This window comes from Artemia sp. Qi Xiang Cuo, chromosome 4, assembly GCF_049724085.1.
Source record: "Artemia sp. Qi Xiang Cuo chromosome 4, ASM4972408v1, whole genome shotgun sequence".
Taxonomy (NCBI): Eukaryota; Metazoa; Arthropoda; class Branchiopoda; order Anostraca; family Artemiidae; genus Artemia; species Artemia sp. Qi Xiang Cuo.
The window spans coordinates 58,352,436-58,424,524 of record NC_142797.1 but is presented as its reverse complement, the minus strand read 5'-3'; the positions used below and the strand labels follow the sequence as shown (position 1 = coordinate 58,424,524).

General features: G+C 36.7%; 1 long non-coding RNA gene across 1 annotated transcript; it reads left to right on the top strand.

The window, feature by feature from the left end:
* Nucleotides 1-12,835: 12,835 nt before the first annotated feature.
* LOC148953279 (uncharacterized) lies at nt 12,836-45,369 on the top strand. The gene is made up of 2 exons (XR_016141630.1): nt 12,836-12,851; nt 44,281-45,369. It is a non-coding gene; the product is annotated as an uncharacterized LOC148953279 (long non-coding RNA).
* The last annotated feature ends 26,720 nt before the right edge of the window (nt 45,370-72,089 follow it).

Sequence of the window (72,089 nt, the reverse complement as noted above, 5' to 3'; positions counted from 1 at the left end):
CGCGCGTACGTAAGCTAACCTAACCTAACCTAATCAAAACACTACTGAAATATTCCAACTCTTGCATTTCAATAAAAGAAATTCAAAATAAACTTTGAAAAATCAAGAGAATGTAAAAATCCAAAATGAACTTTGAAAAATCAAAAGAATGTAACTGTGACAAGGTAAACCACGACAAAACACTACTGAAATATTCCAACTCTTGCATTTCAAGGAAAGAAATCCAAAATGAACTTTTAAAAATCAAGATAATGTAACTGTGAAAAGGTAAACCATAACAAAACAATACTGAAATATTCCAACTCTTGAACTTCAATGAAAGAAATCCAAAATGAACTTTGAAAAATCAAGAGAATGAAAGTGTGACAAGGTAAACCACGACAAAACACTACTGAAATATACCCACTCTTGCATTTCAAGGAAATAAATCCAAAATGAACTTTGGAAAATCAAGAGAATGTAACTGTGACAAGGTAAACCACGATAAAACACTATTGAAATATTCCAACTCTTACATTTCACGAAAGAAATTCAAAATGAACTTTGAAAAATCAAGAGAATGTAACTGTGAAATGGTAAACCAGGACAAAACACTACTGAAATATTCAACTCTTGCATTTCACGAAAGAAATTCAAAATGAACTTTGAAAAATCAAGAGAATGTAAAAATCCAAAATGAAAGAAATTAAAAATGAACTTTGAAAAATCAAGACAATGTAACTGTGACATGGTTAACCATGACAAAACACTACTGAAATATTCCAACTCTTGCATTTCAACGAAAGAAATCCAAAATCAACTATGAAAAATCAAGAGAATGTAACATTGTCAAGGTAAACCACAACAAAACACTACTGAAATAGTCCAACTCTTGCATTTCAACGAAAGAAATTCAAAATGAACTTTGAATAATCAAGAGAATGTAACTGTGACAAGGTAAACCACGACAAAACACTACTGAAATATTCCAACTCTTACATTTCAATGGAAGAAATTCAGAATGAACTTTGAAAAATCAGGAGAATGTAACTGTGAAATGGTAAACCACGACAAAACACTACTGAAATATTCCAACTCTTGCATTTCACGAAAGAAATTCAAAATGAACTTTGAAAAATCAAGAGAATGTAACTGTGACAAGGTAAAGCACAACAAAACACTACTGAAATATTCCAACTCTTGCATTTCAACGAAAGGTATCCAAAATGAACTTTGAAAAATCAAGAAAATGTAACAGTGACAAGGTAAAACACTACAAGACACTACTGAAATATTCCAACTTCTGCATTTCAACGAAAGAATTTAAAAATGAACTTTGAAAAATCAAGAGAATGTAAAAATCAAAAATTAACTTTGAAAAATCAAGAGATTGTAACTGTGACAACGTAAATCACGACCAAACACTACTGAAATATTCCAACTCTTGCATTTCAGGGAAAGAAATCCAAAATGAACTTTGAAAAATCAAGAGAATGTAACTGTGACAAGGTAAACCACAAAAAAACACTACTGAAATATTCCAACTCTTGCATTTCAACGAAAGAAATCCAAAATAAACTTCGAAAAATCAAGAGAATCTAACTTTGACAAGGTAAACCATGAAAAAACACTACTGAAATATTCCAACTCTTACATTTCAAGGAAGGAAATCCAAAATGAACTTTGAAAAATCAAGAGAATGTAACTGTGACAAGGTAAACCACGATAAAAAACTATTGAAATATTCCAACTCTTGCATTTCACGAAAGAAATTCAAAATGAACTTTCAAAATTCAAGAGAATGTAACTGTGACATGGTAAACCACGACAAAACACTACTGAAATATTCCAACTCTTGCATTTCACGAAAGAAATTCAAAATGAACTTTGAAAAATCAAGAGAATGTAAAAATCCAAAACGAAAGAAATTCAAAATGAACTTTGAAAAAATCAAGAGAATGTAACTGTGACATGGTAAACAATGACAAAACACTACTGAAATATTCCAACTCTTGCATTTCCACGAAAAAAATCTAAAATGAACTTTGAAAAATCAAGAGAATGTAACTATGACATGGTAAACCACAACAAAACACTACTGAAATATTCCAACTCTTGCATTTTAACGAAAGAAATTCAAAATGAACTTTGAAAAATTAAGAGAATGTAACTGTGACAAGGTAAACCATGACAAAACACTACTGAAATATTCCAACTCTTGCATTTCAACGAAAGAAATCCAAAATGAACTTTGAAAAATCAAGAGAATGTAACTGTGAAATGGTAAACCATGACAGAACACTATTGAAATATTCCAACTCTTGCATTTCAATGAAAGAAATCCAAAATGAACTTTGAAATATCAAGAGAATGTAACTGTGACATGGTAAAGCTCAACAAAACACTACTGAAATATTCCAACTCTTGCATTTCAACGAAAGAAATTCAAAATGAACTTTGAAAAATTAAGAGAATGTAACTGTGACAAGGTAAACCATGACAAAACACTACTGAAATATTCAAACTCTTGCATTTCAACGAAAGAAATTCAAAATGAACTTTCAAAAATCAAGAGAATATAAGTGTGACAGGGTAAACCATAACAAAACACTACTGAAATAATCCAACTCTTGCATTTCAATGAAAGAAATTCAAAATGAACTTTGAAAAATCATGAGAATGTAACTGTGAAATGGTAAACCAAGGTACAAGCAGACAGTACAATGACCATAAAAAAAAATAAAAAAAAGTTAAAAAAAAGTAAAAAAAAAAACTGGGAGGGGGGTGGTGGGAGGGAGGAGGGGGAGGCGTTGGAGGTATGGTGGAGGGATAGGGTTGAGGGATAGGGATAGGACTTGGGGCCCAAGTATCAGAAGAAATTGTTTGTCAAGTATGCATCTCAAATCATCGTGGTATGCATATTCTCACGATGATGCCATAAAAATATCCCGAAACAGGTCACTTTTAACACCTATCAAAAATCCAATTGATAAATCGAATGTGCTTGAACTTGTTCCAGTTAACTAGAATGAACCTGTTACGATATTGTGACGCTTAACATCAGTTGGGCATTGTCCCAGAAAAAATGCATTGGATGTATTTCTAAAATCATAATATGTTCAATGGCTTGTTGGTTCAGTCAATTAACTTGTCGCTCTTTTACCTTAGGAAATCACGGGTCTCACGTTCAATTCCTACATCAAACACAAATTTCATAAAAATCAATGGGAAGATACTTAGAATGTAAACAATCGTATCATTGGAAAAGAAAAATATCATCATTAGAGTACAATAAAATGACATCAATAAAAAAAAACTATTAAAACTAAAAATCCATATATTCATACAATAAAACATCCATACAAAAAAAAATTACTGTGTACAATTAAAGAGAGAAGACAGGTAGAAAATTACTACAGTATAAAGGAAACGAATCACTACCACGAAAACATCACGCACTTTGAACAGAGATCAGCACGAATTTTTACGGTAGTTGAATCCGGTCATCGTACTGTCTGCTTGTATCATGGGAGATACTCCGCTACCTTATATTATAGCTTCATTGGCTACCTGTCTGCTTGTAAGCATTGTAGCTATATGGGGGGACACTCTGCTCTTAACTGTTATAGCTATATGGTGGGACACCCCGCTTGTAAGCATTGTAGCTATATGGGGAGACACCCCGCTCTCTACCATTATATCTATATGGTGGGACTGTGCGCTACTTATCGTTATAGCTATATGGGGAGACACCCCGCTCTTAACTGTTATAGCTATATGGTGGGACACCCCGCTCTTAACTGTTATAGCTATATGTTGGGACACCCCGCTTGTAAGCATTGTAGCTATATGGGGAGGCACTCTGCTACCTTATTATAGCTTCATTGGCTACCTGTCTGCTTGTAAGCATTGTAGCTATATGGGGGACTGTGCGCTACCTTTAATTGTAGCAATATGAGGGGACTGTGCGCTACCTTTAATTGTAGCAATACTACTCACTTACACTTTTCAGAAAACAAAATGCATTTTAAATAGTTTGTGTTTTTTATTTCTAACATTGAAAAATTAAAAATTGCTGAGACATTTACAAATATAAATTTTTCTAATTAAAAAATCAATTTGCTTTCATTAGTTCTTTCCTGTAATCTTGATCACCATTTTATTTCTTTGTTTATTTTCAGTCAATATTCTGTCATAAAAAGTACACTATTCAAAATCCATAGCTTTTCAGTAAAAAAAAAGCAAATAGCCGTCAAGATGCTAAGACGGTTGGGGAGATGAAGGGATAGTCGCATTTTTATTCAGGTAGGTTTTAATTCTCACGGAACCAGGTACGTAAAGGTGTCTGATATACCATTGTTTCTTTACTGCTTTTAAAAACCTCGATGTTTTAGATTTCTGTTGAACTTTTTTTTGAGGAGTCAATAGAGAGATTCACGAGAATAATATCCTCAGATCGTTCCAGATATAAATGCAACACTGGATATTTGAGATATTTATTTTAAAAAAAATCGCTATCACAAGCCCACAAAGGGCCGAATTCGGACTTTGGAGTCGACAGCAAATAAATGGTTACACTAAAAATGCAAAGAACAACAACGAAATGGAGAAAAATCTAATGAACATCATTTAAAAGTCAATAATTAAAACTGTAAAAAGTCAATTAAAAAATAAAAAAAAAAAAAAAAATTGGTCAAACTAAACTTAGAGCGAGACATAAATGCATTAAAAACTGGTCAAAATAAACTTAGAGCGAGACATAAATGCATTTAAATTAAAAGGGATACTAAGAAAGTGTCAGCAATTAAACTACAGTAAATCAATAAAAGAGTTTAAAACAATAAAAACTGGTCAAGAAAGGGGGGGGGGCAAGCAAAAGAGCGCAAGAACCTGGGCAGTACCAACAGCTAAGAAAAAAAAAGAGGGGGAAAGAAAGAAACGATTGAGACATTTTATTAATTTTTTCTGTAATGAAGGGGATAAAAGTCATTTCGTATCTGGAAGTAACGCAGCGAATGGGGGACAAAGCAGGGATGGGCTCAGAAACAGCTCGAGGTGGCCGTATTCTGGATGGGGAGTGACGTTTGGGGAAAATACTTGCCGTCCGAGGGTTTGTTATGGCATTTTTTGCAAAACGGAGGCACAACAAAACCCGCCTTTGCTCCAGGGTTTTCAGACTAGCTTTTTTTTAGGAGCAGCGAGTATGGCACCTTGCCTTCTTTTAAAATTATTTGCAAGGCCCTTTTTTGAATTGATTCGATTTTTTCCGATTCTTCTCGAGAGATACCAGGGTGCCAAACTGGACAAGCATATTCTAGATGCGGGCGGACAAAAGACGTGCAAGTTCTTAAGGAGTGGGAAGGGGGATGCTGAATTTATTTAGGAGCTTTAGGAGGGCGATAGACACATTAGCTCTGTGGATGATGGCATTAACGTGGATATCCCACTTTAAATTTTGAAGAAATTGTGACGCCAAGTAGTTTAAATGAGGACACATAAATTTCAGGAGGGATAGGATTAAGAAAATAGGGCGAGGATTTGAGGAAACAAATGGGCATTATCATGGACTTAGAAGGGTTTACTGTCATGTCTAAGTCTAAGGCCTCGTCTCCAATTTCATTGAGGATACTCATAGGGTCGCTTATTAAATTTTTGAAGCAAGTTTCAACAACCGTTAGGTCATCAACAAATTTCCATCGGTCAGGAAATTCCTTTGCGAGGCTGTTGATCATTACTGAAAAAAGGAGAGGACCAACGGATTACCTTGGGGTATGCCGTTGTGGACAGGGAGAGGATTTGAATAATAATTTTGGTATTTGACAACTTGCGATCTATTTGTTAAGAAGGAGGCAACTAATTTCACCAGTAAGGGATCAATATTGAACTCGTTGACAAGTTTCTCAATTAAAATATTGTGGTTAACAAGGTCGAATTCTTTCTGAAGGTCGATGGAAATTAAATTTAGTCAGGAATTAGGCGTTTCCAGGGTATTCCTGATGTTATCAATGAGAGAAACGAGGTAAAGGAAAGTAGAGGTGGATTTTAGGGTCTCGATTTGCTTCGAGTCAGTAAGAGGTAGAATTTTTTCCTTTAGCCAATCTGCAGGTAATCCTTCATTAAGTTTCGAGAAAATAGGAGGAAGTGTAATAGGCCGGATGCCTTCCAAACCAGGCTTTCCGTTTTCTTTTTCAAAGGGGTTATGAAACCCTGCTTCCAAATTGTAGGAATTTGCCCAGACTCGGTAATCTTGTTAAACAGGAAAAACAAGGGCTTAGACAAGAAATCACCGAAGGCACTAATAAGAGGAAAGGGGATATCCAAAGGACAAATGCTTGTCTTTATTAGTTTTTGAATTCTTCTTTCTATCTCGGACGGAGAAACAGTGGGTAAAGAAGGGGAAAGGGCTCCTGATGGTAATTGGTCGGACAGTGGTGGAAGGCTCTGGACACTGGAAGCGAGGAATTTATTGAGATCATTGGCAGTAATATCAGGGGACTCGGGTAGATTGAAGTTAAGCTGTTCAAGCCTCCTGCCACGCAGCTTTTTAACCTCAGAATACCAGTTTTTTGGTTTATCAGTAAACAGTACTTCGACCTTATTTTTGTAGTACGATCGTGCCAATTTGCGAATTTTTCTTTTAATTGATTTTCTTAGTTTATTGGCTTCATCTGGTTTACCATTTTTGAAAAGCTTCAATTTGGTTCTAATTAGTGTTTTTATAGTTTGGTTAATAAAGGGTTTGTCACTGGAGCAATTTTTTAATTTTTTTTCCGGGAAGCAAATTTGATATTTGTCAATTAGCTTTTTGTGGAACAAAGCCATTTTCTCATCAATAGTTTTAAAACTATAAACATCGGACCAATCTTCAGTATTCAGCCACATACCAAATAAAAGAAGACCAGAATTTTGAAGAGGGCGATAACTGCCATAAGTTATTGAGAAAGAATGATTAAAATTTGAGGAGGGGGATAAAAGAATCGAAAGATGATAACTCCCACCTAATGGAGGCAAAGGTGAGGGAGAGTTGTAAAAATAATACATATTAGTTAAAATAACATCAAGAGAGGTATTTCCCCGAGTCGTTGGTATTTTAAAAATCTGCTTAAAATTAAGTGAGGAGCAAAATGAATCCATTTTAAAGTCGTTTGCATCGCCAACTAAAAAAAGACCAGCATTGGGGTATTTAGAAATAACAAAATCAGCACTTGTCTGCAATTGCTGGATGAATTTGCGTTTTGGCTCGATATTTTGATTTGGAGAGTAATAGAAAACGGCTATTGCAATAATATTAAATGGACGAGGGAGAACTTTTGGTCTAATACCTAATCAGAGGGTTTCATCTTACTCGGATAAAATAGGGACTCGAACAACCTTTGGGTAAAGGCCACTCTTAGTAAAGAACAAAAACCGCCACATTTTTTTCTGAGTATGTGGTCTAAAGAACGGAGTTTAATAGACTCTGAATAATTTGTCAGTTACAGGGACCCTGGGACTTGGGACTGTACTTTCGTAATAGCTATAATAACTATTAGATTTGATTCTGAAAACACCTCGAGTTCAGTAAGCTTTTCAAAATTAAGACTTTTGGCATTAGTAACTAAAAGTTTGGGAAAAACAAACCGATTGCGGAATTTCGACAGGGATACTTGGTGGGTTTGAGAATTTCCAGGGTGGGGTTTCAATTTAATATTATGATGCTGCGGAGAAGTAGGGTAAGAGAAGGATTTACTTTGGGGATTTGGAGGTGGTGGGGAGGGCGAGGATACAGCCGAAGCATGATGAGGAAGGTGCGACTTGTTTTCAGTTGTTGGGAAATGCGAACAATTAAGATTTGATGCAAGACAATTATTAAATGCAACAGGTCTCAGACCTGAGTCACCCTGGTAGGGTGGGCACGAGGGATTAAACGCATGGGTTGGAGGTGGGAAAATATGGGAGGGAAATAAGACGGTGGTATTTTCAGGGGGGTCAACTTGGGAGGGGTTAACTGGAGTGTTAAGAGGGAAGGGATTTTGCTGGGAATATGGAGTTTTTTTTTCTGGGTGGTAAAGGTGGAAGTTTTTTGAGTGAGCAGGGTGGATTAGGGATAAAAAAGGAAGAGTATGCGCTGGTGAGCTAATTTTATTAATTGAATGCAGGGGGCTCCGCTTTTGGGTTGATTGAGAACTTGTAACTATTTTACTATTAAAAATTTTACTGCGCCTGGCTATAGCACGATAATCCCTGTTTTTCAAATGTAATAAGATGCACTTAGTCTCAAAACAAAGGCCAATTTGAAATTTATGGCAGGGTTTGGAATTAGAAAGGGAGCAATAATTGTCATTACAGTGACCAGTAGTTAAAAAAGACATACAAGGGTGAACAAAGGTACAATCACTCTTTTTTATACACTTGTTGACCAAGTGAAAACGGCAGGCAATAGAATTCTTCCCTGATTTGGCTTCAGGAACCGATTTACTAATAATACTCAAGTTGTCACTGACCCCTGGAACTGGAATATTGGCTGAGTTCACACTTAAATTTTCACTGACCTATGGATCTGGAACATTGATTGAGTTCTCATTTAAGTTTTCACTTACCTCTGGAACTAGGCCACTTATTAAATTCATATTTACCTTGACAGGTGATTCATTAATATTCATATATTGGGAGGTGCTTCTTCTGATTGGAATTTCAGTTGGCTTCAAATTGGCGTTTTTTTTTATTTGTATTCACAGGCTTAAGTGTTTTCTTAATTATATTAACCCTAAGATCAATGAAAATAGAAATTTCGTTGGTAATGAACTCGAATTTTTTCAGCACTAAAAGGAAGGGAAGGGAAGGGTCACATAGGGGGCTGTAATCACAATTGCCACAAGGAAAATTTTCAGTCTGGCAGGAGGCATCATTAGAAGGCTCACAATTAGATTCAAAATCCGTCTGGGTACTGGCATCATTAGTTCCTTGCAGAGAATCAGTCTGACAATAGGCAGCACTGGTTAAAACTGGTAAAGGAACAGTCTGACTCTCGCTATGAGCTGCAATGAAAGCTTTACCACCCCTTTGGCAAAGCGGGGCAAAGGGGGACGACCTGATATCATTTAAAATTTCTTTTAAGGAAGAGTTTATTTCTGACTATCGGCGTCGTGGGGTATCGCTAGCTTTTATTCCTGACAATCGGCGTCGTGGGGTATCATTAGCTTTCGAAGAATTAGGGGTAGTATATTCTTGATTTTTGGTGATGTTTTGTTTCGAGGAACAATCCGAACATAACCAGTTCTTATTCCACTGGGAACGTTCTATCCCGGCACATTGCTCATGAATGGAAGAGTTGCATGTACTACATACCAGGCAATTGATTGTTGCCCTTAATCTACACTCAGGACACACTCTCTTAAAGTCCTTTGGTTGTCCTTTAGTCATTTGGTTGATTAATATAAAGGGTTAAAAAATTCAATTCACCTGATGGCTGGTGACAAAATCCGGAAGTTGGGTTACAGTTAATCAACATTGTCACTGAATTGGTTGTCCTTTAGTTATTTGGTTGGTTAATATAAAGGGTTAAAAAGTTCAATTCACCTGATGGCTGGTGGCAAAATCTGGAAGTAAGGTTACAGTTAATCAACTATGTCACTGAATTAACTGAATTTAATGCAGAAAGACATAAACCAAATAGGTGTTAACAGGTTGAACTCTGGTTGAAGACTTGAATAAAGCTCTTCCTCAAGTTCTTGGTTCTTGGCATGTCTTTGTTTAGATAATTGGACCGAGTTTTATGCCTTCGTGTCTGCCTTGACGGCTGGACAAAGAGTGCACAATGCGAGAGACCTCGTCTGAGGGAGGCGAATTCATATACTTGCAGAAACCAGCCATCGACACAACATCAAACCTTTCATTTAGAGGCTGGAGCGATTCATGTTTAGAGACGCAGCCCACCATATTTTCCCTATTCTGGATCTTCTGGATTGGTGCCAACGGTGTTTTTTGGAGCACCGGCATATAGCAGGCATCCAATTTCAAATGTGGGTCTAATGCAGGACTTGTACAGTGCGATAATTGACCTGGACGGAAGAAAGTTTTTGCAGCAAATGGTAAATCCCGGCTTTCTTGCACAGGATGCTCTCACACAATCAAGGTGGTTATTCCGAGAGAGATATGTGGAGAAACGAGTCCCCAGTATACAAAGCTCGTCGACTCTCTTTATAGTTTCATTTTTGAAAATACAGCTGGGGAGTTCACGTGGCAGCTTTGATCGGGTAATAAGAAACTCCTTTGTTTTCGATGCATTGAAGTTGTCATCCATGCATCAGCCCACTTTCCGATTTAAAAAAGATTCATCTGTAGAAAAAGGGATGCTTTTTTTGGGTCTTCTTGTTTTGGGAGAGCTAAGTATGTTATGGTACCGTTGGCAAAGTGATGCAGAAAGTTTGCGAGGGTGTCTCCCATGTCACTTATGTAAAAGAGAAAAAGCGTTTATCCCAAGACACTGCCCTGGGAGACCTCTAATGTTACTGTATATTCACGGCAAATGAATCAGCCGATCACAACCCGCAGTGAAAGATCAGAAAGAAAGCTCCCAATCACTTTTAATATAAATCCACGAACACTTTACGCATGGAGTTTCTTTAGCAGATCATGGTACCATACTCTTTCGAAAGCTTTAGCAATGTCGGATGACATTAGCCTAAGGTCGTACCCCATTTTCAGAAATTTGATCAACTCCTGATGCTGGGCCACTAGGCAGTCTAATGTTGAGTGTTTCCGGCGTAATCCATATTGGCGATCGTCTTGAAGGTCGTTTGATTTCAAGAACTGTTGAAATATTTTATTGAAGACGCCCTCATAGACTTTTCCAACGCAGGAGAGGTGAATAATTGGCCTATAGTGCCCACACTTGTTGGATCGCCATCTGGTTTTAGATTAGGTATAATATGGGTGGACTTTCATGTTCGTGGGAAGGTTCCGGAGTGAAAGCATGTCTGGAAAAGCAATTATGAAGCTCTAGCTAGCTCGGCACTACTGGATTTGAAGACAACGTTTGGTATGTTGACAGGACCTGTGGCTTTGGTCACATCAAGATGCCGCAAAATGCGAACGATCTTAGGAGCAAAAACATTCAAACGATTCAGGACAGTATTGGTTCGGTCGGAGAAGTTTGGCACTTCTCCACCGTCGTTGTCCAGATTCGAAAAATCGGCAAAGACTTTAGCTACAGCTTCAGCCTTTGCCTATCAATCTTGTACCACAGTCCCGTTAATCTGTAGAATTAATCTGTAGAATCTGTAGGAATTGAAGTCCCCTTGGATGACGGTAAAGCCTCCTTGACAATTCTCCACCAGCTCTTTGCCGACGTATGTCGAAGCTTCGCGGCAAATTTCTCCGTATACTGAAACAGGGACTACAATTATGTCCTCTTCTCTCTTTGAAAGTAGCCATCGCTTGTGTGCCTTTTGCTTTGCTCGGAAAGCCTTCTTACTCTGCGCGCTGAACCAAGGTTTGTTCTTTTTGGACACCTGGATCCACTTTCAAGGCATGTGTTTTTCGACAGAGTCAATTGATACCTACTGGTACTTCCCTGCAGCTTTGTCTAGGCCTTCAAGGAAAAAGGCTCTCCACTGCGGGGAATAAAAACTGTTTCTCAAACCGTCCTAATCACCTCTTTTGTATTGCCAGATTCTTCGCTCATGCTTGTTTTGAAGCGGAATACGAAAGTTTCCACGCGCAATGACGGGAATGTAGTCACTTGTGAAAGCATGAGTGTCTACCTTAAAGGAGTCAGGATGATCCGTAAGGAAGAGGTAAACACGAGAGGATCCGTTTGGGTTGTGATATGTGACGAGATGATCGGTTTGGGAATTTTCCAGCCCGTATGAGAGAGATAGATCATACAAGTCCGATCCTTCCCTATCAGTATTTTTGCTGCAAAGCCATACGCTATGATGGACGCTGAAGTCTCCATGGAGGAAAATGGCAGACTTAGCGTACTTTCCCGGAATGCATTTAAGGTAATCTGGCAGGTGCCAGCACCGTACCAGCAATCACGGACTTATTTGGGAGGGTCACCCTAATCCGCAGAGATTCTTCACCTGCTAGATATAGTATATGACTCTGTAGGTAAACAGCAACACCCCCTTCTCCGTATTTAGTGCGGTCACTACGTTCACGATCTCGCCTGGGAAGCGTGTATCTGGGTATGGTGACCTCACTGCTCTGTATTTCATGGCTGAGGTGGGTCTCAGTGATGCATATGATAGAGGGTTTGACCATGTTCACTAAATATAAGAACTGGTTGAACTTAGATTTGAAACCAAGTACATTGCAGTGGGCTACAGTAAACAGGTCCATTTAGATGGTGGGTGGACGGCTACAATTTGTCTATGTTAAGTAACAGAGGAAGAAGGGAGGGGGCTTTAAGCATAATTAAGGCATTATCACAGAAGTAGCCTTTTATGAATAAAATTCACAAAATTAAGCAAACTTGTTGCAAAATATATTTCAATAAAAACAAATAATATTTCATCTTACGTGAGAGAGCGCAGTTTCTAAAAGGGAGGGGGCATGCCCTCCCCAAACACAAATCAAAACGATTTTAAAAATTGTAGAGAGAATCACAGGGTGCTCAATTTTTAGAGGGGGTGCTTGCACCCAAGAACCCCTACTTACGAACATGCCAGAACTTGCAATAGCTTTGGACTTATAATACCCACATAGAGAAAATCAAAGAAGAAACAGGTATATTGACAAACTACATTCTGTATTCCAAACATTTTGCAAGAATATTTTGTATGCACGGCATGGATGCTACACGTAATAGATTTTGACTTTAGAAGCGTCATTATATACAAATCTTATAGTGTACTAGGATATTTTCACAAATAACTATGTTGTCTAGAGTAAGTTAAATCTTAAAAATGTACCCCATCGACCACAATTTGCTGTTGTTAGGTCTGCCTCAGTCTCAATACCGTCCAAATAAATCAAACAGTACGTGGTAACATAAAGAAGGAGCGACCCGGCTCAATAGTAACAGAAACTCTAAAAAACGGAAACCAACAGATGCATCAAAAGAATCAGATTTTTATGCTGATTTCAAATATATAAGTTTCATCAAGTTTAGTCTTACCCATCAAAAGTTACAAGCCCAAGACAATTTGCCTTATTTTCGAAAAAGGGGGAAACACCCTCTAAATAATACAACTTTAATGAAAATCACACCATCAGATTCAGCATATCAGAGAACCCTACTATAGAAGTTTCAAGCTCCTATCTGCAAAAATGTGGAATTTTGTATTTTTGCCAGGAAGATGCGTGTTTATTTTCTTTTTTTCCCAGGAGTGATCGTATTGACCCAGTGGTCCAAGAAAATCGCAGGAGGGCTCATTTGAACGGATATTAATAGTTCTAATGCCCTTTTTAAGTGACCAAAAAAATGGAGGGCAACGCTCATTGTTTTCCCAAACTCACCCGATCAAAATTTTGAGATAGCCATTATGTTCAGCATGGTCAAAACAATACAATAACTATGTCTTTGAGGATGACTTAATCCCTCCCAGTTCCCGGGCGAAGGTCTGCAAGTTATGAACTTTGCCCAATATTTACATATAGTATTGGTTACTGGGAAGTATACAGAAGTTTTCAGCGGGGATATTTTCTAGTAGTTGGGGGGGGGGGGGGGGTCAGGGGTTATGCGGTAGGATCTTTCTATGGAGGAAGTTTTCATGGGGAAAAGGACATTGCTACGAAGGGGGCGCCAGATTTCCCAATATTATTTAAAAATAAAACGATCAGAAATTGAATTAAAAAAAAAACAATTTTTACAACTGAAAGTAAGGAGCAAGATTAAAACTTAAAACCAACAGAAATTATTACGTATATGATTTGGTTCGCCCCCTAATCATTACCTCGCTCTTTAGGCTAAGTTTTTTTTTGTACTTTCATCAGAGCTATTTATTCTAATTAATGGCCTTTGTGATTAAGGTGTCAAACTTAAAGAATTGGAGCAAAATTTAAAATTTAGCGGAAAGAGCAAGGTATTAACTAGGGGGCAAATCCCCTAATATACGTAATAAAAAATATGCGAATATAAAAGTTCGTTACGTAAGTTACTTCGTAAGTTACGTCAGATCAAAATTTCGAGAAAGCCATTTACCAAAAAAAAAGTAAAAATAATATGCAAATTTCGTTTTAATTATTCATGTACGGTGATCCAAAAAAAAAGCTATATTAATTCAAAAACGTTCAGAAATTAGATAAAAAAACAAGTTTTTTTTAACTGAAAGTAAGGAGCGACATTAAGACTTAAAACGAACAGAAATTATTCCGTATATGAAAGGGGCTATCCCCTCCTCAAAGCCTCGCTTTTTAAGCTAAAGTTTGACTCTGTCTCACAACTTAATTTTTAAAACAATAAAAACCTTTAGGGTAAAGAGTGAGGCGTTGTAGAGGGGACAGCCCCTTTCATATACGGAATAATTTCTGTTCGTTTTAAGTTTTAATGTAGCTCCTTACTTTCAGTTAAGTAGAAACTTGTTTTTTATTTAATCCTAATAAAAAAAAGTAAAATTAATATGCAAATTTCGTTTTAATTATTCATGTACGTCAAACCAAAATCAAAGCTGTATTAATTCAAAAACGTTCAGAAATTAGATAAAAAAAATTTTTTTTTAACTGAAAGTAAGGAGCGACATTAAAACATAAAATGAACAGAAATTATTCCGTATATGCAAGGGGCTATCCCCTCCTCAACGCCTCGCTTTTTAAGCTAAAGTTTGACTCTGCCTCACAACTTAATTTTTTAAAACAATAAAAAACTTTAGCGCAAAGAGTGAGGCGTTGGGTAGGGCATTGCCCCTTTCATATACGGAATAATTGCTGTTCGTTTTAGGTTTTAATGTCGCTCCTTAGTTTTAGTTAAAAAAAAACTTGTTTTTTATTCAATCCTCTCAAAACATGATGTTAATTTCCGTATTTAAGATGTGTAGCAGCTTCGATTAAGGTGTATCTCAAGCAAAAAAAGCCTTAAGAAAATTTCCTTAGGTTGTGGATTTCCTTTCCTTAACATCCAAATGTCTCATCAAAATTACTTGTGAGTTGGTTCAATCTCAAAGGCTTTGATTTTTTCACAACAAAGGATTATCTTTCACTTCATAACTTCAAACATTTCTTTTTTAAATATTTCGTTTTTACTTAAAATTCTTTTTGAGGGTACAAAAATCACATGCTTATACTGTATCTATGTAACATATCCTTATGAAATATCCTTATGAGTGGTAACCCTTTCCTTTTCCATCCTTTTCTCACAAAGAAATAAAAGAGAAAGTAAAAAAACATCTGAAAAAAAAAATCCTGATTACACTACCATAATTTTGAGGTCATATGCTTATACTGTATCCATGTAACATAACCTTTTCCCACGATCAAGCCTAGTAAAAAAAGCCCCAAAGTATCTTTATGAGTGGTAATCCCTTCCCTTTTTATCCCCTTTTCCTTACTCCCTTGAGTAAGGAAAAAATCTAAAAAAAAAATTCCTGAATTTGCTATTCATAGTTTTGAGGTCAAATACATGGTAACTTGTCCACTGAACCTGCAGAATTCCAACTTCATATATGTCTCTCTTATAGGGACCATAAAAAATATTAGAAAAAAATTGCAAATGAGCAAAAATCAAGTTTAAAAAAAAATCTGTAATGAAAAATGATCTTAGAAGTTAAAACAGTTGGGCACAATCTTGTATAAGACATAAAAACCTACAACAAATAGAAATTAATAGGAATTAAGGAATGAAACCAAAAAGGAACAAACACTATAGTAAACAATATGCCAAATTGAAAACCAAAGGAAATTAAAATAAATGTGGTGTTGCAGGCACTCAAACAAAAGGCTGGAACCCCAAAAAATTTAACGAAAACTAAATAAATAGCTTAGGTCTATCTATGCATCCAAAGGAATGGATTAAAAATGAAGAAATCTTCCCCAAGAATTCTTATTTATAGGACTGAACAAAAAAAAACTTGTAAAAAAAGAGATTATCCGGAAGTTTCAAATCGTTAGACTATTTAAATCGTCTACAGAATATTTAAATCGTTTAATTGCTATTGTAAAAAAAAATAACGTCAAAAATAATAGTAGAACCCCCTTATTGAATACGGGGGGGGGGTACTCCATATATGGGCATAGAATACTGACGGGGCACCACTGCTGCCATCTACAATTAAGTCTAACGCTGAAAGGACATAATTTATTCAAGGATTATCGATCGAGTCTAATGGTGGTCAAGGTCGATTGATTTATTTGTTGTTTGTCAAGGTGTATTGTCTCCGGGGCGAAGTTTGCACATGCGCATTGACGATGGGGAGATGTATTGATCCACAAAGGGGAGAGGATTTCCGAGAAATTGATTGTGTAATCGGTGGAAAGGCCCTAATAACTCGTGATGGGGCACCATATATGGGCATAGAATACAGAACGTACACTTGTGCTGCCATCTACAATTTAGTCTAACGCTGAACCTACATAATTTATTCAAGGATTATTGATCAAGTCTAATGAGGTCAAGGTCGATTTATTTGTTGTTTCCAGGTGTAATGACACTGGGGGTGATTTACATAATCGATGGGGAATGTATTGATCTAGGGGAGAGAAATTCCGAGAACTTGATTTACATAATCACTAGGGAGAATGTATTGATGCAGGAATCGACTAGGACAAGTGAATTTCCGAGAAGTTGATTTACATAATCGGTGGGGAGAATGTTTTGATCTGATAATGGGAAACAGGATCACGTGTCTCCTTCTAAGCCAATCAAGGGACTCGGTTACATCTTATTCTAAGCCAATCAGAGAGTCGGTTACATGTGGTTTCCCAATACAACGCAATTAATACTTGAGATTTTGTATATAACGGACATGCGGTGTGATTAAACATTCAGAAAGTTCCTAGACACAATGGATATAACAATGGAATATATTGATGAGCTGGAAGCCTTAGCTAATGCGATTTACAATGTGAGTTCTGTTTAGTAAATTTTTGTAGTTTATTTTCAAATAAAATCATTTTACATAGTAGCCCCTCCAGTAAATTCAAATTCAGGTACCCCCCACACAATACAAACTCCACTATATATTGTTTATACTCGCTAGAAAGCTTAAAATACGTTCTTTTTGACCACGTAAACCTAACCTCCCCCCTCCAAACCCCCCCTTCCTCTGTTTATGACTTTAATTCTTTCATTGGAAATAACTATGTTTTTGATAAATTTATTCTTTCTGTAAGCCTATCTAAAAGCGACAGTCAACTTCTGTCAATCTCTTAGCTATTAATATACAATTTCCATTTAAGCCGCCCGCTAACTTGGCATAAACATTCCCGTAATGATTTAATTAGCTGACACCCCACAATTGCACTTCCTGTTTGTTAATCCTTATGAATTCGGATAGCAAAAGCTTCGACTCAAAAAAAGGATTGTTTTTCTCATCAAATTAAAAACAGTTTCACGCAGAAAGAGATTGCTGTTAATTAAGCTAAGCCTATGCAACCTGTATGGAAGAGTGAAACGAGTTATTTCCCAAAATAATTGCTACCAAATATTTTTAGGACATTATGTTAAACGGGGGGGGGGAGATTATGTGAAAAGGGGAGGGGGGATGCTAACAGCCCTTTAGAGTGCATATTTTTTAGATACATCTTGAAATGTCTCGCCTGAAAACGAGAGCTATTATTCCTTTTTTCTAGCTTTCTTTCGATAAAGTTTCTTTTATATTCCCAGGAGAGAGCGTGTAAACTATGGTTTTTTAACTTTGATATACAAGACTAGAAAGAAAAGTCTTTAGCAGTTGCATGAAGACTATATTAAGTGTAAATTGAATAGCATTTACGTCTAAGATCGTAAATTTTAAACCTATAAGCTGTTAGGTTAACAATCTTTTTATCTATTTTAAAGCCTATAGACTGGAACATTAAAAAAAAAATTCTAAATGGTAAAAATAGAAACATTGATTTCTATCCTAGTGAAAACAAAGTGTTTCTTCGCGTGAAATCTAAGGGGCCGGAATTTCTATTAAAAGAATACATAACTTTATTATGTGTAAATTGAATAGCATTTGATTTCCAAGCATAGTATATTTCTCGTAAAATTTTTACTTTTTGCTTTACTGAAAATGGGGGGAGGGGACTTCTTTGCGATAAAAGCTTTCTAGACAAAATTATGGTTAGGGGGTTGGCGGGTACTAATTTTTCTTCTGTGAAAAAAGGAAAAATTATTTCCATACTAAATTTTTTCTTCCTTTTAAGGCAAATTATGAAGAATGTGTACCCACTCCATCTAAGAGAGCAAGGGAGGGTGAGGCAGCCCCATCAGGGCCAGCCCCTATGCAGTCTGGGCAAAAGCCAAAAAGAGAATTGGCCATAAAGATGGAGAACCCTGCTGTCTCATCTATGCAAGCCCATGACATCGCTGGCTCGAATGCACAAGTCCGTACCGTCACTGGCCCTACTGCACAAGCCGCAGCCCAATCTGCACAAGAACATAACGCCACCGGCCCGTCCACCCTCCATCATGTGTTGCCTGGGTCTTTAAGAGCTGCCCCACCTACACAAGTTCAGGAAGATGCCCTCCAGCATGTTATGCCAGGGCCTTCAGGCACTCAACTGCAGCCGGGATATAAAAATGTGATCATTATTTACCTGTTTATAGAAATATCTATCTATTTCTTCCAATGTTTTTTTTTAGTCTTTTCTTTTCACTATTTTTCAACACTGTAAAAGTGTGTCAGAGATATTAAAAATCTTATTTTAGCTATAATCCCACACCCCTTGTTTTAAATTTCTCTGCTCCCCCCTCCCTCAGAGATATCTATATATAATATAATTTTTTTTTACCTGTCAAAGAAACCGCTCTTTTTAATCTTTCCTATTTTTCTGCCCACTGTAGGCATCTTCGCTATTTTTCAACCTCATAGTAATATTTTTAGCTAATTTCTAGTTTACAAAGACCTCGGTTTTTCAAAGCAGATAAAGAGTATATATATGAATTATTTTTTGAGGAGTTGTTTGAACAAAATCAAAACCTTCTATGTCATCTTTTAGATTGTATTAAGTGTGAACTTTCAGAATATATATAGAGTATGGAACTAAATGCTACTGCTAAGCGCGTTTTTAAATAATAATCCAATTTTTAAAAATAGGAATGATTTAGACACTTTGAAAATAAGCTATTTTTCTTTTATAGATTACATTGGTTCCATATGCTCTGACCCCCTCACCAGCTGAAGAAAGAAGTACTGAACTCATCCAAGGGGAAATTGAATTTAATGCAATTTAAGAAAATGAATTATGAATGTCAACGAATTGCATGGTCTCGTTAATGCACTTGAAATACCATTTAATAGTAATGATTTGCTGACTGAATTTTTTAATGTTGATTATAGCGCAGTTGAGCAGGGGGACTTACCGTTGCTAAGTCCAAACACCTTACAGCTTTTTAGAGGATTTTACAAATGAATTAACTGGGAACCCTCCCCCCACTGATAACAAACTTCCACTTCAAACAACTGAAGTGGCTTCCCATAGCCCTATTATTGAACAATGTGGGGGAGGGGGTGGTAATAATATACAAGAGGAGGAGGGGTAAGAGGAGGAGGGTAATATCCAATTTACGACATTCCCTGAGTTTCAACTCTCAAATACAATTTTAAATACAATAGTTGTCTACACTGCAACTTTTTGAGAACCTTTTAATTCGCTTTTGAATGGTAATTTTGTGTTTGACCCTGTAGAAATTGTTCATGAATATGTAGATAGAATTCGTGCACTGCTAGAAAACCAAATTCAGTTGTGGGGAGGAGGTAGGGATTCAATTAAGGTTTCTATTGTTTTAAAGGTAGGTTTTATTTAAATGAGGGAAAAAGTAAGGTTTATCATAATTATGTACACACCGAGATGCGACTGGTCTATCCAAATTTAGAGAATTTTGAGGGTGTTTTTTCCGAGTGGATAGGTCATATTGTTACGCATCTCGAGAATTATAACGAAAATGGGAGCGGGTCTGTAGTTCTTTATGTTGAAAATTTAAGCGCTAATATCTGTAAATTTAAAAAAGATTTTATTTTAAGAGGGGGGATAGGGACAAGGATACACTTTTAAAATATATTCCAAATCTAGAAGGTTGTCAAGGTGTCCAGCGAATCTGTTTTGAAACAGGTCAAAAATGTTTCAAGTACGATTTCCTCATTTCAGCTTTCTGGCATTTGAAAGATGGTGCTACAAAGACGAATCTAGATCACTGGTCTGTACATGGGAAGGAGGGGTCCAATTTTCCCATTGTAGATTTTTATTGTTTAGAGGGAAAATACCCAGTAAAGATCAGGTCCACTCATAATTTTAAAACAACCAATATCCTTTTAAATGTCGGCATTACTGTTGTTCAATATGAAACAGACATCGAGGATGGGGTTTACTAACACTAGAAGAGGATCGTGTTCCCAATATGGGCTCCTTCGATTGAATCTGTGAAACACCGGGTTTGGCTGTTGTATAGACCATCGGGTAACCTAGCGAATTCAATTGACCATTCTAACCCTATTACAGACCCAAGTAGAGTTCTGGGGGAGGGTAAGAAAATGGGGGTATGTTTCTGCTGTCCGACATGCCTGTCTCGATTCCATAGCGATATACAACTACGGGGTCATATGAAGCACTGTAGACTGCATGGCTACCAGTCAGTGGAAACGGATTCAAGGGAAAGGGCTATTTTACGCTTTAAAAATTTCCAAAACACCCTCCTCCAGAGCAATAAAATCTTGTTGGATTTTGAAGCGAAGCTAGTGGAGGTGAACGATCCTCGATCTCCAAACCAAATCAAAGAACATCAAGCTATTGCAGTCTCCTACGCCCATGCGCAAAGAGACAGTTCTAACACTATGCAGTTGTCAGAAAGAGTTGAAACTTTTGATGAGGGAGAGTGTATGATCAAGGCACTGACTAAATTAATTGGCACCGCTAATGGCGCTATTTCTCGTTTGAGAAATACGCATTACCCTATGGTGTTGTCTGCAGAGGATCGTCTCGTGATTAAAAATCAAAAAATATGTTGGGTTTGAAAGGGGAAGTTTGAAGAGGGGGATAAAGAGACTAAAGGGAAAAGAGGGGGGAAGTGGAAAGTCAGAGATCACAATCACTTGTGGCAGAAAATATCCTCTGGGGGTAGTAATTTTAGAGGGGTAGCGCATCAATCGTGTAACTTAAACGTTAGCCAGCAGTTTTTTATTCCAGTTTTTATTCATAATTCAAATTATGATTTAAAATTTATCTTACCGGCACTGGCACGTATGCACAGAGAGGGAGGGTGGAGTAGATAGTCCATGGGTAAATAATTCATTTACCTATAACATCATTCCCAAATCGGCCGAGAAGTTGGTGCTTCTCGAGTTGAAATGGCAGGTAGTAAATAATGGGCATACCTGTTGGAATAAAATCAGGTTTTTAGATTCTTGTATTTTGTTTCCCAAGGCATTGAGTCAATTGCTTCAAGTGCAGAAAAGCGACAATTTTGATAGTTTTCCTTTGCTTAAACAGCACTTTCCAGACAGTGAAATGTATGACCTATTGACCTGTAAAGGTGTATATGAATACAACTATTACTCTTCTGGAGCTCGCTTAAGCGAGGTGAAGCTACCTCTAATTAAAGCTTTTTATGAATCACTCACCAACAGTGAATCCACTTCCAAGGAATATGAATTTGCCAAGAAGTTGTGGGCTAAGGGTAATTGTGAAAATGGGTGGGATTATTGTAGACTGTACTTGGCCAGTGACGTTTTATCTCTGTTAGATATTGTCTGCAAGAACACAGATCAAATCTATTCAGAGCTTGGACCAGATATAGGCTATTATTTTTCCACACCACTTTGGTGATGGACATGATTTTAAAAATTAGTAGGTAGGAAATAGGCTTCATCACTGATGTGGATAAACATCTTTTTTTAGAATGATCAATGTGGGGTGGGTATGTTTTTCAGGGGAATTGTGTCTTGACAACCCATCCGAGCGGACAAAACAGCACCGGTGCAAAGTCAAATGCAGTGTTCTTGGACATGAACTCATTGTACCCCTCGGCAATGTCTCACTACTCTTTGCCGTGTGGGAACTAAAAATGACCTGAGAATCCTTGTGAGTTACCCGAAATTAACACCGTCGAGGACAATGGGCCACAATGATGGTTCTTTGAAATTGACGGTCACATTCCATAGGCGCTTCATGATTCAGTCAAAGATTTTGTTTGTCCCTGTATCAATCGACCAGTGACCAGGGACTCGCTGAGCCCCTACAATCGATCATTGGTTGAGGATATGGGGATGACCTGGACCCCCTCTAAGCAAAAACTGATTGCAGATCTGGACCCTAAGGAGAATAACGTTGTTCATCATGTGCTTTTGCACTGGATGGTGAACAATGGTTTCAAGATAACCAAAGTACATAGGGTTCTGCAATTCAGTCAGAAACCCTACTTAAAGACGTTTATAGACACTTTTGTTGATAAACGCTCTCGGGCAAACTCCAAAGTAGAGAAGGAAATGTACAAACTCATTCTAAATTCAGCGTTGGCAAAATGTGTGAAAGCTTACGGAACAGATCTCGTTGCGACGTCGTGACTGACCCTCAAGAATGTGCACGAATTATTGCCGACCCCAATTTTACAACGTTCACGAGCCTAGAGGCTGGCGTGTTTCTTCTACACAGGGAAAAGAGAAATGTGGTACTGAACAAGAATATAGCAGGAGGTAGTTCAGTACTTGAAATTTCCAAAAAGCTCATGTTATCTTTTTTTTACAATGTGTGCAAGGTGCAATGGCCCAGGGAGTGGGAGGTTCAAGTTTACTATGGGGATACAGATTCTCTGCTGTTAAAAGTAAAAACCGGGGATTTATTGAGAGATTTAGAAAATGGGGAACACATCAGCTCGCGGATGGATTTCACAAACTGGAATCCATCCCTCTACCCCGAGTTGGTGAAACGTCAAGCCTCCAACCAACTACTAATATCAAAATCAGAGATGGGGAGTGATTTAATAACCAGGGGGGTGTTCTAGGGTACTGAAGTTTATTGCGTGGAAACACATAATAGGGATGTAAAGCAGGCGTGTAAAGGGGTGCCTACACATTTTGTAAAGATCAATTGCAACATGAGGGTCTACAGAGACTGTGTAGAAAGTAGCCTAGTGCCGAGAGCACAAGTGCTTGCAATTCGCTTTCTACAGTACAAAAATTATACTGTAAGAGTGGAAAAGAATGCAATGTCGTGTATATCCGAAAAAGTCTATGTGCTCGAGAATGAAGTAAGTGTATTACCCCATGGCCACTACCGTATTTCAGACCGGGTTGAATGCATAGACTATCGCAATCAACTTGGTCTGGATAAATTAACCTAATTTTGACTCTAGCCACTAACCCTAACCTTTCATAAATTAAATGCTCTAACCCAAACCTAAGTCAAAGGTGAACCTAAACTTAACCCAACCTGAATGCTCTAACCACTATCCCAAACCTAACCTAACCCAACCTGTAGCAGCAGCAGCAGTGACGACGACTATACATTTTTCCCCGGGGGGGGGGGGGGGTCCCGTCCGTGGCCACCCCCCGTGGCTCCCGGGGGGGGGGGTCTCGCCCAAGGCCGGCCTTCGGCCCGTGGCCATGGGGGTTGGGGATCCCGCCCACGGACGGCTTTCGGCCCCGCAGCTCCCCGGAGGGTGGAGGGGTCCCTTTAAATTCATAATGTTCAACTATGCTATTTTTTTTTCAGTTCATGTTCCAAGTGTTTTTTTTTCAAGTGTTATTGTACAAAAAAATTTGTTAATGTATAAATAGTGATGGTGGACAAAATTATTTTTTATGACAAAAAGTGTTGCACATAAAGTGTTATTGTTGATGGACAAAAAGTGTTTTGATAATAAATGTTGTTGTTGTTCATATTTGAAAAGAAGTGCCATTTTTTTTATGTCAAAAATGTTTGAACAAGTGTCATTTTTTTATGTTGTTCTTGTTCAACAAATAGAGTTTTCATGTCAAATAAATGAATGAAATATTGTTTTTGTTGTTCTTGTTAACGTATTAGATAGATCTATGGGAAAATTATTAGTACTTATTCATTGGACAAGTATGGCTTACAGTTAGTTGTAGTCCGACTGTTGTCAGTAGCAGCATGTATCAGTTTAAAACACCCTTCAGATCTTTTCTGTGTGGTCCATCAATGTCGAGGAAAACAACACTTATAGCTAAAATAGTTCAAAATTATAATAAAATGTTTTTGGAAAAACCGAAGAAAATTTATTATTGCTATTGCATTTGGCAGGAGTCCTATGATCAAATAAAAGCCATTGCCACACCCATACCAATACAATTCAAACGGGGACTTGGTGTTTTCAATAGTATTGAACCAAACTCGTGGTTGATTATTGAAGATTGGCTGAATCCATTGAACAGTTCTCACAGGAAATACTACAGCTGTTCACCGTTCGCTCTCATCATGAACAGATTTCCATAACCCTAGTTCTACACAATCTGTTTCATCAGAGCAAATATATACGAACCCTTGCTTTGAATTGCACCATCTATATTATCTATCGAGTTGTTCGTGATTCTAGCTCGCTAATAACTCTCAATAAGCAAATATACCCCGGCACCCTCAAATTTCTGCTGTCAGCGTACACTCAGGTGACAAATAAGCCCTACGGATACATTTTGCTAGATCTTAATTAGAACACTCCCGAGGATCTACGTGTAGTCACCGAAATTTTCGACAATGAAATTACCATATATTTTCGAGTGAACAGTAGTAAAGGCTATTTCTTGCCATTATGACACTGAAGAAACTACACGAACAACGGTATTTATTTTCCATTTTAAGCACTTCAAAACCTCCACTCAGGAAGGCCATACTCAAACATGGTGTTGACAATGATTTCATTAATCTAATATCTGAACTTTGTTTAAATTTGATTGAGGGCAATGTAGACTTGTCAGAAGGAGTTAGACAACAGACAAAGCAACATCGTTCCACTGTACGCACCTTGGCTTACAAAAACAAGGGGAGAATTTTTAAAAGAAAACGTCTCCTTCAAGCGGGCGGTAGCTTTTTTACACTTTTACGGTCAATAATTGCAGGACTTGTAAACAGTTTTCTGTAGAGAATGGCTAAACCCTATAAATTGACACCATTTGAACTTGTCCTCTCACCCGTCGAACATTTTGAAGACAATCTAAGCAAATTCATTAATGATGGGAATATTGCTGATGATAAAAAACTGCTTTTACTTCAAGCTGCATTGCGACGTGTGGACAAACATAGACCTTATCGTGAGAGACCCGCCACCGTCACCGTTACAGATCCTTCTAAACAGGAAACATCTCCTCAAGATTCTGGGCAATCAAAAGAGAAGGAATTAAATTCCATAGCGACAACAATTGGAAACCTATTGCCAGTGACCTATCGAGAACAGAGTAAAAGAGTATTATCGTATCTCATGTTGGAAACTGGTGATCATCAAGTTCAAGTCGACAGCACAGGGAAACGAATTAAAATTCAGGGAAAAAGTTATAATCTAGTTGATTTAATTTGTGATATGGTGACGAATCGTAAAGGAGTTTTATCCTTTGACAATAATCCATACAACTTTTTAAATGCATCAAACTTCCCCAAAAGTCTTATTGGCAATAAGCAAATTCTAAAGAAACTAAGGGAATATAGTCCTGCAAAGACGCCAACAACAACACCATTTAAAAAAGAAGAAGATTCAATATTTGAAAATACTAGCAGCAGCAGCAACGATTTTATAACACCTGTGGCTGCTAGTCAAAAGCGAAGACGAATTTAATCACCCTCCAGTGTGCAAAAGGGGAGTGGACATTACACTACGCGTTTGCGTTCAAAATGGTTGAAGTTCTGAAACATGTCTGTGAAAATATTGGTGAAGCAGGAAGTCAAAGTTCCCCCAAAACGCTTTCTAAAGTTGCCACTGGCAGCACATTAAAAAAAGCACAAGAGTATCTACAGAATGAACCGAGGTACACACTGCATCGGAATCGCAGGCTTCGTGGCAAACAATATCAACAAACTAAATCCTTTTTCCCTCTGCAAATAATGCAAACGGATCTTTTAACTTTAGACGTGATTCAACGACGTCACAATGCACCCTAGAAATATATTCTGGTGGCAATCAGTGCCTTTAGTCACTATGCCTATGTCAGCCCATTACGATCAAAGAGAGTGTTGAAATTGCTCATGCCTTTGAATGTATTATTGAACAGGGTTGCTATAGAAAACTTCAATTGGATCGCGGTAGCGAATTTGTTAATCCCCATGTACAAAAGGTTCTATTGAAATATAATACAAAACTCTCTCATAGTCACAGTCCGATAAAGGCTGCATTGCTTGAACGATTGATAAGAACGATTTGTCTATTAATTTCAAGATATTGTACACTGAAAAATACATCTGCTTTTATTCATGATTTAAATAAAATCATGCGGATATATAACCATCAACCTCATCAATCTCTGTCCAACTCAAGCCCTCGGGAAGTTCATTGCAGTGAAAATAAATTTGATGCTTTTCTAAAGCAATATTCCAATGGTGAAAAAGAAAAAAAATGTGAAGAAGAAGAAGAAATTCAATGTTGGTGATACTGTTGGAATTAATAGAAACACCAATATTTTTGAAAAGGGGAATTATTAATGGAGCACTGAACTTTTTTAAGTGTCCAAAATCCTGGACACCGAACCCACAACTTATCGACTGCAAGACACCAAAGATGATGAGATTCTCGGCGGTTTTTATGAATATGAACTGCAAAAAGTTAGAAACACTAGCGAAATTTATCAAATTGAAAAGATATTAAAGAGTCTTACTCGTAGGGGCCAGAGACTGTTGCTTGTTCGCTGGCTAGGGTACAACTCTGATTTTGATTCTTGGGTCAGTGCTGAGGATATTAACAAAGCCCAATGATTTCTATGTGACTTTCATGTCCAATGTTTCTGATCCTCTCTACAATGACTTGAATAGAACAAGTGTTTTTTGGACGAAACTCTCCCCACAATCAAATTCGACGGAAAGTATGAAGTGGCTCTTGTCGACTGTATTCTCAAAAATACCTACGACATCCTGAGAAAAGATCGTAAATATGAAATAAAAATTAGATTCTATGATTGGCCGCCACCACCCTCAGGTGATCAAGAACAAATTCAAAAGACCAATTGGATGGATTATCCATATATTGAATTACCCTACGAGGAAATCACCTGTATGAATGATTTATGTCGTTCTATTAATAAAAGAATTTCCGCTCGTAAAAAAGGAGCTTTTCATTTCACATATTCAAAGGAGGAGGGCAAGATCTACTTTAGTTCACCTATTGCCAATGAAAAGGCTATTCTTAATGATAATCTGAAGGATGTTCTTGGCTTTAAGCTCAATATAATCAACGGTAAAAGTGCCGGAAACAGTAATTTTATTTTTGCTGACTACCCACCTGCCTTCTCCACGGACACATGTATATTTCTCTACGCTTCATTTGTCGAAACATCCCGGGTTGGTAATTCAAATGTTGCCCTCCTACGGGTTCTTGAATGAAAAACCAATCAAGAACATATTCACCACTATAATATAAAGCATCTTCAGTATATTCCCGTAAGCACTTCCTATTTGGAACTCTGTCAGTTAACACTGAGAACTGAATTAGGTGATCCCATAGCAATTTCAAAAGGTTTGGCTGTGATTATATGCCATTTTCGTCCCATCGTTCAACAAGATGTCTAATAGAAAAGTGGTATTCATTTGTCTTGATATTGACTGCTATGTTAATACTCTTGACCCAACACAACAGGGCAATGGAATGGACTATTACAAAAGGCGTACTACAATGTTTGGCTATGGTCTTGGCAGTTGGTTTGCTAAGCTGTTTCGCTCTTCAATACCTCTGACTAGAAAATATATTGTACCGGCTGCAACAGATTTTGCATCCTCTACACTATACGATTGGGGCTCTGGCAAGGATTTAAAAAAAAGTGCTTCGGAAAATCTTAGGTCCAGCGCGCGAACCATTGTCGAGAGATTAAAACGAAATAGAAAAGGTTTAAAAGGGTCAAGAAACAATGCATCACTCATCAGTCTCTACTCAGGTCAGAAACGAAAGACATCACCCCTGTAAAAAAAATAAGGAAAAAGCCGAGACGTACTGTAAACAGTAGTAGAAGAAGAAGAAGCCCCAGGAAGAGAATTGTTAGATTAAAACTAGATTTCTTTTACTAAGATGTCCTACCTACCGCATAAGGATTCTCAACCTTCAATCACCACCTCATTGAATCTATTCAATGCTGAAAATTTTGATGTGAGTGTCAAGCATGGATACTATGAACAATTTTATCCTCAACAACCCCTCTCCGATAATATCCACTTTCAAATTTATTCCAATGAAGACTACTTCCTGGACATGTCTTAAAAATTTATAGATTTACGAATGAAAGTCCGGAAATCCGATAATACATTGCCAATTCTTGCCGATGGAATATCCTATAAAAATTGTATATTACATAATTTATTTCGTCAAATCAGTGTCTACATCAATGGCACGCTGGTGAGCACAACCAACAATCTCTCAAATTAAACAAGCTATATGCAATTCATGCTGATGACACCCAAGTCATACAAGGAATTGAGAGGCACCTCCAATGGATAAGAATATATTACTAATACTGATAGTACAGATGCACTTAAAAATGCTACAACTAGTGAAATACATCTAGTTGGAAAAATATATAATGAAATATTTAATACACCCCAATGGCTACCACCCAATATTAAAGTGGATATAAAATTAACGCTTGCTCCATCAAATTTCATATTGAGAAAAGAACTTGCTGCCAATCCTGATGTGACTCTCTCCCTCACCTCGGCAATACTTTATGTACGCAAACAACAAGTTATGAGTTCTGTTTCTTTGGCAGTGGAAAAACTGAGAGTCAGTGGAAATAATATTAAACTACTTGTTCCTCATACAATCACCAATCAACGTCATATTACCAAGGGGTCAGGCACCTTCACCGACTCATACTTTATCAATGGTGAAATTCCGTCAAAACTCGCTTTGGCATTTGTAAAAAGCGCTAGTGCAATAGGATCGTGGACTGGATGTACACATAAATTTGAAATGTTTGGACTTTCATCTCTTGTGTGCAAAGTAAACGGCATCCCACTCTACAATCTATCTTTTGATAAATCCTATAAAACATTGTATAATTTGACCATGCAAACCCTAGATCATGATTCGCAACTATTTGAAAATGGTATAACCGAAGAAATGTTTGCTAAAACACATGGTATCATTGAACTAGATTTGTCTGGTACGCAGGATATGAGTATAGTATGTACGGGGAGTGTCCGTTTAGAGTGTAGATTTGCCAACCCATTGGCTGAGAGTATTGCACTAATCTCATTAAATCAATATGAAACCTATTGGGAAATCGGTCTCCCGAAGGTAGTGTTCTACTAGACTTGGCACCATGAACACCACTCAAATAATCAATGTATTTAATATGGATCCCTACATGTCCCAGTACAGATCCTATTGTCTACCCTCGGACTTTCTTGGAAAAATTCAAAGTGCCAACAATACCCTAAATATTGTTAATAGCAGTCCGTCGACTGTGCAGACGGGTCATTGGTTGTGCATCTTTCAAACTATGAAGACGATTGAATTTTTTGATCCTCTTAGTCTACCCTATACATTCTATACTCCCCAAGTCAGGAACTATATTTCGAGCAGTCGGAAAGCTATTATTCAAAATCGGAAGAGAGTGCAGTATCTGACGACTAATAGCTGTGGCTTCCACGCACTACTATTTTTAGTGTTCCGATGTCGTGGTTATACTTACGAGCAGTTTCCCAACATTTATGTAGAAAATCCACGTCTGAACGACTTTCTAGTGGAAACAATCCTCTCAGACCTGTATAATATTGATTTCAGTGCCCTAAGAGTAAAGTGCTTAAAAAATGTTTGTGAATTTGTTTATTAATAAAATTTATATATACAACAATGTCTTTAAATCTTCACTTTAGATTTCTTCATTCGTGTATAGGCAACTGTCCTGAACCACTCATGCCGGTAAATCATTTCGATTCACTGTATATTGATCTGTATTGACTGCAAAGTCAGGGTCACATTTTCTACAGTATAATGTAACTTCACTCTTGTCATATCTCTTTGTATAGTTAATGATACTATTTGCATTCATATTATGAATATCACGAGTTTCAAACGGTCTATTTGAAGCAATATCACATACAGTGTTTTCAAATGGTGAATCACATTCGGTAACTGCCAAATAAAAATCACTTGGTGTATAGTCATAATAGGCAGTGTCGTCACAACGATGACGTAGAAATCAAATTGTCTTGTTATCCCAACAGTTGAATCGCAGACCAGATTCTTCCTCCCAGGATAACTTAAATCCGCGACGATACCAATCTCGTAGAAATAAACTAAAATCATGTTTGGGATTCTTTCCAATCATACCGGGGTAAGTATTCTCCCACTGATCACATTTGTCATAGTGACAATTGGAACACAGATGTCCTCTAGGGTGAGAGTCAAAAATCTCTTCAAGACATGAATTACATCCTTTAATTTGTACTGCATAGCCTCTGTGTTATTTACAAGGATTACATAATTTGCACTTTTCACTATAGTCATCAATAATTGTACAATTCTCACATTGAGTCCAACTGCCAAGAGTGTACATGCATAGTGGACATGTATATAAATTTTTTTTTTTTTGGTTTCCGATGTCAACTCTCTCTCACAGCTAAAATGAAACTGGTCGTCCTCGATCGATAAATTCAGGGTGGAGGTAAGGGGAATGGAGTAATTCTGTGACGTCACCTCTTTCGAATGGTGGGGGAGCCATCTACATTGAATTTATGGCAATGTTTTCAAAAGTATGTCTATGATACTATTCTGCTTTGTTCCAATTAACATATCAATAAATTGAGTATAAGCATTTGAGTCACATCGACAAAGCTTCATACATAGTCCAATGGTGGAGAATCAGTCCCCATTATATTGTCAAGTGTTCCCCGAGAGAATATCTTGCGTTGAAGAGATAACTCGGGAAAATCATCATCAATAATCAAATGTTTTTCCATAAACACCAGATTCGATCTAATTCTCTCTTTATCAAATTTATTCATTTTTCAATCCTTTTCCTCTGACTGCTGACTCTAGACTGACTATGATTCGTTAGCCTAACATTCTAACAACAAAAAGAAAGGGAACATTTTCGATTTCGAAACAATTTTATTGGATAATTACAACAATAATAGTAGACATACGATTAACGATACTGTTTATTGTCTTCAATATGTTTCACTAATGCACTTAAAGCACATTGAAGTCTATTCACATGTGCTATATCAACTTTTGCAGCGAAACATAATTGATCCTCCATTTTAAATTTCCTCAAGGATATCAGATATCTTGCATATACTTCACATCATTCGAGACGAATCCGTGATCCTCTCGTTATTTCAACCGCAATGTTTGGTGCTCTTGTATTATTGCTACCAACTCCACTATCAACTTCTAATAGGGTAAACGTTCCACTCATCATCAGCACAAATATATCCAAATGAGTAAAGTCAAACTGTTCTCACTCCTTTGAGTTCAATTCACAGACTAATAAAAACTATAGCAAAAATCCTTTACTTATATTCTCTGCAATCCTCTCCCGCTAATATATACAGCTCCCTGATTGGCTTAGAAGAAGACACGTGATCCTGTTTCCCGTTATCGGATCAATACATTCTCCCCAGCGATCATGTAATCAATTTCTCCAAAATCCTCTCCCCTTCGATTACGCAATCAATTTCTCGGAAATTTAGTTCCCCCCTCGATTACGCAATCAATTACTCGGAAATTGCCCCCCCTTCAATTATGCAATCAATTTCTCGGAAATTCTCTTGTCCTAGATCAATACATCTCCCCATCGTCAATGCGCATGTGCAAACTTCGACCCGGAGACAATACACCGGGACAAACAACAAATAAATCAATTGACCTTGACCTCCATTAGACTCGATCGATAATCCTTGAATAAATTATGTCCTGTCAGCGTTAGACTCAATTGTAGATGGCAGCACGGTGTTCTCGTCAGTATCCTATGCCCATATATGGAGCTTCCCCCCTTCCCGTATTCAATAAGGGGGTTCTACTAATAACGTTGTTTTCAGTAAGGGACAAATGACACACTCACCGTTTGAGGAGTTTGAGAGGTCGTAGCACTACATGGATTGGTGGAGTTTTTTTTTTTTTTTTTTTTTTTTTTTTTTTTTTTGCGTCACTCGCTGTACATCGTGTTCGTTTTGGATTTTATCTCACGAGTTAAAGTAGTTTCTGTTCATTTTAGATTTGGAATTTATTTAAGCAAGGTTATTTAAGTTTTAAGTTTTAAATTCGCTATTTACTGCCCGGGGCAGAATTTTGTCATCGGAGTGTGCACTCCCGTATAATTACTTTTCCCTGACCACTTCGTATGGTAGAGGAAGTTGTAAATTAAATTTACAATTATGTGAGATCGTTTTCCTGTATTGAATTTTTCAATTTTTTTTTAAATAAGCGTGGAATCCCTTAGTAGAGATCTAAGTTATACTTTGGGGAGATTATGCTCCTTCCTGTGCTATTTGGGATTGCGTAATATGTTATGAAGGACAGGTTTCTGACTTAATTTTTGTAGTCCAGATTTCTACTTCATAATAAAGTTGGCATGATATAATATGGTCAAACATGTTTTGAGAGTATGCAGTTTGTTATTAAAAAATTGGACACTACAATCAGAATTGTTTGATTGACATTTAAAAAGGGGTAGTGAGATTTGCGAATTGGAGTGTAGGATTTTGCAAATTTGATCCTATTAAGGATTGACTTGAAATAAAAATTTTTAACAAGAAATGGCTGAAAAGTGTTTTGGGGGAGATGGGGATGATTGTGTACTGTATAATACACAAGTGATGTTTGGACAGTGTTATCAATTTAAAAACAATCGGAATTCATTGATTGACATTTGCAAAAAAGGGGTAATTAGAGATTGGATAATTTTTTAACATGAAATCTGTAAATAAAATATTTTTGGAGCATGTACTTGACGATGGAGAAAAAAGGTTAAAGTGGTTAGCAATTACGAGCAAGGATTCCCCCGATGGTTCCTGTCAGTAGGCTACGCATATCAAGTTGAAAATTTGACAGAATGAGGTATTTGAGGTGGAACTTGAACTAAATCAAAATACACTATGTGCACGCAGATTTTCAAATGGCATATCTCAAAAAGGGATTTGTGTATTAAGTTGGAGCTTTCAGAGAGTGCTTAAAGGGAAAGTCAATTTGACAAAAGGAAATATGTGCATTTTCAGGCCAGAATAAAAATGATAAAATTATAAGCCCTAATAAGCGGTAAGTCCCCCATTATTTTCTGTCATTAGGATAAGCATACCAAGTTGATAATGTTACAGCCGAATATATTTGAGGTGGAAATGGAACTAAATTTAAATACACCATGTGCAGGCAGATTTTCAAAATGGTATATCTCAAAAAGGGATTTGTGTATTAAGTTGGAACTTTCAGAGAGTACTTAAAGGGAAAGTCAATTCACCAAAAGGAAATATGTGCACGCTCAGGCCTGGATAAAAGGGTTGTCACTCCTTACTCTCTTTTGATAGTACTAAAGAACTTTCAACAGAGAACTTTCAAAACTTTAGATATCTCTTTTGAAAGTACTAAAGAACTTTAGCGTAAAGAGTAGGGATTTTCCTTCATGGACAATCCCCATCTTCCATACAAAATCCCTCCATGGAAAGATGTTCCCACGTAAATTCCTCCCTCGACCCCCTCCCCCATCAGAAAAAGTCCACCCTGAAAACGTCTGTATATTAACTTCCCGATAACCAATACTATACGAAGACAATGGGCAAAGTTCCTAACTTGTAGCACTTCCCATGGAGACTGTGGGGAATTAAGTCATCCTCAAAGACACAGTTACTAGATCTTTGACTATGCTGAATAAAATGGCTTTCTCAAAATTTGGATCGTGTAACTTTGGGAAAATTGAGCATTGAATGGGGCCTAGTTGCCCCTTCAGGTTTTTGGTCACTTAAACAGGGCACTAGAACTTTTAATTGTCGTTCAAATGAGCCCTACAGTAGGGTGTCCACTACTATCCTAAGCTTCTGCTGAAGCTAGCTTCGAACATTGAACCTAAAAGATTCATATTACCATGGTTACGAAGTGTTTATAGAATTGGTGGTCTTTAAAAAGACCGTTGGGTAGTCATTGGTGTGATGACTATTGTAAAAATTCATCATTGTTTGTCATCCACTCAGTATGATTCCAATCTATATCACGGGTTTGTTTGTTCTTCTTCTTCCTAGGATATTTCACGCACATGTTCCGAGAAGGAATATCTATCGGTACCCATTTGCTAAAAAATCGAACCTCGTCCTCTGAGTTGTGTATTTTACTCGGAAATACCTCACAATTAAAATCTTCCAAGATGAATATTGGTATATCTGACTTGCATTTGTCGATTAAAAGTTTATCAGTGGGCACATACCCTTTTGTGTACAGTGCTGTTACGCCAAAAAAACAGCATATCTCTCTAACTTCCTCTTGTACATAGGATAAATCCTTCCCTTTGTTATAGGATGGAAGTATCATTCTATTATATAAACCTATTTTGTTTATAAAGTATAGTGTATTGCGCCACCTGTCTTCATTGTAGTCATACATATTGTAGTTTATATACCAGTGGTAACAAGAGACTTCTTGATGATCTGTAGTTGGCAGTAGAAACGCACATTCAAAAATCACTCCACATGACGATTTCTTCAAGCCAATGTATTCGCAATCGAAAACACCATACATCTTTGAAGTTATATCGATAGAATGGATGTTCAAACTGTATAAAATTCCAATTTGAAACTCGATTTTTTACTAAAGAAACTGAATATATTAACACATACCCAAGACGCCCTGGTTTATATTTAATAAACTATTTTTTTATTATTAAGGCCTCAGAATATTTATCTTCGCGAATGACAAGTAACGATTTTCCTTAAATTAGAATATTAGATAAATATCACATGTAAACAAGAAACTGCCGGTGTTTTAGACGTAAATTTCTCACACCTAGAAGAGACTCGCATCTCATTACCCTAAATATACATACTAATTCGGTTTCATCTCGTGACATATTTTTACATGTCAATTGCTAAAGAGCTTTATTCATCTCAAACATAGACAGGAATCAATTTAATAAATTATTATAATATTTTTTTTTATTGAATTTCTGGTTGTTTTTTTGTATTCACACTGGAAATCCCCCCTATGTGGAAGATTAATTTCCATTCGTCTTAGTTTTTAACGATGCCCCCTATTTCTAGTTGAAAATGCTTATTTTTTAATTTAATTGGGATGAAAAGTCGAAGTCTAACATAAAGAACAAGGTATTTCGGAGGGGGTAGCTCACTTCATATACGGGATAATTTCCATTCGTCTTAGTTTTTAACGATGCTCCTTATTTCTAGTTGAAAATGCTTAAATTTTTAATTTAATTGGGCTGAAAAGTCAAATTCTAACATAAAGAACAAGGTATTTCGGAGGGGGTAGCTAACTTCATATACGGGATAATTTCCATTCGTCTTAGTTTTTAACGATTAAAAAATCGGATGCTAAACTCAGACAAACAAAAGGATTGTAACACCTGATTGCCTTGTATATTTTGCATGATATTTCTAAAGTCAATTAAGATGAAGAAATCTCGGAGTGTAGGTTTTACATCACCAGGCACGTGCGAGGAAATTTTTTATTTTTGTTGGTGGGGGGCTTAAAAAGGCAAAAATGGGTGAACTACATGAGTTTATAAGACGGTTCGTGAAAATCCCAAGGTTTTTTCTGATTTTTTGGACAATTGTCTTAACTTGAGAGTAGTTTGTTAGAAATGCGTCGTTGATAATTAAAAAATCGGATGCTAAACTCAGACAAACAAAAGGATTGTAACACCTGATTGGCTCGTATATTTTGCATGATATTTGTAAAGTCAATTAAGATGAAGAAATGTCGGAGTGTAGGTTTTACATCACCAAGCACGTGCGAGGGAATTTTTTTTTGTTGGTGGGGGGCTTAAAAAGGCAAAAATGGGTGAACTACATGAGTTTATAAGACGGTTCGTGAAAATCCCAAAGTTTTTTCAGATTTTTTCGACAATTGCCTTAACTTGAGAGTAGTTTTTTAGAAATGCGTCGTTGATAATTAAAAAATCGGATGCTAAACTCAGACAAACAAAAGGATTGTAACAGCTGATTGGCTCGTATATTTTGCAAGATATTTCTAAAGTCAATTAAGATGAAGAAATGTCGGAGTGTAGGTTTTACATCACCAGGCACGTGCAAGGGAAATTTTTTTTGTTGGTGTGGGGCTTAAAAAGGCAAAAATGGGTGAACTACATGAGTTTATAAGACGGTTCGTGAAAATCCCAAGGTTTTTTCTGATTTTTTGGACAATTGCCTTAACTTGAGAGTAGTTTGTTAGAAATGCGTCGTTGATAATTAAAAAATCGGAAGCTAAACTCAGACAAACAAAAGGATTGTAACACCTGATTGGCTCGTATATTTTGCTTGATATTTCTAAAGTCAATTAAGATGAAGAAATGTCGGAGTGTAGGTTTTACATCATCAGGCACGTGCGAAGGAAATTTTTTGTTGGTGGGTGGCTTAAAAAGGCAAAAATGGGTGAACTACATGACTTTATAAGAAGATTCTTAAAAATCTTAAGGTTTTTTCTGATTTTTTGGAGAAGTGCTTTAACTTGAGAGTAGTTTGTTAGAAATGCGTCATTGATAATTAAACAATTGGATGCTCAATTCAGACAAACAAAAGGACTGTAATACCTTATTGGCTCTTATATTTTGCATGATATTTCTAAAGTCAATTAAGATGAAGAAATGTTGGAGTGTAGGTTTTACATTACCACGCACGTGCGAGGGAAATTTTTTGTTGGTGGGGGACTTAAAAAGACAAAAATGGGTGAACTACATGAGTTTATAAGACAGTTCGTGAAAATCCCAAGGTTTCTTCTGATTGTTTGGGACAATTGCCTTAAATTGAGACTAGTTTGTTAGAAAAGTGTCGTTGATAATAAAAAAATCGGATACTAAACTCAGACAAACCAAAGGATTGTAACACCTGATTGGCTCGTATATTTTGCATGATATTTCTAAAGTCAATTAAGATGAAGTACGGAGTGTAGGTTTGACATCACCAGGCACGTGCGAGGGAAATTTTTTGTTGGTAGGGGGGGGAGGAGGCTTAAAAATGCAAAAATGGGTGAAGACACACACATTGAGACGACAAACGCACAAACAGGATACACAATACAGAAATTTAATTCAGAAAATTATGAAAAAAAATTTTTGACGGGATTACGAGCGCGCACGTAATCCCGTCTAAATTTTTTTTTTCATAATTTCCTGAATTAAATTTCTGTATTGTGTATCCTGTCTGTGCGTGTGTCGTCTCAATGTGTGTTTCTTCACCCATTTTTGCCTTTTTAAGCCGCCTCCCCCCCCCCCCTACCAACAAAAAATTTCCCTCGCACGTGCCTGGTGATGTCAAACCTACACTGCGACATTTCTTCATCTTAATTGACTTTAAAAATATCATGCAAAATATACGAGCCAATCAGGTGTTACAATCCTTTTGTTTGTCTGAGTTTAGCATCTGATTTTTTAATTATTAACGACGCATTTCTAACAAACTACTCTCAAGTTAAGGCAATTGTCCAAAAAATCAAAAAAAAACTTGGGATTTTCACGAACCGTCTTATAAACTCATGTAGTTCACCCATTTTTGCCTTTTTAAGCCCCCCACCAACAAAAAATTTCCCTCGCACGTTCCTGGTGATGTCAAACCTACACTCCGACATTTCTTCATCTTATTTGACTTTAGAAATATCATGCAAAATATACGAGGCAATCAGGTGTTACAATCATTTTGTTTGTCTGAGTTTAGCATCCGATTTTTTAATTATCAACGTCGCATTTCTAACAATCTACTTTCAAGCTAAGGCAATTGTCCAAAAAAATCAGAAAAAACCTTGGGATTTTCACGAACCGTCTTATAAACTCATGTAGTTGACCAATTTTTGCCTTTTTAAGCCCCCCACCAACAAACAAAATACTGTCGCACGTGCCTGGTGATGTAAAAACTGACACTCCGACATTTCTTCATCTTAATTGACTTTAGAAATATCATGCAAAATATACGAGCTAATCAGGTGTTACAATCCTTTTGTTTGTCTGAGTTTAGCATCCGATTTTTTAATTATCAACGACGCATTTCTAACAAACTACTCTCAAGTTAAGACAATTGTCCAAAAAAAAATCAGAAAAAACCTTGGGATTTTCACGAACCGTCTTATAAACTCATGTCGTTCACCCATTTTTGCCTTTTTAAGCCCCCCACCAACAAAAAATTTCCCTCGCACGTGCTTGGTGATGTAAAACCTACACTCCGACATTTCTTCATCTTAATTGACTTTAGAAATATCATGCAAAATATACGAGTCAATCAGGTTTTACAATCCTTTTGTTTGTCTGAGTTTAGCATCCGATTTTTTAATTATCAACGACGCATTTCTAACAAACTACTCTCAAGTAAAGGCAATTGTCCAAAAAATCGGAAAAAAACCTTGGGATTTTCACGAACCGTCTTATAAACTCATGTAGTTCACTCATTTTTGCCTTTTTAAGTCCCCCACCAACAAAAAAAATTCCCTCGCATGTGCCTGGTGATGTAAAACCTACACTCCGACATTTCTTCATCTTAATAGACCTTAGAAATATCAATCAAAAATATACAAGGCAATCAGGTGTTACAATACTTATGTTTGTCCGAATTTAGCATTTAAATTTATAATTATCAATAACACATTTCTAACAAACTACTCTCAAGTTAAGGAAAGTGTCCATAAAATAAGAAAAAAACTTGGGATTTTCACGAACTATCTTATAAACCCCTGTAGTTCACACATTTTTGCCTTTTTAAGCCCCCCACCAACAAAAAATTTCCCTCGCACGTGCCTGGTGATGTAAAACCTACACTCCGACATTTCTTAATCTTAATTGACTTTAGAAATATCATACAAAATATACGAGCCAATCAGGTGTTACAATCCTTTTGTTTGTCTGAGTTTAGCATCCGATTAATTAATTATCAACGACGCATTTCTAACAAACTACTCTCAAGTTAAGGCAATTGTCCAAAAAATCAGAAAAAACCTTGGGATTTTCACGAACCGTCTTATAAACTCATATAGTTCACCCATTTTTGCCTTTTTAAACCCCCCACCAACAAAAAAAATTCCCTCGCACGTGCTTGGTGATGTAAAACCTACACTCCGACATTTCTTCATCTTAATTGACTTTAGAAATATCATGCAAAATATACGAGGCAATCAGGTGTTACAATCCTTTTGTTTGTCTGAGTTTAGCATCCGATTTTTTAATTATCAACGATTCATTTCTAACAAACTACTCTCAAGTTAAGTCAATTGTCCAAAAAATCAGAAAAAACCTTAGGATTTTGACGAACCGTTTTATAAACACATGTAGTTCACCCATTTTTGCCTTTTTAAGCCCCCCACCAACAAAAATAAAAATTCCTTCGCACGTGCCTGGTGATGTAATACCTACACTCCGAGATTTCTTCATCTTAATTGACTTTAGAAATATCATGCCAAATATACGAGGCAATCAGGTGTTACAATCCTTTTGTTTGTCTGAGTTTAGCATCCGATTTTTTAATCGTTAAAAACTAAGACGAATGGAAATTATCCCGTATATGAAGTGAGCTACCCCCTCCGAAATACCTTGTTCTTTATGTTAGACTTTGACTTTTCATCCCAATTAAATTAAAAAATAAGCATTTTCAACTAAAAATAGGGAGCATCGTTAAAAACTAAGACGAATGGAAATTAATCTTCCATATAGGGGGGATTTCCAGTGTGAATACAAAAAAAACAACCAGAAATTCAATAAAAAAAAAATATTATAATAATTTATTAAATTGATTCCTTTTTATGTTTGAGATGAATAAAGCTCTTTAGCAATTGACATGTAAAAATATGTCACGAGATGAAACCGAATTAGCATGTATATTTAGGGTAATGAGATGCGAGTCTCTTCTAGGTGTGAGAAATTTACGTCTAAAACACCGGCAGTTTCTTGTTTAAATGTGATATCTATGTAATATTCTAATTTAAGGAAAATCGTTACTTGTCATTCGCGAAGATAAATATTCTGAGGCCTTAATAATAAAAAAATAGTTTATTAAATATAAACCAGGGCGTCTTGGGTATGTGTTAATATATTCAGTTTCTTTAGCATAAAATTGAGTTTCAAATTGGAATTTTATACAGATTGAATATCCATTCTATCGATATAACTTCAAGGATGTATGGTGTTTTCGATTGCGAATACATTGGCTTGAAAAAATCGTCATGTGGAGTGATTTTTGAATGTTAGTTTTTACTGATGACTACAGATCATAAAGAAGTCTCTTGTTACCACTGGCATATAAACTACAATATGTATGACTACAATGAAGACAGGTGGCGCAATACACTATACGTTATAAACAAAATAGGATTATATAATAGAATGATACTTCCATCCTATAACAAAGGGAAGGATTTATCCTATGTACAAGAGGAAGTTAGAGAGATATGCTGTTTTTTTGGCGTAACAGCACTGTACACAAAAGGGAATGTGCCCACTGATAAACTTTTAATCGACAAATGCAAATCAGATATACCAATATTCAACTTGGAAGATTTTAATTGTGAGGTATTTCCGAGTAAAATACACAACTCAGAGGACGAGGTTCGATTTTTTAGCAAATGGGTACCGATAGATATTCCATCTCGGAATATGTGTGTGAAATATCCTAGGAAGAAGAAGAACAAACAAACCCGTGATATAGATTGGAATCATACTGAGTGGATGACAAACAATGAGGAATTTTTACAATAGTCATCACACCCATGACTACCCAACGGTCTTTTTAAAGACCACCAATTCTATAAACACTTCGTAACCATGGTAATATGAATCTTTTAGGTTCAATATTTGAAGCTAGCTTCAGCAGAAGCTTAGGATAGTAGCGGACACCCTACTGTAGGGCTCATTTGAACGACAATTAAAAGTTCTAGTGCCCTGTTTAAGTGACCAAAAAACTGAAGGGGCAACTAGGCCCCTTTCAATGCTCAATTTTCCCAAAGTTAAACGATCCAAATTTTTAGACAGCCATTTTGTTCAGCATAGTCGAAATATCTAATAACTATGTCATTGAAGATGACTTAATCCCCCACAGTCTCCAGGGGAAGGGCTGCAAGTTATGAACTTTGCCCATTGTTTACATATAGTTTTCGTTATTAGGAAGTATACAGACGTTTTCAGGGCAGACTTTTTCTGATGGGGGAGGGGGTCGAGGGAGGAATTTACGTGGGAACATCTTTCCATGGAGGGATTTTGTATGGAAGAAGGGGATTGTCCATGAAGGAAAATCCCTACTCTTTACGCTAAAGTTCTTTAGTACTTTCAAAAGAGATATCTAAAGTTTTGAAAGTTCTCTGTTGAAAGTTCTTTAGTACTATCAAAAGAGAGTAAGGAGCGACAACCCTTTTATCCAGGCCTGAGCGTGTACATATTTCCTTTTGGTGAATTGACTTTCCCTTTAAGCACTCTCTGAAAGTTCCAACTTAATACACAAATCTCTTTTTGAGATATGTCATTTTGAAAATCTGTGTGCACATAGTGTATTTTGATTTAGTTCAAGTTCCACCTCAAATACCTCATTCTGTCAAATTTTCAACTTGATATGCGTAGCCTACTGCCAGGAACCAGTGGGGGAATCCCCGCTCGTAATTGCTAATCCCGTTAACCCTTTTATCCAGGCCTGAGCGTGCACATATTTCCTTTTGGTGAATTGACTTTCCCTTTAAGCACTCTCTGAAAGTTCCAAATTAATACAAAAATCCCTTTTTGAGATATACCATTTTGAAAATCTGCGTTCACATAGTGTATTTTGATTTAGTTCAAGTTCCACCTCAAATACCTCATTCTGTCAAATTTTCAACTTGATATGCGTAGCCTACTGCCAGGAACTAGTGGGGGGAATATATCTAAAGTTTTGAAAGTTTTCTGTTGAAAGTTCTTTAGTACTATCAAAAGAGAGTAAGGAGCGACCCAGCTCAATAGTAACCGAAACTCTAAAAAACGAAACTCTAAAAAACTCTAAAATTTTGATACCAAAAGATACAGCAAAAGAATTAGATTTGTGTGTTGATTTCAAATATATAAGTTGCACCAAGTTTAGTTATACCCGTCAAAAGTTAGGCGCCTGAGAAAATTTACCACATTTTTGAAAAAAGTGGGAAATACCCTCTAAAAGTCGTAAAACTTTAATAAAAATCACACTATAAGATTCAGCGTATCAGAGAACCCTACTGCAGAATTGGAATCCTCGCTCATAATTACTAATCACTTTAACCCTTTTATCCAGGCCTGAGCGTGCACATATTTCCTTTTGGTGAATTGACTTTCCCTTTAAGCGCTCTCTGAAAGTTCCAACTTAATACACAAATCCCTTTTTGAGATATGCCATTTTGAAAATCTGCGTGCACATAGTGTATTTTGATTTAGTTCAAATTCCACCTCAAATACCTCATTCTGTCAAATTTTCAACTTGATACGCATAGCCTAGTGCCAGGAACCAATGGGGGAATCCTCGCTCGTAATTGCTAATCACTTTAACCCTTTTATCCAGGCCTGAGCGTGCACATACTCCCTTTTGGTGAATTGACTTTCCCTTTAAGCACTCTCTGAAAGTTCCAACTTAATACACAAATCTTTTTTTGAGATATGCCATTTTGAAAATCTGGGTGCACATAGTGTATTTTGATTTAGTTCAAGTTCCACCTCAAATACCTCATTCTGTCAAATTTTCAACTTGATATGCTTAGCCTACTGCCAGGAACCAGTGAGAGAATCCTCGCTCGTAATTGCTAATCACGTTAACCCTTTTATCCAGGCCTGAGCGTGCACATATTTCCTTTTGGTGAATTGATTTTCCCTTTAAGCACTCTCTGAAAGTTCCAACTTAATACACAAATCCCTTTTTGAGATATGCCATTTTGAAAATCTGCATGCACATAGTGTTTTTTGATTTAGTTCAAGTTCAACCTCAAATACCTCATTCTGTCAAATTTTCAACTTGATATGCGGAACCTACTGCCAGGACCCAGTGGGGGGAATCCTCGATCGTAATTGCTAATCACTTTAACCTTTTTTCTACATCGTCAAGTACATGCTCCAAAAATATTTTATTTAGAGATTTCATGTTAAAAAATTATCCAATCACTAATTACCCCCTTTTTGCAAATGTCAATCAATGAATTCCGATTGTTTTTAAATTGACAACACTGTACAAACATCACTTGTGTATTATACAGTACACAATCATCCCCATCTCCCCCAAAACACTTTTCAGCCATTTCTTGTTAAAAAATTTTATTTCAAGTCAATCCTTAATAGGATCAAATTCGCAAAATCCTACACTCCAATTCGCAAATCTCATTACCCCTTTTTAAATGTCAATCAAACAATTCTGATTGTAGTGTCCAATTTTTTAATAACAAACTGCATACTCTCAAAACATATTTGACCACATTATATCATGCCAACTTTATTATGAAGTAGAAATCTGGCCTACATAAAATATGTCAGAAACCTGTCCTTCATAACATATTACGCAATCCCAAATAGCACAGGAAGGAACATAATCTCCCCAAAGTATAACTTAGATCTCTACTTCCCTTCCCTCTTATGTATTTACTGATATAAGAACCTTTTTTGGGGGGGAGGGGGTTTCGGTGTCTAATGAAAAAGTTCGTTTTTGCTTACCCGTTAAATACACGAATGGTTGGGTTTAAAAAAAAAATCCTATTTATTCGTACAACGCCACAATAGAGCAGCATTCACAGTCATGGGTATTCAAAGAATTCCCCTATAATTTCCATTTAATTCACTCATTTTGGGTTTTATCCCCCCTCTCTTCTCCCCTGAAATACATTTTAACGTCCTACCCATTATTAAGGTATATATTATATTGAAACTTAGTTTTAAAATAGTATAAAATACCAGATTACATAAAGTTTGACGAAATAATTATTTCTTCCAGGTACTTCTTCTGATTGTCTTTCTAATGTTGTATGTGACTGCCAGACCCCCAATATATAGAGGGTCAGCCATAAGCACTCCTGAGCAACGGTACTACGAACTACTGGCAAACAATGTACACAAGGATGAGCGAGACGAGCGTCAGACTTTCATTGATCCCAACGAACTGGCCTATTATTTTTACGGCAGATGATATATTGAAGGAGCTGTATCACCGGAGAGCATATTACACCTTCAGTATATTCCAGTCTGCTGTCTATGTATTTTTACCATTATGGACAACCTAATGAGGTTATGCGAACCTCTCATTTACTGCTTGAATCAAACTCAAACTAAACTTTATCTTTTCTCTTTAATGTTGAAATAATCTGAATCTCACATTTTCATGTTAAATCGAACTGGAATTCAAGTGTCATCTGAACTTTTCAGTCTAACCGAACGAAAATTTCAAGTTTTGAAGTCGAATCAAAATCGAACCGAACTTCTTTTTTTTTTAGCTAAGGCCGAGCCAAAACCTTCAGTATTTTAATGTCAAATCAAAAATATTTTAATCACATATATTTTAAATTGATTGAAGAAACATAGTAAAAGAGAATTTTAACTTGTAAATTTTTAAATGCTGCTCAAAAATTCTTCCGAACCGTGCAATTCGTATGCTGTGAGTTCAACAAACTCACTTCTTGTGCTGTGAAATTATGCGAAGCGCTATGTCCCAATCAGGGAAGTAGCAGTTGTTTGAAATCTGCAACGTTTGGCGCTCACTAGTTTTGAACCTTAAGTGTCATTGAATTTACGAGATAACCAAACAAATTGAGCTCGAGGTAAAAGCAAGCTTGAAAAGAAAACTAAAATGTGAAACCAAACCAAAATCGAAACATAATCAAGATTTTAATCCAACCAGTATCATTCAATTCAAACAGTTTTTCACGGTAATCTTTGCTATATGTAATATATCTGTTATGCTTGATGTAATTTTTTATTTTGGTTTTGTTATTACGTTTATTCAATTGCTAGGATTTTGGCACGCCAGCAAAACAAAGCAAAGAAGTGTGTTTTTTACACTGTAGATTATGTTGCGCTTCTTAATGTTATGAATAAAGTACATTTATGCTAATTAATGCTATTAGAGGTATTTTATAACCTAGAGCTAGAATTATTCCTAAAAAAATATTTTGCCTATTTTCACTAACTTTCTGAATAGGCCTACGGAATATTTTATGCTTCAAAGATTCTACCAATAACAAAAAAATGCCAACACAACCGGTACTTTGGGTCATTTTTCTAGAAATAATAAGACAGCTTCCGCCCACGCCATCCTGTCCCTCGTTCGGACCTTCCGCCCTTGCACGCGTGTTATCATGAAGTTATATATCATTCAGGCCTTTGGCTCTTGCACACTTGTCACGATTTTTTTTTTCTCAGGATTGTTTTCTGCTTCTAACCTTTTGTTTCTGGTATATTTTTTTTCAGCTCTGGAAAGTTGCCAGGCATTAAGTTGGTTTAGGGCTATGTCTCCCAAACTATCTAGCAAAAACAAGATGCGCATTGTAAATTACATAATCTAATTAGACTTGTAAAACAAATGCTCTTTGATCTCTTTTATTACAGAAAAAAAGGAAATCTCCTATATTCCCAAGAATCGTGGCAATCTTAATGGAACATACCTTTGGAAGAGAATGATTTTTATTGGCTGACAGTGGTGATAATCAAGTGCAATTCATTGCATTAAGTTATATTGAACGTGAGGTCAGTTTCGTGTTGTTGTCACGAAACATTCTCGGTTCTATATTTATTTTCTGAAGTATACTTTGACAGGTATTTCCTCACCTTTTATCTGAAAATAAGTGATCACTGGAACATGAGTGCCCTCAGGTGGGGGAAGAGTAGGAAATCTTGTCCCCGGAAATCTGGGACTATAAAGTAAGTGTGAGTAAATCCGAAAAAAAAAGAGAGTAATGGAAAAAACGTTTGATGGTCCATGATTGGCCGCCTGCCAACAGGTTTTGACCCTTGATAGTGGCAACATGATTTCTAATTTGTGACTGAATGTTCCTAAGATATTTCTGATATGCCTTTTTGAGAACTTGCATATAGACGGTGCGTTGTAATTCAGTTTACCTTCCTCCCATAAAAGTTCTTAAAAATTTCACTTCACACTCTTAGGCATAGTTGTAGAGGAGAACAGCCCATGTTCGCCACTTTTCTGGTTATTTATTTTTTGTAAGCACAGTTTTCGACTTTAAATAATTCTGAAAGTTGCCACGTAGATATTCATGTTTGGGGTATCTAAAAAAAACTGAAGACCAGTGTTTCGGGATGTAGGAGAAAAATAGGTTACACTGACGTAGTCTGAAAATGGGGAACCAGGGCCACCCCCGTTAAAGTTGGCCACAGAAAGGCCCATGTTTGCCACCGTCTTAACTTAAGTCAAGAAAAGCTGTTACTCCTCTAAAATTAGTCCTAGAATTTTTTGTTTATCAGATTTTTAATTGTCGTTCTGAATTCAACAGACTAAGGACAGTAGCCTACTCAAAGACACACATTCTATATATCAAATCGTAGGTAAGTTTACTGTTGAAGGCCATCTTATCAGATGGATCACAAGTTCCCGTTTCGTCTACATTCCAAATATTTTGCGCGGTAATTTCGTGGTGCTCATAAAAATCACCAAGATTTTCAAAAATTATCCCAACTGTCACAGGATTGAAAGCGGTTGCATGGCCGAGACATGTTGCTTCAGGTGCTCTTACAGTAAGATGTGGGTGCCTTGCCATAAAGCCACGGTACCAATCTTCCCCTGCTGCATTTTGATTTTGACTGCTTGTCCATGAATTTGACATGGTAAGTCCTTTGGCAAGAGAATAGCTGCAAGCAAGCTGACGAACTTCAAGCGGTGTTAAACCATAATGCATATGGCAAACGACTTGCAAGTATTATTTTGCAAGAACAAGAGCATATTTTGTTCTTCTGTAAAGATCTGTCTTGTAGCATAAAGTGGTGAGAAGAAGGAGAAAGGTAGAAGCTCCGAAAGCTTCAATTTAATACCCAAATGAATTCTTGAGATACCTTCTTTCGACAATCTGCATGCAAAAAGTGTTTTTGATTAAGTTCAAATTCCCCTTTAATATCCCGTCAAATTTTTACTTTCATACGCTTAGCCTTAGTTGTACTAATATCATAGTAGTAGAGGTAATAGTTGGAACAGTAGTAGCAATAGTATTAATAGCAGTAGTAACAGGTATATTTTGCCTTTTGGTCAGTTGGAAATGCCACTCATGGTGTTCCAGAACTATTTCTGGATATGGTGAGCCATTCCAAAATTATTGCTGATTCACGTGTATCAGCAATTATCCTGTATATCAATTAGTTTTAGTGCTAGTAGTGGTAGTAGCAGTATAAGTAGTAATAATAGTATCAGTAATACTAGTAGGAGCGTACAAGTATTGCCTTTTTTGTCAAATGATCATCTCCCTTATCATTTCCTGAAAGTACAACCCGTATGCAAATAACGTGTTTTGATTTAGTTCAATTCAGAAACTAAAGTTCAATTAGTTCAATTTCATCTTTTTGGAAAGTGTAGGTTAAACAGCCCACCTTTCTCACTAACAAATAAAATATGTAAACAATGAACTAATTGTCCCCGGGGATTAGCTTACAACTCTTGCCTCTGGGGGGTTATGCCAACCCTAGAGGTAATGTTAAATGCTTTGTGGACTATTTTCAACTAATGGGCTATCTTACAATTTTATCAGATGCGTTTGGGGAAATGAAGGCTTCGGGGAGGGGAGGGGAGCGTAGTTGCCCTGCCCCACTTTTGACTCTTAAAAAGGGCACTAGAACTTCTGATTTCCAATTGAATGAGCCCTCTCCAAAGTCTATAAGACCCCCTTTCCATAAAACCCATATAGATTAATAGTAGGCAACAAGTATAACTTACAGCCCTTGCCCTGAGCTCTGTGTGGGGGGGGGGTCATTCTCAAAGACATAATTACTGGACATACCAACTATGCTGAACAAAATATCTACCTCAAATTTTGATTGGATGTGTTTTGAAAAATGATGGACGTGCGGGGGGGGGGTGCAGGTTGCCCTCAAATCACTTTTGATTTCTAAAAAAGTTACTAGAACTTTCTATTTCTGAGCGAATGAGCCCCTTTCAAAGTTTTTACGACAACTCCTTCTGTACGAAGTTCCTTGGTCAGAAGAAAAAAATGCCTTGTGGCCACATCGTTCTTTACTTAGGCAGCACTATTGCGTTGCCTATGATTCCAATATTTTTTTTTCAAGTTTGATGATAAACATCCAAATTATTTGTACATAAGAAAGTTCGCATAATTATGGAAAAAGAATGAGCACAACCTAAAGAGGGGGCAATCTCAATAAAAATATGTCGTCAAATTTAGCATAGATGAGTACCCATGAGCTTACATAAGAAATGTTTAATTTTGTAAAAGCTTCAGCTTGAACAATCTTTGAAAAAGCTTTATATTTTGTATAGCTATGAAGCATAAAACTTAAATATATCAGTTTTTAGTATTAAAATTAAATTATAAATATTAATCAGTAACGTTCCATAGTTACGGCCTTTTTAGATATTTTTAGAAAATTAATAAGAAGGAAACTCAGCTTCATTTGTAAAATTGGAAAATAATGAGCAAGCAATATAGCGTTACCCAGTAAAGTAATATAGTTAATTTTATAAACATATGTTATTAGACAATCAGCGCGCTTTGCCCAAAAAAGCGATAGTCGTCAGGATAAAAATTATATGGTACTTTTATAATTGAGATTGCTGCTTCAGCACAATATTCATTTCTTTAACTTCTTAACTGTGTTACAGGCCTTGGGCTTCCAATACACAGAGCATGGGGAACTCAAAATAAAAATGGTAGTTGTCTTTTTTATCTTTTTTTTTATTGGATTGGAGATAACAGCACTTTTGTAAAAAATGGCAGAAAAGGTGCATCTACATCTTCTCCAAATTCTGGTCAATTACTCTTCTTACTTTTGAAGGTAGCACTAAAGTTTTGGTTTTTAGGCAGAAAACGGGTAAACTTTGTGAATACGTGCAAATTTTATAGCAGCTTTTGACCAAACTAAATAGCTAAAAGCCCATTAACTCTTATTTACATCTCAAAGATACGCACCACGAAAGCATCAAAATACCATTTGCAAAAGCTCAAGAACTAAATCAGTTTAGAAAAAAAATAAAATAACCCATCAAAAACTATATGCGGACGCATTTACAAGTGCAACAAATGTGCAACTGATTGTCTTTTAAAACATTTCAACTGAAAATTATACTTTTTAAAATAAATTTTCCTCACTCAGCTCTTTCAATCTTGAAATACTGCGAAAAATACTGTTAGTATCAATCAAATTGACCTTGTTCATTAGCAGTCGTTTTCAAAACAATGAAGATAAAAATCGCTTTTATTTCTTCCTTTTTTTCGCTGGTAGTTGGGCAAGGGAACATCATAGAGAGCTGTTAAAGAACTCATTTTAAGTCCTTGTATATTTAATCACTTTCTAATCCCTATCTTGTATATTCCCCCTCTCAGCCCCTTTATGCTTCTCATAAATCGTTTACTGACTGACGGAACTAGCAAGCTAATGCAGCATCATGGAAAACGGTTTAAAGTGTCATTAAAGAAATTTCTGTACCTACGCAGTTTGTATAGATTTTTCTGAATAACGCTGTCAAAAAGTACCATATAACACTAAAAATTTCGAATTAACTCCCGCATGAATCAACCCTCGTGTAATTGAACCCTCATGGAACTCAAGCTCCTTGCAGCTGAACCCTTGTTTACCTGCACAACATTTAACTCTGCCCACGCGCAACTCAACCATTGGTTTAACTAAATCATGGCGCAACTCATCCCCCATTTAATTCAGCCCCTTTCAACTGAACCCCCATGTAAATCAACCTTAATTCAGCTCAATACCCGTCAAACTAACCCCCATTAAACTCAAACTTCGTTGAACTCAACTCAACCCCGTGTAATTGAACCTTCGTGCAGCTCAGTCTATATTTAAACTAACCTCCTTTCAAATCAACCCCCATGCAATTCAATCCTCATTTAACTCAACCCTCATGCACCTTAACCCCCGTTTAACCTGACCCTGTTTAACTCAACCCCGATAGTAGTATAAGCATCATACATTCCAGCGCAGCCCTATTCGTAGTTTCAAGCGCAGTCCTGTGACGTTACGATATCCCTAGTAGACTTCCATATGATTCCAGTGCATGCAATGTTTCCATGACCTTTGCAACCTACTGCAAAATACTTGATAACTTTAATTCAAAATCAACGAACTCGGTCGAGGCCGCGGGCCTCGACCTCTGTAGGTTGCATAGGTTGCATCAAGACATGGCCAATTGTAGTCAGAGAAAAGCCAAGACAGATAGTCCAAGTATTTGAGAGGCAAATGTTTAAAAGGCTGGGGCACAGGTAAATGGCAGGAGTATGCATGACTCTCTTATCGGATACATACTTGTTTGTTAGTTTTTGGAAAGGCATGCCTGCCTAGAGTATAAAAACAATAATATTACAAGATTATTAAAACAAAGAAAAAACAGTTTAAAACACGACAAACAAAAAAGAAAATGTGAAAAGTCTTATAAGGAATAAAGTATAAGCAAAAAGAACCATGCATTAAAGAAAAATACGTCCTAGCAGACAATCCCAGGGAGGAAGGGAGGGTTAATATTGGATGCAAATTTAGGCACTAATGAGAAATTTCTGAGAGCCCTTAATGAAAATACACCATTTTTTAGCCAAGAATATAAATACTTCACACCACCGTGACAATATGCGGCAGCCACCACATCCTAGCAATCATTTCCATTGGGTGGGAATGGCATTACAGATAAATTTAAACCGTATTAAGGGGTATTTTTTAAGGGTTTTCAATGAAAACGCATCCTTTCTTTGAATGTATGTTAGATTTTCACTTCCCCTCCGAAGAAAAATTCTTTTTATACCACCACTTTAACTTTTAAGCTCTAAAACATGCTACTCTGTGCATTTCACACCACAGCAACATTATTTGACTGCCCGTCTGACACCCCATTCATCATTCCTAAGACATTTTTCAGACATTTCCTGTAGATAAACATATGAAACCTTCACACTAAGATTCTTTGATGTGCTGTATAATTTTCAGGCACTACTGAGGTATTTCTTAGAACCCTAAACGAAAATACAGTGTTTCGAGCCAAGACTATGAATATTTCACACCACCGTGATAATATGCAACAGCCCCCCTAGCAATAATTTCCAGTGGGCGATTTGATATTAGAGATAAATTTAAACCGTATTAAGAGGTATACTTAAGGGCTTTTAATGAAAACGCACGATTTCTTTGAGTGCATGTTAGAGTTTCACTCTCCCCCTTCACGGAAAATTTTTTTGTTAACTCTCCCACCTTAACTTTTAAGCTGTAGAATATGTTACTCTATGTCATTCGAACCACAGCGATATTGTATGACTGCCCCTCAGATACCCCATTCATCATTCCTAAGACATTTTTCAGACATATTTTGTAGATAAGCACGTGAAGCCTTCACATGTGCTTTGTTTGATGCTGTAACTTTTAACAAGACCCGTTACACCCTTTCAGGCATTTTTCAAAACTCAAGTTTGCTTCAATAGGATACAAAACTTAGATTGCAGGCAAAATTCTCGAATAGTTTTCACTGATAGAGTGAATAACCAGTGATTTTCTAAGATTTTCCCAGAGTTTACACAAATTGTGAAGTTCTTTGACTACTACATCACACTCATTAATTTGGCAGGCTGAAATGTCTATTTTTTACATTATTTTAGGCGAAAAAGCCACAAATTATATATTCCTTGTAAATAAACGCGTGAAACCTCCACACTAAGATTCTTTGATGTGCTTTCCTGATGTTTTAACTTTTATCAAGACCCGTTACAACTTATGGAGGTGTTTTGCCCTTTTTTCAAAATCGAATTTGCTTCAATAGAATACAAAACTTAGAATACAAGCAAAATTGTCGAAGATTTTTCACTAAAACAGTGAATAAGCATGATTTTCTAAGATTATTTCCTGACTCCTAACGACATTGTGAAATTCTCTGACTACTACATTACACTAATAAATTTTACCAGATTGACCATTCTATTTTCTTATTATTTTCATCGAAAAAGTAACAAATTCTACATTTCTTGTAGATAAATACGTGAAACCTCACACTGAGATTCTTTGATGTACTTTAACTGATGCTGTAACACTTAAAAAGACCCGTTAGACCCTTTGGAGAGGTTTTACCTTCGTTTCATATTGCAGAGGTAATAAAGGAATATTTTGCTTTTATTTCCAATTTTGTGTGTTTTCTCAAGAAAATGGCTCATCTTTAACAAACATAGTCATAACGAGTTAAAATTGTCTATAAATTCTTCGTTTTTTGTCTTATTGTATAGGTAATAAAGGAACATTTAACATTTTATTCTATTTGTGTGTGTTTTTCGCCACAAAATGGCTCACCTTTAACATACTTAGCCATAGGTAGTTGAAACTGTACATAAATTCTTCATTTTTATATTTGTTTTCATATTTTTAATATTTTCAAGGGCTTACGGGTCGAGGTTTGAGAATTTTAAGGGATCACTTTCCGTATTTCTATTTTTTTTCATAGTTTTCATTATTTTCCTAGGGGTTAAATAAATCCAATGCATGAAAAAATTCAACCTCTAGAGCAGACTGGCACAATGTATCTATCCGAAGGCACCTCGTCATGCTTATTATCGCTTCTAAGACAATTTCCAAATATTTTCATATTTAAAACCATGCTTTAAATCCACTATTTCGTGTTATTGCTAGCCGACAAACCTAGATGCCATGTTTTTTTTATACTAACTAATTTTTTTCTTAATAATAACTAAATTTGTTTAATAGCAACAAGTTTTCTGTTAATGGCATCACGTTTTTCATAATACTAAAAATTTTTCTCAGAAGTGACAGGGTTTTTTATTATTGTACCAAGTTTTTCTTAATACTAACAAAATTTTTCTTAGAAGTAAAAAGTTTGTCTTAATACCAACAGCATTTTTCTAATAGTAACAAGTTTTATTAATGGTAACAAGTTGTTTTTTCATAATTGTAACAAATTTTTTCTTAATACTAACAATATTTTTATTCTTAGAAGTAACAAAATCTTCTTAATAGTAACAAAATTTTTCTTAAAACTAACAGGTTTTTCATAGTAGTAACAATTTTTTCTAATAGTAGCATGTTTTCTCTCAATGGTAACAAATTTTTCATAGAAGTAACAAGTTCTCTGTTAATAGTAAAAAAAAACATAACTGTAACAAGTTTTTCTTTATACTAACAATTTTTTCCTTAGAAGTAACAAGTTTTTCTTAATAGTAACAAATTTTTTCTAACAGTAAAAAGTTTTCTGTTAACGATAACAATTTCTTTCTTTATATTAACAGATTTTTGTTAATAGTAACAAGTTTTCTGTTAATGGTAAAAGGTTTTTAATAATTGTAAAAAAAATTTCTAAATGATAAACTTTGACAAAATTCAGAATCAAGGTGTATCTCTTTCGCATCTTTGATAAAATTTAGAACTTAAGCGGAACTTTTTTCTTCTTGGGGAAGCTCAGAACTGATTTACAAATTTTTTCTAATAGTAACAAGTTTTCTGTTAACGATAACCATTTCTTTAATAATATTAACAAATTTTTCTTAACAGTAACAAGTTTTCTGTAAATGGTAACAAGTTTTTTATGATTATAACAAATTTTTCTAAATGATAACCTTTGAGAAAATTCAGAATCAATGTGTATCTCTTTCACATCTTTCAGAAAATTCAGATTTTAAGCGGAACATTTTTCTTCTTCGGGAAGCTCAGAACTTATTTGTAACTTTCCTTATCTTATACGGAAAATGCAGAATCAAAGTTTAACATTTTTCTCTTCTCTGGAAAAAAATCCAGAACTGAAGTGGGACTTCTTTCTCTTCGTTGAGAAAATTCAGAATTGACCTGGAACTTTTTTCTTTTCTTTGAAAAATTTGGAATCGAAGTGTAACTTTTTCTCTTCATTGAGAAAATTCAGAATTAAAGTGGAACTTCTTTTCTTCTGTGAAAAAATTCAGAATCGAAGTAAAACTTTTTCTCTTCTCCGGAAAAAATCCAGAATAGAAGTATAACTTTTTCTTTTTCTATGGAAAAATCCAGAACAGAACTTGAACTTTTTTCTCTTCTTTGAGAAAATTCAGAATCGAAGTGTAACTCTTTCTCATCTTTGATAAAATTCAGAACTTAAGTGGAACTTTTTCCGGGGAAACTCATAAATGAAGTGTAACTATTCTTGTCGCTCTTGGGAAAAATTCAGAGTCGAAGTTTAACTTTTTTCTCTTCATTCAAAAAAATTCACAATTGAAAATTAGCAATTTTCTCTTCTATGGAAAAATTCAGAAGAAAGCATGAGATTTTTTCTTATTTGAAAAATTCAAAACTGAAGTAGAACTTTTATCTACTTTGGTTAATCTCAGAGCCGGAGTATATCTTAGAAAAAATTCAGAATCGAAGTGTAAGTTTTTTCCTCTTCTATGGAGAAATTCAGCATAAAACTAGGACTTTCCTTCACTTCTTTGAGAAAACTCAGAATAAGAGTGGAACTTTTTCCTTCTTTGGAAAAAATTCAGAATCGAATTATAACTTTTTCTATCTTCTAGGGAAAAATTCAGAACAAAACTTGAAATTGTTTTATTCTTTGAGAAAATTAAGAAGTGAAGTGAGACTTCTTTCTCTTCTTTGAGAAAAATTCAGAATTGAACTGGAACTTGTTTCTATTCTTTGAAAAATTGAAAACTGAAGTGGAACTTTTGATCTTCTTTGGTGAATCTTAGAACTGGGGTATATCTTTGAAAAAAATTTTGACTTTTACTTTACTTATGTCTCCTGCCGGGCGCTGCTCGGTGTAGAGTGCCGTCTGCCTCCTCCATCCACTTCGGTCGATGGCAAGCGTTTGCAAATCACTCAACCTGATATTCTCCATCGTCAGGAACTCGGACAGGCTGTCAGACCATTGTTTCTTCGGTCGGCCGCGAGGTCGCTTCCAACCGGCTTTGACAGGGTCGAAGTCATGGATCGTTTTCGCAGGTATGTTTGGAGGCATTCAAAGTAGGTGTCCAAACCATCGTAGTGTTCGCTCGGCTGCTTGGGTCAAAATCGAGACTGCTTGGTGAGCTGCAGCAACTTCTCATTGCTGACGAAGTCGAACCATCGTAGACCTTCGATCCTCCTCAGGCTCCTCGACTGAAAGACATCAATTGCCTTGAGGGTTGCTGCTGAAGCTTGCCACGTCTTAGCTCCATAGAGCATCGCAGAGCCGACGAGGGCAGTGAAAATCCGAAGCTTCGTTGTGCGACTGATTTTTGGTTTTCGCCAGAGGTGACGGTTCAGCCTTCCCATGGCAGAAGCCGCTTTGGATATTCTCGCTTGTAGTTCAGAAAGAAGCGAGCCATCTGAAGAAATTATGGAGCCCAGGTAAGTGAACCTTTGGACAACTTCGATGCTAGTGGTGTTATCTAGGCTAACTGAAGGATTGGAAGTAGGGGAAGATGGGTCTATGGCCATAATTTTCGTTTTAGTCCAGTTTATCTGCAGTCCTACTTTTGCTGCCTCTTCTCGTAGGATTCGAAGCGCTTCCAGCAACTGCTCCATGGAGTCCGACAGAATGGCCAAATCATCGGCAAAATACGCATCTGTAATGACACGATCTCCAAACTTGAGTCCAAAGCTGAGACGTGAAGTAGTCCTTGTCATAACATAGTCTATGATGACATTGAAGAGCTCAGGGGCCACTGCAAATCCTTGGCGCACTCCTGTCGTGATTTGTAAGAACGGGCTGCGCCGGCCGTTCACTTGAACACAGCTCTCCGTCCCATGGTGTAGAGCTTTGAAGAGTTTGCAGTATATTTCAGGGAGGCCTGTCGATTCTAGAATCCGCCAAAGAGCTTCTCGGTCTACTGAGTCGAACGCAGCACGGACGTCGACGAAGGTAAAAAAATCTTTTTGTCGGAACTCCGTGGCCTTTTCTATGATTTGTCGGATCGTAAAAATCTGCTCGATGGTTGAACGGTCCGACATGAAACCAGCTTGCTCTGGTCGCCAGATTTTACGATTCATATTTCGACATCGATCTAGCAGGACCATTGAGAAAAGTTTTCCCGGGACAGACAGTAGGGCTATTCCACGGTAGTTCGAGCAGTCACTTCTAGAGCCTTTCCTCTTCAATAAAGGGATAATGGCACCCTTCCGCCAATCTTCGGGAATTATCTCGGTTTGCCAGATTGTAGAGAACAGGGTCTGGAAAAACAGGAGCATAACAGGACCTGCATATTTTAGCAGCTCCGAGCTCAGGCAACAGATACCAGCAACTTTATTGTTCTTGAGCCTTTTTGCTGCATTTTTAATTTCTGAGGGGCTGAAAGGCTCGTCTGGAGGAGCATCTTCTTCGGGTCTTGGACTGCCAGGTTGGCTGGGAATATCAGCAGGAGGCATAGACGATCTATTGTTGTTCAGGAGTAAGCAGAAATGGTCCTTCCACCGCTCGAGACAAGAACCCTCATCAGAGAGAAGTGTCCCATCCCTGGATAGGACAGGTCCCAATGCTGGTGTTTTACTTTCTCTGAGATCACGGAGGCGCTTGAAAAGGCTACCCATGTCTTTCTTTTTTTCTGCTACTTCGATTTCATCGGCTTTCCTTGCAACAAACTGAGGTCGTATCAGTGAATAAGTCTGTTCCGCACTCCATTGAGCCTTCGATAGGTGGCCATGTCCCCAAGAAGTCTTGCCTTCCGCCTTTGCTCTATGACCTGCAGTGGTTTCTCTGTTAGCCAGGATTTCTTCGGGAAACTTCGCTTGCCAAGCACCAGCTGTGCTGCTTCGCTGGTCTGCGATTTAAAATACTTCCAGGCGTCTTCGCTGCTGTTGAGTTTGCCAAAGAGCTCAAACCGATTTGATATCTCAACACTATACTTCTGGCGAGTATCTGGCTCCTTTAGTTTCCCAATATCCGCTGCTACTGGTTTTCTTTCCGATCGCTGTGCATGGAGGCGAAGCTGGACATCAGCGCACACAAGCATGTGATCTGCTTTTCTGATCTCTGCTGATCTGTAAGTTCTGCAGTTCTTCAGCGATGATCTCCAGCGTTTAGAAATAATGACGTAGTCAATCATCTTCTTTGTGCGACCGTCGTTACTATACCACGTGTACTGGTGGATAGTCTTACGTTGAAAGTAGGTGTTTGCGATCACAAGTTCATGGGATCGACACAGTTCGAGTAGGTGAAGGCCGTTATCTTTCAGTGGGTCGGGGGATACCGGTCCAATTGTGCCACGCCAAACACCCATATCATCTCGCACTGTAGCATTAAACTCACCGAGAAGAACAGTGACATCGTGGGGGGACACTGTTGACAGACATCAGGACAGAGCAGAGTACAACTCTTTTCTTGGTTACGTCGTCGGAATCGTTGGTCGGGGCATAGCATACAGAAATTGTCATCTTGCCATGCTTTCCCAAAGCGGGCCTTCATTATTCTGTCCGATACAGCTTCGTGCAAGAGTAAGGCCTTTCTTGCAAGGCCGTTTAGCACGAGGCCAACACCATTTCTTTGATGCTCCCTCCAGACCAGACTAACGAGTGATTATCGCCTATTCGCTCTTCTCCACTTCCAGTAAGACGGGTTTTTGTGAGACCTGCAATCGCCACTTTATTCTTACGAAGTTCTTGAGAAAGTAGGTTCTTTGATGCAGGTACATTCAGGGTCAAAACATTCCAGGTGGCTATTCGAAGCCCCCTTTGGTCTAGAAGGTTTAGTCTGTCAGTCCTTCTGACGTTTTCAGCATGTTCGTTGACGCATTTCCGTTGAACTGAAACTTTTTCTATTCTTCGGAAAAAATCTGGATTTAAATGTAACTTTTTTCTCTTTCTCAAGAAAATTCAGAAGAAACTTGATTTTTTTTTATCTCTCCTTTGAAAAAATTCTGAACTCAAGTGGAGACACAAAATTAGAAACACAGGAAATTAGAACAAAATGTTAAATGTTCCTTTATTATCTATTCAATAAAACTAAAAATTAAGAATTTACACAGAGTTTCAACTAGCTATGGCTAAGTTTGTTACAGGTTAGGCATTTACTTGCAAAAACACACAAAATTAGAAAAAATGCAAAATATTTCTCTAATACCTATGCAATAGGGCTAAAATGAAGAATTTAAACACAGTTTCAACTAGCTATGGCTAAGTTTGTTAAAGATAAGCCATTTTCTTGCAAAAACACACAAAATTAGCAAAAATGTTAAATGTTTCATTATTACTTATGCAATATGAAAAAAGGAGAAAACATCCCAAAAGGTGCAACGGGTCCATTTAAGTGTTACAGCATCAGATACAGTACATCAAAGAATCTTAGTGTGAGGGCATCACGTGCTTATCTATAAGAAATGTTGAATTTGTTGTTTTTTTTATGAAAATAATTAAAAAAGACAAAATTGAAAATTCAAGCTGATAAAATTGATGAGTGTGATGTAGTAGTCAAAGAAGTTCACAATTTTGTGAAGAGTCAAGGAAAATTTTTAGAAAATCATCGTTTTCCACTGTATCAGTGAAAAATCTTTGACAATTTTCCCTGTAATGTAATTTTTTATTCTATTGAAGCAAATTTGATTTTAAAAAAAGGGGGAAACACCTCCAAAGGGTGTAACAGGTCTTGATAAAACTTATATAGCACATAAAAGAATCTTAGTGTGAAGCTTTCACGCGTTTATCTACAAAAAATGTAGAACTTATTGCCTTTTCAATGAAAAATGTATAACATGGAAAATTCACCGACATTCACAATTTTTGAAAACTCAGGGGAAAATCTTAGAAAATCATTGGTTATTCACTGTATCAGTAAAAAATCTTCGAGATTTTTGCCTGTAATCTAATTTTTTATTCTATTGAAGCGAATTTTATTTTTGAAAAAATATGGGAAAACACCTCCAAAGGGTGTAACGGGTCTTGGTAAAAGCTCAAGAACCAAATAGAGCTCATCAAAGAATCTTAGTGTGAAGAATTCACATACTTATCTACAAGAAATGTCTGAAAAATATCTTAGGAATGATGATATGGGTGTCAGAGAGGCAGTCAAATAATATTGCTGTGGCGTGAATTGCATGGAGTAACATGTTCTATAGCTTAAAAGTTAAGATGGAGGTGCTAAAATAATTTTTTCGTTGTAGGACGTGGAGTGAAAATCTAACATGCAATCAAAGAAATGATGCGTTTTCATTAAAAGCCCTTCAAAAATACCTCTTGATACGGTTTAACTTTATCTTTATTATCAGATCACCCTCTGGAAATGATTTCTAGGGGGTGAAGGCTGCCGATAATAGGAAGTAATCATAGGCTTGGCCCCAGAACGCTGCACTTTCGTTCAATGTTCTTGAAAACACCTCAATAGTGCCTAAAAATTATACAGTACATCAAAGAATTTTATTGTGAAGGTTTCACATGCTTATCTAGAAGGAATGCCTGAAAAATATCTTAGGAATGATGTATAGGGTGTCAGAGGGGCAGTCAAATAATATCGCTGTGGCGTTAATTGCATGGAGTAACAGGTTCTACAGCTTAAAAGTTAAGGTGGAAGTGTTAAAAGAATTTTCCCGCGAAGGGGTGAGTGAAAATCTAACATCAAACAGTTCGTGGTAACGAACTGTAAGTAAGGAGTGACCCGGCTCAATGCTATCCGAAACTCTAAAAAACTGAATTTTGATACCAATAGACACTTCAAAGAATCAGATTTTAATTTGATTTCAAATGTATAAGTTTCATCAAGTTTAATCTTACCCATCATAAGCTACCCACCTGAGAAAATTTGGCTGATTTTCGAAAAAAGGGGGAAAGACCCCCTAAAAGTTATAGAACCTTAATGAAAATCACACCATCATATTCAGCGTATCAGAGGACGCTACTTTAGAGGTTTCAAGCTCCTATCTACAAAAATGTGAAATTTTCCATTTTTTTGCCAGAAGAAAGATCACGGATACGTGTTTATTTGTTTTTTCGTTTTTCTTTTTTGTTTTTTTTTCTTTTCCCCAGGGGTAATCGTATTGACCGGGTGGTCCTAGAAAATCGTAGGAGGGCTCATTGGAATGGAAATTAAAAGTTCTAGTGCCCTTTTTAAGTGACCAAAAAAATGGAGGGCAACTAGGTCCCCTCCCACGCCTATTTTTTTCTCCAATACACCCAATTAAAATTTTGAGATAGCCATTTTGTTCAGCATAATCGAAATTCTAATAAATATGTCTTTTAGGATGACTTAATTCCTCACAGTTCCCAGGGGAAGGGCTGCAAGTCATGAACTTTGCTCATTGCTTACATATTGTATTGGTTATTGGGAAGTATACAGACATTTTCAGGAAGGATTTTTTTCTGGGGGGGGGGGGGGGCTGGAGGAGGGGGTTATTCGGGAGAATCTTTCCGTGGAGAATGTTTCTTTGGGGCAAGGGACATTTCTATGAAGGGAGCGCCGGATTTCCAAGCATTATTTAAAAACGATCAGAAATTAAATTAAAAAAAACAAGTTTTTTCAACTGAAAGTAAGAAGCAACATGCGAACTTAAAACGAACAGAAATTATTACGTATATGATGGGGTTCTCCCCCAAGTCAATACCTCGCTCTTTACGCTACAGTTTTTTTTAGTGCTTTCAAAAGAGCTATCTATTCTAATTAAACGGCCTTTGTGATTCAGGAGTTTGTGAATTAAATTTTTTTTTAACTTTTAACGTAAAGAGCTTGGTATTGACTAAGGGGAGAACCCCCTCATATACGTAATAGCATATAAGTAATAAAAAAAAACAATAAAAAAAACAAGCGATACGGCTCAATAGTAATCAAAACTTTTAAAAACGGAATTTTGATGTCAATAAATGTATCAAAAGAATGGGCTTATAATGCTGAATCTAAATATATAATTTTTTTTAAGTTTAGTATTACTCATCAAAGGCTACGAGCCCGAAAAAATTTACCTGATTTTTTAAAGAGGGGGGAAACATCCCCTACAAGTGAAAAAATTTTAATTAAAAACACACCGTCATATTCAGCGTATCAAAAAACCCTAATACATAGGTTTCAAGCTCATATCTTGAAAAATCAGGTAAATTTTTTGCCTTTGTATTTTTTGCCAGAAGAAAAATATACGAATATAGAAGTTCGTTGCGTAAGTTAATTTGTATATCACGTCAGAACCAAATTTAGAGACATCCATTTTGAAAAAGAAAAGTAAAATTTTTATGCAAATTTTGTTTACTTATTCAATGACGGTGAGCCAAAATAAAAGCTGTATTAACTAAAAAACGATCAGAAATTAAATAAAAAAACAAGTTTTTTAAACTGAAAGTAAGGAGCCACATTAAAACTGAAAACGAACAGAAATTTTTCCGTATATGAAAGGGGCTGTCCCCTCCTCAACGCCTCACTCTTTACGCTAAAGTTTGACTCTGTCTCACAACTTTATTTTTAAAACAATAAAAAACTTTAGCGTAAAGAGCGAGGCATTGAGGAGGGGACAGCCCCTTTCATATACGGAATAATTTCTGTTTGTTTTAAGTTTTAATGTCGCTCCTTATTTTCAGTTTAAAAAACTTGTTTTATTTTTTTAATTCACTCAAAGAAACGATGCGTTTTCATTAAAAGTCCTTCAAAAATACATCTTAAAATGGTTTAAATTTATCTCTAATATTATCCCCATCCTCCGGAAATGATTGATATGGGGTGGGGGCTGCCGCATATTGTCATGGTGGTGTGAAATATTTATAGTCTTGGCTCAAAAACGCTGTATTTTCCTTAAGGGCTCTTGGAACTACCTCAATAGCGCCTAAATTTGCATCTAATATTAACCCTTCCTTCTTCCCTAGAATTGTCTGCTAGGATGTATTTTTCTTTAATGCATGGTTTGTTTTGCTTATACTTTATTCCTTACAAGCCTTTTCACGTTTTCGTTTTTGTTTGTCGTGTTTTTTAACTGCTTTTTCTTTGCTTTAATAATCTTTTAAAGTTGTTTTTATTCAAAAATTTGTATGTATAAAGCCCTGTGTCTTTTTTAGATTCCTTTTTTAGGACGAATCTTCAATACCTAAGTGTTTACACAATTTAAGCATCTTTTAGTGCCCTTTCACCTTTATTACTAAGATTACATTAAGAGCAAGCGCAATTTCTAGAAATAGATATTCTCCGTCTCCAGGTTAATTATTGCAGGTGTAGAAAAGACGTCATTCCAGCATACGTTAAAATACGAAAATCTCTTTGTGTGTCATAGGCTTTTTCTAGAATATATTAACCGGAACATAATATTGGTAGTAACCCACTGGTCCTGGCGCCTGGGGCGTTGTTCAATTGGATGAAAATTGATCTTTCGAGTCCTAACCAGGACAAAGAACAAAAGAAAAATGTCTTGAAAAAAGAAAAAAACCTTGAAAGAAAAAAAAGGAAACGTTTGAAAGAAAGGAAAGAAAAACCCGTTGATAGTTTTAAGGAAAAATAAACGTATGTGCTGTCATTACATAAGATTTGTGCCGTCATTGCGCAACATGTTCGCTGTCATTGCGTAGGGTGTTTACCGTCATTTAGTTATTCCCCAATAAATGCCCCCAAGTAGATGGGCCATAAGGCCTTAAAAGGCACCCTTATTCCTCAACAAATCCATGTATGATTACATCACCCTAAATAAATCTATTAAGTCACACGTGATGGCGTCATTCTCTATTACATCTGGTCACGAAAATCCCGGGTGTCGTGGGAATCTTTCCAGGCGATTTGTTGCATAGGGGTTGTTACGGAAAGTATGGATAGGGTTGTCATGGGAATCCTGCAGCTATGTTTCTTCTAATACTGAATGAAGATTGCGTCACAAGGTGATGGAAACAGGGTTTGCACTGGAAGTCCTGGGTGAGCATAACCTGGAATCCTATGGGAATTTACTAGGGATGTCGTTATGTATCAGGGCTGCGCCTGAAAATACGAATAGGGCTGCGCTGGAATGCATTACTCCTATACTACTCCCGATTCAAGTCAACCCAATTCAGCTCATCCCTCCTCAAATGAATAATATAACTATAAAGTGTAATTTTTATAAAAATTAATAAGTCAAACACAAAACAGCTTAGGGAACCGGGTGTAAAACCAATGTTTTCAATTGCCCCTTGGCAAATCCTCACCTCAAATCCTCACAAGAAATTATACATGTATGTAATACCTTATTTTAACTAAAACTTGTGTGACTTCTTCAGTTCCGTTGCCTTGAAACAAAAAACTTTGTTTAAGGTTTATTGTGTATATTTTTAAACCTAAAAACAAACATAATTTAATTAAAAAAAAGAGTAAGGATGACGGAAGTAAAAAGAAAAGATCAAACTTGGGACAAACTAAAATTATTGCTTTGCAGATTCTGCGACACATATCTGCAATATTGGATGGAATAAAGTGACTCGTTGCATTTCCAAAAAGATTATAGTGATCTTGAAAACCATGCGTTTTATTGAAAACTGATCTTAATTTAGGTTTCGTGAGAATTAAAACTGAAAACTAAAATTTATTGATTATCATGGCCGGTGAAAGACTATTGAGAGCCATGTAAATTAGTCTTATATTGTCTGCAGGGTATTTAAGGACTTTTGTGTCAATTTTGTGTTTTCAGGAATGCGTCGATTTTCAGAATTCTGACAGTTCACATAAATATTACGATTCATTTTATTTGAACAAATGTTGCAGGCATAAATTAACTGCCATTTTAGCAAGGCTTACGTGCCTTGGCACCAAGAAAAAATTAGTAGACTTATCATAGAAAGAGCAAGGAAGCCTTAAGAGCCTAAAAGGGTCTCATTTATTTTCAATACTCTCTGGATATAGCATGAATTTTCTTATGATGTAAAAAAGAGTAATCTTATTTTAACAACCATATTTTGCAATTTACTGCTTGAATATCGGAAAATATTTGATTCAAGATCATTTTTGGCGCTTTTTTCAAGATGAACATACTAGGAAAAAATCACTACCAAAGAGAAGTGCAAAATCACTACCCTGGTTCTTAAGAAACCAGGCCACCAGAGGATTCACATTCGGTAAGAACTAATCCAAAAATGGACATAGAGCTAAATAACTCTTAAAATAGACAAGACGATCAGATATTTATAAGGTTTGCATTGAGGTCCTCAGTCCTTTAATTTCACGAGTAGGTTGCAGTAATACTTGGAATTCTAAATAAGCAGCTACTTATCGTTGTCACGTACTGTTTAAAATGCATATCCACAGTAAAAGCAAACTTCTTGTTGAGTGCCAAACACAGTTTTACACCTTCAATTTCAGTGCAATGGGAGTTGCTTATTTGTTAATTTCATAATAGAAGAAATGGCACTCGAGGTAGGAAAATACTTTTTTCTTTAGTTGTGATTAATAGACAAATCCAGGGCTGTACACTGGGGGACTCTTTTGCAATTACTCCTTCTCCTTCCAAAAATATCGTTGTGTCTCCTATTTTTCGTATTACCTTATTGTATTTTCCATATAGTTCACCTATTTGTATCGTTTAGTTATTAGGTGTTAGGTCACTCCAAAATTTTATTCCCCGAAAGTCGATATTGCTTACCTACCTAGCTTTAAAAAAAGGGTAAAGGATACCGCAATAGATTCTTAAAGTCCAAGCCGACGGTGCTGATCTCTGTCTCTAGGCCCTTCAGCCAGGAAGCGCAATGAGGGGATGGGGCCAGCCATCTTGTGCTTTTGCACATCCTTCCTGCTTATCTTCCCCAGATTTCTCCAGGTACCCATTTAGAGCTGGGTCGACTCTGGCTGAGCTTACAGTGTCACTGCCTGGGCTACCCATTGACATATTCGCTTGGATTTATGTCAGTGAGATATCAATGAATGTATATATATTTTTTGCAACTAACTGGTAAAAAGGCTACTACAAACAACATTGGTCAAAATATAAAACGTTCGAGAAAATCCACCTGAATCAGGCACGTACGTCGAAATTTTTCGAGGGATAGGGGCGAGGAGCTTAGCAATATTTTTTGGGGGGCTGAAAAACTAAGTTATATCGATGTATCTGTATAAGGTATCTCAAGATGTAGTATCTTGGGGTAGGGAGCAGACACTCATTTGCCCCTTGCTTGCATCCCTGACTCGAACTTCCTTTCTCCATACCCTTGAAAAAAGTCATAAAATTTTTTTTGTGGGTATTCTAAGTTGAGCAATCAATTTAAAGATTTACCAGCATATTAATGGAAAGTCTAGAATGAGCTGAATTACAAACGGCTTTTCCACAAATTTGGTAACAACTCACAAGGAAGATGAAGCGTCAATCCATACACTCTTAGAATGACAAAATTCCGATGAGAGAATATAAATCTGTTTCTTGTAAAAATATGAATTGGGATTTTTTGAATTTGTAGTTTGGCTTGTTTGATTGCTACTTCTATTCTCGAATCAATAGTCCAGCTATTTAGCAAGATTATCCAAAAGGACACAAAACAGTCAGTCAATACGCTATAAACTTTAAAAAGTTTAACTAGAAACTAATGATCTGGACAATACAATAAATACACGATTACTAATAACTATTTTTTTTTTTTATTCGGGCCATAAAAGTCATTATTTTACAAATAACCATGTTTTTCAATACCTTAGTAACAACAGAAAGTTTGTTCTCTATGAATTTCAGCGTATCAGAGAATCATTTTAAGTAGTTTCAAGCTCCTATCTGCCAAAATTTGGAAATTACCTTTTTTTGATGATTAATAAAGCGTGTTTATTTGTTTGTTGTTTTATTTTTGTCCCCTGGGGTAATCGTATCAAACCGATACGTAAAAAAAAAAATGGGCAAGGCTTATTGAAACAAAAATTAAAAATTCTAGTGTAGTTTTTAAGTAGCCCAAAAGATTATGTCATATCAACGTGACGTTTTCTGCCACTTTTTGGGTATTCATAATTTATTTCAAAAACCAAACGCACTAAATGAACTCCTTTTTTTTAAATATTGCTCTGCAAAAGTTACATTTTGACTTAAAGATTCGGGTTTGAGGGGTTGGTAGTCCTAGAGCCTGGATTTAGCTAATATGCAAGCCTGGGCATGTGTAATCATGGATATGCTATTATAAAGAAACCGAAATTAAAAGAAAAGTTTTTCCAAATGAAAGCAAAGACCAACAATAGAACTTACTGACAAAAACATGTCAGGAGGCTATTCCATCCACAACCCTCAATCTTTTTGCTAAAGTTTGACTTCTGTTCTAACTCTTTAAGACTGACTGCTCAAACAAAACTGCCCCTGATTTGGACTAAAAAATGTTTTAAAAGCACTGTAAAATTCTAGCGTGTAAAGCGGGGTTTGAGGGGGGGAGGTCCATCTAATACAGAATTGTTTTCAGTTTTAAGTTTTAATGTCACGGAAGTAGCAGAAACAGCAAAACTATGCAAGTTTCCAAACTATAAACATTTTTGGATGATGAATATTAATATCAAATTATGTAATAAATAAACTTAAACTATATTTCCATTTTCCGAATATGAATTTACTTTCTAATAATTCAGACCAATATTTCTAGTGCACGTAAATGGTTGTACACAGTACAGTAGGCTATATCGTATGCTGTATTTTCTAACGAATCATTGATCAAAAACTTTGAATGGCTTTCACACTATGTACGTAATTTCCTACGTTAGGTGGTTATTGAGTTAAGTATAACGTTTCACACTTAAAAAAGTCTTTCATACTAAGCTGAGATAAAAATCCAAAAAATCATCATAATCCCATTCTAAAACCATCAGAAGCAAACTGTTCAAAAGTTGAAAATGTGGAATGAAGATAGAGATTCAAGCTCTGATCAAGCGCGAAAGGCTATCTAGAAAAGTTGATCAGCTTGTTTTCAGAATTCATTAATTGCTCATCAAGAAATTTCATTTCGCTAGTGCCATACTTAAATTTCTGTGTCTATGTGGCACCATAGAGCGTGGGTAGCTAACAAGAGTGTAGACAAGTGCTAAATTTAAATAAAGAAAAAACAACACCATCTAGTATCTCCGACAATTTTGTTTGAAAATTTGTCAGTTTCCAAACTAATAATCTCTTCATTTTTTTTAGCTATTTCTACTTCTTGCACTGTTTGTCGCCAGGATATATTCCTTGTATCAAGCTTATCAGAAATCAATAGAAAAAACAAAGAAGAATGAGGATATAGCCCTAAGTGGAAAGACGGAGGAGAAAACAAATATGAACCATGCACAAAGATGAAATGTATCATATAAAAATGTTGTGCAGCATGTTTGTTATGATTTATTAGAAATGATTCCTCGCAATCATTTTGCTTTTTTCCGCAAGGTTTGTATTATTTTATCAACAATAAACTTATGACTTCTTCCAAGCTTCCTTTTGTCTTTTTTTAGAATACCTTGAAGTTTTTCTTCTCTCAAAACAAGTTAGGTTCCAAAGTGGTCACGCTTGAAATCCTTGAAGATGTATCAATGATCTATTAATTTTTCTTGTACGCCACGGAAAAGGAAAAAATGATAAGACTGGAGGCTCGAATTGGTCTCAAAAAAGGTTATTGTAATCTAACTTTTCTTAGTAATATGTCAAAGCTGTCAGTGATAATATGAGAGTAAGGGTCCAATTTATTTCTTCTTTTTGTGCCCATGCTTTACAGGCTATTTTCGTTTTACATAAAATGCTTTTCATTGAATTACAGATTTTTCATCGCTAGTTTAAAGAGAGTGCAATAACTAGGGTTCAACAAAAATTAAAACAAAACTTTAAAAAAATACCTACAGCATATCAGGCAATCTACTGATCCCTGGTAATTAAATATGTATCATGGATATCTTTAAGCGTCTGACGGCGTCGAGTAGCGTCTCCACCTCAGTTTTTGGGTTGGTTCTTGATTCGTAGAGGATATGAAAATCTCATAAATGTTTTTAAATCTCTACAGCGTTTTTACTTCTGTTGATGAACTTCAATTAAACGACTCAAATTTGTGTCTAGTTCTCTCAACAATGGTTTCTTCTTGTATATTTTTGCTTTCACCCTTCATTTCTTGTATAAAAGTCTCAAAATCTGTAACCGCCATCTGTATCCATGTTAAACTTCACAGTTATTTACAAATTTTAGCATCGATGACACCGTGGATAAGTGCTTAATCAACTATTTAATCAAGTAAAAATAATTTTACTTTATATAATTAGTAAATGATCTTGACTTTTGACTATTTACTAACTGAAAAGAAAAAACTGAGGCTATTACCTGAAGAGCGTATTACACCCGAGTTCTTTCACAATCAGAGTCAATTGGTTTTCACTCATTAGAGAGAATTTAAGTGTTTCTCATTTTTACACCTGAAAGGTGAAGGCACTTAGTGGATCAGAGGCACCGCTCCAGCGTTACCTACAGTAAGAAGTCATAAGGCTTCCATGCATTTATTATTTTTTTGTTCTATTTTCTTATAAACGTGGCTGCTAACAGCACTGCAGGGTAACCTTGAGGAACCACGCCCCTCGAGGATATTATAGAATAATAAACAACACAGCATTGGCAGTGGATTCTGATTTATGTATAAATCTTCTGGGTTTGGTCAGTTTTGGTGCGCTTTTTTGGGCTAAAAAACTTCTTCCTAGCTATTTTATTTACTATGGGCTGGCTCCCCATAAAAACATAATATTTGTAGGCATGAGTCTGAAGTAATAGGCATGAGAGTATCTGTGCATGGTTTCGACTCTTGATGATAGAAGAGCTTTGCCAAGAGGAAAAAACCATGTTTCGACCAAGATTGATCCAAGATTGCACAAAGCCTCCATTCATACTGGAATTCCCAAAGACTTTTTGTTTTCCAGTTTTAAGCCGGCTTAAGCCCTTCCTGTTGACTTTGGAACGTTTTTTTTTTCATTCCCAGATTTGCGGCTAGAGGTATAATTGAATATTTGATTTGCCGCTAGCCCTCTATCGAAGTTTTTAGATGACTCTTGAATCTTCTTTTGAAAGCGTCAACAGAGGAGCTTTTGGGGATGACTTCCTCAGGAAGATATTCCAAAGTGTAGTGCGACGTCAGATGAAGCTGTTTTTTAAGTATTCTGATCTCAGACTTTCAGCCTCAAGATAATTGGACTGAGCTGTGTTCTTTCGTGTCTGTCTTTCATGTTGGATAGTTAGAGGCATAATATAATGTCCCTATTTGGACCGGGCTGTGTGCCTGAATGCTTAAGATTTTTGGAAAGAGTTAAAAAGAGATAGGCAGAGCATTTTGAGAATGTGCTTAACAGTGATAGACTTACAGGAAAAAAAATTCAAAAGCTTGTAACACTTTGGATGTGAAGGAAGATTTATTTTGTATGGAAGAATTATTGACAGCACTAAAAGGATTAAAAAATGATAAGGCCCCAGGTGCCGATAGTGTGGTAAATGAGTTTCTTATACATGGCGTTTACGCAGCTATAGATAGTTTACTTATGATTAGGAAATGATTTTGAAAAAGGGAAACTACCTAGCAATTTCAGGAAAACTCTAGTTAAACCCATCTATAGGAAAGGTGATAAGAACGAGTGTGATAATTATAGAGGCATTAGCTTGGCCCTTCTGACCTGCAGAGGAGGATCCGGTAGCGGGTCCATTCACGTCAGGTACTTCAATTTCAAGACCTTCAGCAAACTCTTTTGCCTTCTCCAAAAGCGATACAAATGAAGCGTCAGAGCACAGTTCAGCTGTTTCCTTCCTTGTTGCTTGAATCAAGGGGCGGGACCTAGATATTACCAGATGAACTGCCTGAAGCTGCTCAGAAAGTGAGTTTGTCATCCTCAGAATTGCTTCCATATAGAGCAACTGGAATATAACTGTGAGAGCTTCCATTTTTCTTTGGAGCCCAGCTGCTTCTGCTCGAGCTTCACTATCAGCTCCCTCGCTGACTGCAGACAGTACAGCCATAATAGATTCATATCGGAGTCTTATCTTCAATATTGATCGATACCAGTATGAACATCTTGTCGCAGCACTGCTTTCTAATTCTAGGACTGGCAGTTGAGTAGCCCTTTGGGACTTGATAAAAAGCTGATGTCTGGTGTTGCTGATGGAAATGAACGTGTACAGATTTTGGACTAACGATAAAAATGAGCCAACAGTCCCAACACCTTCGGCGCAGTTTGCAATGACCAAATTTAGTCTATGCGCATGGCAATGAATGTATATTGCTTGTGGCGCTTTCGCTCTCAGTCACGCTTGAACACCAGAGAAGCTCATCACGCTTGCTCCGTCGTAGCACTAAGAAGCACAATAGCTCCAGTCAAAGCAATGTTTTACCACTCTGTCTGGAATGAAGCTGGTACAACTCACAGAATCCAGGCTTTTCATATGGTAGTATCCTATTGGTCTTTCTCGTGCTTTTTGCTCGTCGAAGTGTTTCAGGAGAATGGTGAGCTGTTCTTTCTTCAAATTATCTTTTGTCTCGTCGACAAGAACAGCAAAGTATTTGGCACGCTTAACTTCTTGCACTATTGTAGACCGAAGCCTAGATCTGATAACTGAAATTAGATCGTTCTGGTATTCTTGGGACGTATAGTGGCCGTATTATCTTTGTAGCTTGTTGAAAAGCGTAGGAGAATACTCGGCGAGAAGATTGCAAGTTTCGACGAAATGTCCTTTGTTTGCCGAAGATTCAGTCTCATCATAGCCGCGAAAGGCTGTACCCAGTCGCCCCAGTAGGGCCGTTACTTTCAGTAAGGCCTTTATGTGTTCCCTGTTTTCATTCATCTCCTTATTCCTGTCCGTTGACAAAACAGATGCGATGGGTTGCATCTCCGTGGCTTGTATAGCTTTGAACTTCGTCCACGAAACTGCACTGTCCCTGCGGTGGTAACTTTTTGCATGCTCTTCTAGAACGCTTGAGATGTCCTTCCATCTTCTAACGTCAGTCTTGATGAAAGGCGTCACCCCGTATCTCTGTCCACGAAGGGTTGACGTGCCGCCAAAGTGTCTGCAGCAGAAACAGAAAACCAAATTTTCCTTAACTGAGTACTCAAGCCAAAGATGCTTTCCATAATACGAAATATTAAATGACCGTCATAGCTTGCCGTTTGCTGAAACCTGTGCAGGTTACCGTAGCAGCTGTGGTTGACATGGATGGTCGTGGGAGGATGAAGAAATATCAGTAGGACCACTTGAACGATGGTGCTCTTCATCTCGAGTCGTATCTCGTCCAGATTGTGCCTCTTGTGCAGTGACAGGCGCAGTGTCTCTTTGAGTCGTCTTGTTTTCTACTAGCTCGGTCTGACCGACCCCCACGTCGTTCGAAGGGCCCAAAGCGACGGCAATGGATTGTTCGGGTGCTGAGTCAAGCACCTGAAATATATACCCAAAGGTTAAAAGCCACTGTTGTACTTTGAAGCACTATTGAACTCATTTTCAACATTTAAACAGTTGCTTTTTTTTAGTATGTTAAGTCCAAACTGCGTAGCAGTTTCCACTTTCGGCACAGCAGTTCGGGAAAAATAGTGCTAGAACTCCTCGATGGTGTGACAGTTTACTAAAGTATATCGAACTTCGGAAAAAAAACAGGAAATTTCAGCAAAGCCAAAGAGAGCGTTTTTCGGATGATTATACATGCGTTGATCCTACCCGTAAAGACAATAATAGAAACTTTGGGCTTAATGCAATAGCAACCCAAATCGCAAAAAGCCTTTGCAGTAATCCTTGAATGAATGATTTGGGTGTCCTGATACATTGAAAATAAGCTAAAGGCGCGTTC